The 52162-nt window shown below is 32.3% G+C and overlaps 1 pseudogene; it reads left to right on the top strand.

Annotated features, from left to right (window-relative positions):
* Positions 1–14874: 14874 nt before the first annotated feature.
* Positions 14875–38255, top strand: LOC124896184 (annotated as a pseudogene).
* The last annotated feature ends 13907 nt before the right edge of the window (positions 38256–52162 follow it).

The raw sequence follows: 52162 nt of genomic DNA on the forward strand, positions 1-52162 counted from the left end.
TTTTTTTTTTTCTTATTTTTTTTTTAATTCTTCGCTTTTTTCTTGATCTTTCTTTTTTTTCTTTTTTTCTCAATCTTTTTTTTTTATTTCTCTATTTTGTTTGATCGCTTTTTCCTTTTTTTCTCAACTTCTATTATATTTTGCTAATAAATAAAAAATTGAATAATCTGCAAAGAGTCTTCTTTTTTTGACATCAAAGCAAATTTAAGGGCATGAATTGTTGTTATGAAGTTTTTTGAAAATTCTTGAGATAAGTCGTGTCTCTAAGGCGAGAGTTGTAGAATATCTCATAAATAAAGACATAATGTGGTAGTGTCAACTCATGCCGGTAGGGCATAATTTATTATTTGAAAGTCCTTGTGCAAAGTCTTGCCTCTAAGGCAAGAGTTGTAGAACATCCCATAAATGAAGACATAACGTGGTAGTATCAACTCTTGCCCATGGGGCATAATTTATTATTTGAAAGTCCTTGAGCTAAGTCTTGCCTCTAAGGCAAGAGTTGTAGAACATCTCACAAATGAAGACATAACGTGGTATTGTCAACTCTTGCCCATGGGGCATAATTTGTAGTTTGAAAGTCTTTGAGCTAAGTTTTGCCTCTAAGGCAAGAGTTGTACAACATCTCATAAATGAAGACATAACGTAGTAGTGTCAACTTTTGCCCCTGGGGCATAATTTGTAATTTGAAAGTCCTTGTGCTAAGCCTTGCCTCTAAGACAATAGTTGTAGAACATCTCACAAATGAAAACATAATGTGGTAGAGTCAACTCTTGCCCGCAGGGCATAATTTGTAGTTTGAAAGTCCTTGAGCTAATTAAGTCTTGACTTTAAGGCAATAGCTGTTGAACATCTCATAAATGAAAACATAACGTGGTAAAGTCAACTCTTGCCCGTGGGGCATAATTTATAGTTTGAAAGTCCTCGAGCCAAGTCTTGCCTCTAAGGCAATAGTTGTAGAACATCTCATAAATAAAAATATAACGTGATAGAGTTAACTCTTGCCCGTGGGGCATAATTTGTAGTTTGAAAGTCCTTGAGTCTAAGTCTTGCCTCTAAGGCAATAGTTGTAGAACATCTCATAAATGAAAACATAATGTGGTAGAGTCAATTCTTGCCCGTGGGGCGTAATTTGTTGTTTGAAAGTTTTTGAGCTAAGTCTTATCTCTAAGGCAATAGTTGTAGAACATCTCATAAATGAAAATATGACGTGGTAGAGTCAACTCTTGCCTATGAGACATAATTTGTTGTTTGAAAGTCCTTGAGCTAAGTTTTGCCTCTAAGACAATAGTTGTAGAACAACTCATAAATGAAAACATAACGTGGTAGAGTCAACTCTTGTTCGTGGGTCATAATTTGTTATTTGAAAGTCCTTGAGCTAAGTCTTGCCTCTAAGATAATAGTTGTAGAACATCTCATAAATGAAAACATAATGTGGAAGAGTCAAGTCTTGCCCATGGAGCATAATTTATAGTTTGAAAGTCCTTGAGTTAAGTCTTGCCTCTAAGGCAATAGTTGTAGAACGTTTCATAAATAAAAATATAACGTGGTAGAGTCAACTCTTGCCCATGGGATATAATTTGTTGTTTGAAAGTTTCTGAGCGAAGTCTTGCCTCTAAGATAAGAGTTATAAAACATCTCATAAATCAAAATACAATGTGGTAGTGTCAACTTTTCCCCATGAAACATAACTTGTTGTTTGAAAGTCATAAGTCATGCCTGTACGATGTAGTAGTGTCAACTCTTTCCCATAAAACGTAGCTTATTGTTCGAAAGTCGTAAGTCTTGCCTTTATAATGTGATAGTGTCAACTCTTGCTCATGAGATGTAATTAACTTGAATGGAGGAAATCGAAGAAAAGAGCAAAAATAATAAAAATTGCAAAAACAAGAAGAAAATGAAGAAAAATATTAAAAAAATAAAAAAAAAACAAAGAAAATGCAGAAGTTGAGAGAGAATAGAAAAAAAATAAAGGTTGATAAAAAAAATAAAGATTAAATAAAAATAAAGGTCGAGAAAAATTTAAAAAGAAGAAAAGAAAAAATAAAAATCAAACAAAAATTTAAAAAAATTTTTTTTTTTTGTTTATAAAAGTAGACGTTGAAAGGTGTAAAGAAAAAAATGTAAGGTTGAGAAAAAACAAAAAAGAACAAAAAAAAAGGAAAGAAAAAATAAAAAAGAAAAATAATATATAAAAAAAAAAAGAAAAAAAGAAGTTGAGAAGAAAAAGGAAAAAAAGTAAGGGTTGAGAAAATTAAAAATAAAACGAGAAAAGAAAAAATAAAAATTATAATAAAATTAAAAAGAGAAAAAAAATAAAAATTGAAAGATATAACTATGGAGTTGTTATCCATTATAAAGATCATTTATATAATTTACTACATTGATTATGGGCATTTTTGTCCAAAAAATATTAGTTAATAGGTAAATGCTATTTTAAGGAAGTTTTTTTATTTGGGGCTAAAATTTGAAAGTCACCCTAATTTGGGTCTATTTTTTGAGTTTCACTCGGTCGTAGCCAACTAGTATTATTAGGACAAACACAATCAAGAGTCAACACTAAAGCCCGTCAAAAAGATAAATAATATTTCATTACTTACTAACCTCGAAGGTCTATCGGAAACAGCCTCTCTACCTCTTCGGAGGTAGCGGTATGGACTGCGTACATCTTACCCTCTCCATACCCCACGTTGTGGGAATACACTGGGTTTGTTGTTGTTGTTGTTGTACTTACTAACCTTTTATTCTATTCCTATCGTAAAAAATTAGAAAGTAAAGTACTTTTATTGTGTTAGAGGTGTGTTTGATTGAATTTGAGCTGGTCAAAATAAATTGATTTAATAAATAATTCATTCAAAAGTTACGAGGACTATAATTATAAATTAGGCTAAGGCGCGTCATAACTCAACCCAATCAATTCTTACTAACTTTTAATTATTCTTTTGGTTATATATCTTTTAGTACGTAATAATGTTATATTTAATTATAATATATCAAATGAAAAAATAATTCAATTTTATTTTTCAAATTTTGTCAATTTGATCTACGTATTAACCTAATACTTATTTTACTATTACTGATAGAAAGTGTCTTGGCAGCAGCTGGTCGTTGTCCTGCCACCTCGCTGATCAAGCCACTTTCAAAATATTATAATTTTTTCTTCATTTAAATTTATTTTCTTATTTTTGATCTATTCTATATTTAAAAATTACATAAAAATTACTATAAATTACAATAATTAATGATTTAAGATATTTGAAGGACATAACAAAATTTATTGACTCTTGAAATTCTATCAGTCACATAAATTGAGACAGAAAAAGTGACATATTATTTAAAAACAACGTAAAAAATATTATAAACATAATAATTAACAACTTAAAATATTATCGACAAATGAAAAAATTGATTGATTCTCCATATACTATCAGAAGTAACACATATTGAAGATAGCAGAAAGTACTATAAATCACATTAATTAACAACTAAAAATATATAAAACTATATGTAAAAAATTTGGTTGACACTCTAAATTCTATCAGTGTCACATAAATTGAGACAGAGAGAGCAGGATATATTATCTGAAAATTATGTAAAAATATTATAATTTGCAATAAGTAACTACTTAAATTATTTAAAGACCATACAAAGCTATAAAAATTCTACAGAGAATTTGATTGACTCTCTAAATTACATCAGAGACACATAAATTCAAACAATGAAGGTACATATATTGTCTAAAAATTATATAAAAAGTATTGTATTCCATTAAAAACTTAAAATATTTAAAGATCATACAAAAATTTAATTGTTTCTTCAAACTTTATTTGTATCGTATAAACTGAAATAAAAAAAATACTAACATATGTTGGATACGAGCCCTTGTGTGTAGTATTTATATATACATCAAATAATTTGAGAGTGAGCAAATGTTGTTGTTTTATCTATTACTTGTATATAAGTGTCAATGAAGCTGCTGAAGCAGGCAGCTTGTGGGCTACATATCTTCTTCAGCTACTTCAATCGTGATTTTACTATATTACAACAATAACAACAACATACCCAGTATATTCTCACCTAGTGGGGATTGGGGAGGGTAGAGTGTACGCAGTCCATACCACTACCTCAGGTGAAGTAGAGAGGCTGTTTTCGATAAACCCCCGGCTTAGAATCAATAACAGTATATCAGACACAACATATAAATGCATATAAACTTGTACAGTATGCAAAATAAACTAACAATACTAGCCACAAGATAATACTTAAAACTATAAATCTGCAACCATAGACAACACTCAACACCTACGAACAAGAAACTTTAACCACAAATACAGAACCTGCTGGCACCAACACCCTCCCACCCCCTAACACTCTACCCTAATTCGCCTCCTCCACAACTTCCTATCAAGGGTCATGTCCTCCATAAGCTGTAACTGCTCCATATTATGTCTAATCACCTCCCTTCAATATTTCTTCGGCCTACCTCTCCCCTGCCTAAAATCATCCATGGACAATATCTCATACCTCCGCATTACCACATTAGCACCCCTCCTTATAACGTGCCCGAACCAACGCAACCTCACTTCTCGTATATTATCCTCTACCAAAACCACTTCCACCTTTTCTCAAATAGTCACATTCCTCACCTTATCCTTCCTGGTCTGACCACACATCCACTGCAACATACTCATCTCCGCAATATTTAAATTTTGAACGTGGGATTTCTTAATTGGCCAACACTCCTCTCCATACAACATAGTCGATCGTACTGCCACTCTGTAGAACATACCTTTAAGCTTTGAGGGCACCCTCTTATCACATAAAACTCCCCGAAGCAAGCCTCAATTTCAACCACCCAGCCCCAACATGATGCGTGGCATCTTCGTCAATCTCACTATTGCCCTAGATCATAGACTCAGATACTTGAAACTCTCTCTCTTTTGGATGCCTAAAAATTCAGTTTCACAACCAAACCATTCTCCTGCGATACATCACTAAATTTACACTCCAAGTACTCCGTCTTGGTTCTGCTCAACCAAAAACCTTTAGACTTGAGGGTTTGTCTCCAAATCTCCAACTTATCATTAACTCCTCCTCGAGTCTCGTCAATCAATACCACATCATCTGCAAATAGCATACACCAAGGCACCCCTAATTGAATATGTTGTATCAATACATCCATCACTAAGGCAAATAAAAAAAGGGCTAAGAGTCGATCCCTGATGCAAACCTATCAAAACTGGAAAGGGCTCCGAATCTCCATCTACCGTCCTCACACGAGTCTTCGCGCCCTCATTCATGTACTGAATTGACCTAATATACGCCACATGCACCCTTCTATCCTCCAAGCACCTCCACAAAATATCCCTGGGCATTCTGTCATAGGCCTTCTCGAGATCAATAAACGCCATATGCAATTCCTTCTTTCTCTCTCGAAATTGCTCCACTAATCTCGTCACAAGGTGAATGGCCTCAGTAGTCGAGCGACCTGGCATGAAGCCAAACTGATTCTCAGAGATAGTCACAACCCTTCTCAGTTTCAACTCTACCACCCGTTCCCAAACCTTCCTAGTATGACTCAACAACTTAATACCTCTATAGTTGTTGCAACTTTGAATGTCTCCCTTGTTCTTATAAAAAGAAATCATCGTACTCCACCTCCACACTTCAGGCATCTTCACCGCCCTAAAAATGATGTTAAACAATCTTGTTAACCACTCCAAACCTACCCCGCCAGTGCTCTTCCAAAAATCCACTGGGATCTTGTCTGGCCTCGTCGCCCTGCCCCGAAGCATTCAATATTATAAGTCATTTGCATAGTAAAAAATTAATAATATTTAATTAAAAATAAAATAGATATTTATGATATATCTGCTTTAGCTGCTTCAATCGTGATTTTATTATATCACCCTAATTAATTACTATTGACCATTTAAGCATTAAAAATTTGATAATATTTCTTTTAAAAAAAGGTAAAATAAACAAAAAATGATAAGTTAACTCTTGATATTTTAAAATTAACTTGACAACTCGTGATATAATTAATTATTATAAGTCATTACATAATAAAAAATTAATAATATATAATTAAAAAAAATAAAAAGACATTTATGAATGCCTGCTTCAGCTGCTTTAATCGTGATTTTATTATTTCACCCATAATTAATTATTATAGATCATATAAACATTAGAAAATTAATAATATTTCATAAAAAAAATAAAATAGACACAAAATGCTAAGTTAATTTTTGATTGTTAAATTAACTTGACAGCTTATATGAGGTCCACTTAAATTTTTTTCACATGTACTTTGGAAAGTAATTTTTATAAGTCATCTAAGTATTAAAAAATTAATAATATTTAATAAAAAAGATAAAATAGACATAAAAATAATTAATTAACTCTTGGTGCTTTAAATTAACTTAACATCTTATGTGCGACTCATTTAAATTTTTTTCACAAGTATTTTAATAGCAATTTTGCTATATCACTTCTAATTAATTATTATGAGTCATTTAAAATATGTTTGCTTCTCTACTTCAATCGTGATATTTGCTTGACTCTCAAAATTATATCAGTGTCACTTAAATTGGAATAGAAGAAAAAATATTATAAATCAACAATATTAAAAACTTAAATTATTTAAAATTATTTAATTTTTTACACCAATTCATGCATGAATATATTTCCTAAACACTTAATTAAAAGATCTAAACTCTGCTGAAGCAGGCAGCTTGTGGACGACATGTCTGTTTCAGCTACTTCAACTGTGATTTTATTATATTATCCCTAATTGATTATTATAAGTCATTTACATATTAAAAAATAAAAAATATTTTATTAAAAAGGTAAAATAGATATTTATGACATTCCCGCCCCAGCTTCAACCGTGATTTTACTATAGCATCCCTAGTTTAATTATTATAAGTCATTTACGTATTAAAAAGATTAAATAGATATTTCTCACATGTCTGCTTCAACTCATTCAATCGTGATTTTATTATACCACCCCTAATTAATTATTATAGATCATCTAAACATTAGAAAATTGATAATATTTATAAAAAAAATGGTAAAATAGACACAAAATTATAAGTTAACTCTTGATATTTTAATTTAACTTGACGACTTATATGGGGTCCACTTAAATTTTTTTCACGGGTACTTTTTATAGCAATTTAACAAGGATAAAATAGCTAAAAGACATTATAAACTAAAAATAATTGGATAAATTACTTTGTAATAGTAATATCTGTGTCAAAAATAAAATATGAAAGTAGTACCTACTGAGATCTAAATGATTAGATTCAAACAGAACATTAAATACATATTTACGAGCTAAAATCTGAATGATCAAAATATCAATTTTACTAGGTACAACTAAATGAAGCATAAAATACATAAACATGGAAATTAAATTTTAAATTTTTAACTGCTTTTTCATTTCGGTGGTCGACGTGTTTGCCAACCACTGCTTGCTCCTTGATTTTACTATATCACCCCTAATTAGTTATTATATGACATTTATGTATTAGAAAATTAATAATATTTAATTAAAAAAATTTAATATACATTTATGACATGTCTGCTTCAACTGCTTCAATTGTAATTTTATCATATCACCTCTAATTAATTAGTATAATTGATCTAAGTATTAAAAAATAATTATATTTAGTAAAAAATCTAAAATAGGCATAAAATGATAAATCAACTCTTAATATTTTAAATTAATTTGACATGTTATATGAGCCACACTTAAATTATTTTGACAATTTTTTTTATATCAATTTTGCTATATCACTTCTAATTAGCTATTATGAGTCATTTAAGACATGTCTCTTTCGCTACTTCAGTCGTGATATTTGCTTGACTCTCAAAATTATATCAATGTCACTTAAATTGAAATCAAAGAAAAAATATTATAAATTAGAATAATTTAAAACTTAAAATTATTTTAAACTATTTAATTTTTTATGCCACTTCGCACATAAATACATTTCCTTAACACTTAATGAAAGACTTAAACTTTAGATAGTAAAATTACCGAAAGAATATAAATTGCGATTAAATTTCTAAATACACTTATTTCTATTATATAGAAGCAGTAGTTTCGACATGCTTGCTTCAACAGGCTGCTTGCTCTATGATTTTGCTATATCACCTCTAATTAATTATTATAAGTTATTTATATATTAAAAAAATTAATAATAGTTAATTAAAAAAAATAAAATAGACATTTATGATATGTCTGCTTCAATCGCAGTTTTACTATATCACCTCTAATTAATTATTATAAGTCATTTATATATTGTTGATTAATAATATTCAATCCATATTTTTACTATATCATCCCAAATTAATTAATATATAAGTCATTTATGTATTAAAATTAATAATATTTACTTAAAAAAATATTTATGACATGTCTGTTTCAGCTGCTTCAATCGTGATTTTACTATATCACCCTTAATTAATTATTATAGTCATTTATGTATTAAAAAATTAATAATATTTAATTAAAAAGGATAAAATAGACTTTTCTGACATGTCTGATTTAGTTGCTTCACAATCGTTTTACTAAATATCAACCCTAATTAATTATTATAAGTCATTTAAGTGTTAAAAAATTAATAATATTTAATAAATAAGTTAAAATAGATATAAAAATGATAAACTAACTCTTGATGTTTTAAATTAACTTGATGTCTTATATATGGTCCACTTAAATTTTTTTCACGAGTATTTTTTATAGTAATTTTGCTATGTCACTTCTAATTAGTTGTTGTAAGTCATTTAAGACATCTATACTTCACTTCTTCAATCATGATTTTATTATATCATCCTTAATTAATTATTATGGTCATCTAAGCATTGGGTCACTTAAATTGGAATAGAAAAATATTATAAATCACAATAATTAAAAATTTAAATTATTTAAAAAATATAATTGGCTATCAACGACACAAAACTCTGGACAAGGAGAGTAACAAATATTATTCAAAAATTACATAAAAAGTATTATAAATTGCAATATTTAACAACTTAAAATATCTAAAAACAATTTAATCTGTTATATATTTAAAAAAAAAATACGTAAAATTACTATAAATCGTAATAATTAACAACTTAAAATTTTTTTTAGAGATATAAAATATTGGTTGACTCTCAAAATTATATTAGAGTCACTTAAATTGGAATAGAAGAAAAGTATTATAAATCACAAAAATTAAAAACTTAAATTATTTTTACAATATAATTGACTATCAATACCACAAAATTTTGGACAAGAAAAGTAATATATATTATTTGAAAATTACATAAAAATATTATAAATTACAATAGTTAACAGATTAAATTATCTAAATACATATTAAAAATATAATTGATTATCCAAATTCTATTCGCGTCATATAAATTGAGACAAAAAATAACATATATTGAACCCATGCACAATACCGGATGAATCTTAGAATGTATATATAAGTTTTTAAAAAAACTTTTATTTAAATATATCAAGATTGAAAAGGCAAGCTATAATACAACACATCAAGTAGCGTATAAGAAATAACGTTAGCGTAAATAATACCAGTATTACTAATACAGACATTATTAATGCAAACATTACTAATAAATTCTATTCAAAATTATTTTTATACACTTTAACAAACGACTCATACGTTTCAATAGAAGGAACATATACAAAAGTAGAGTTCGATAAAACATTTACATAAGTATGTTTTATCGTATTCTCAAAATCAAATAACTTAAATTAATATGATAGATGGTAACTTATAGTTTTTTTTTTTAAAAAAAACACTTAAACTTTAAACAACAACAACAAACCCAGTGTATTCCCACAAAGTGAGGTCTGAGGAGGGTAAAATATATGCAGTCCATACCGCTATGTCCGAAGAAGTAGAGATGTTGTTTCTCATAGACCCCCGGAAACTTTAAATTTAAAATATTAATTTAATTTAACTCCAATGAACAAGTTGACAAACAAACGAGAAAGAGCAATAAAAGCAAATAATATTTATGTCGGCTTAGTAGGTTTGAGTTATTAATTGCAATCCACATATGATGTAATATGCAATGACTATATAACTCTTTATCAGTTTCAACAATTATTCTCTATTTTATACAACAGGGGTCAAGTCTTATATATCAATTTTAATCCCATAGTTTATACTTAATGTACCAACTCTCAGTCATATGATTAAAGATCTAAATTTCAAAATGCATCGAATTTTGTTATTTATATGAATAAGTTATACATAATTATCTTGTGAGATAATTTGGATTCTTGAAAAATACTATCAAATAGTTAATATGTTTTGTGTATTCATGTTTTATAATTCATAATTGAAATTGACATCAATCTAACTTATCGTACATAATTAAAATATCTTAATGTTAGATCCGTGCTGACACGGGTCATGCTCCTCTAGTATTATATATAAATATATTAATACTTAATTGTGACAATTTATTTTACTATTTCATAAGAATTTAAAATTTTTTGTTTTATCATATTGGACCAGTGCTCATCACGGGCCTATCGCCACTCATACTCATTATAAGAACTAAAAATTACACAAATACACAACTTATGTTTCCAATATTATAAAAAATCTCAACTCCCTAAACATATTACAAAAATTCCAACATATACAAAGAATGCTATGTATATGTCGGCTATATTATGTATATTAATAGGGAGAAGGAGTAAAGTAATTAAAAAAATGGGAGAGAGTTTAATTACTTTCAAAAGGGTTGATATTTATGTTATTTATACTTTTAAGAGGCCACTAGTTCTTACTATATATAGGCGTCGGTGGCAAGCAGCTGGAAGCAGGCAGCTGACATTCGACATATCTGCTTTCAGCTGCCTGCTTGCTCAGTAATTTTACTATATCGTCCCTAAGTAATTATTATATGGCATTTACTTATTAAAAAAATAATAATATTTAATAAAAAATAAAATAGACATTTATAAAGTAAAATAGACATTTATGATATGGTTGTTTCAGCTGTTTCAATTATAATTTTACTGTATCACCTATAATTAACTATTATGAGTCATTTAAGTATTTAAAAATTGATAATATTTATTTTATAAAAGGTGAAATAAACATAAAATGATAAATTAATTCTTGATGTTTTAAATTAATTTGACATTTTATGTGAGGCCACTTAAAATTTTTTCACAAGTATTTTTTATAGCAATTTTGTTATATCACTTTTAATTAGTTATTATGAGTTATTCAAGACATTCTAAATTCGCTATTTCAATCGTGATATTTGGTTTACTTTCGAAATTATATCAATGTCGTTTAAATTGAAATAATTAAAAATATTATAAATTACAATAATTAAAAACTTAAATTACTTTAAAAGTCTAAATCCACTATCATAACCATAAAAGTTTAAACAAGAAAAGTATTATAAATTGCAATAGCAAACAATTTAAAATAGTAAATTACAACGGCGAAAAAGTATTATAGATTAGCGATGTCATATTAATTATGATAAAGGGATATTACTTGAAAATTACGTTGAAAGTCGTATAAATTTAAATTACAATAATTAAAAACTTAAATTACTTTGAAAGTCTAAATTCACTACTAATACCACGAAAGTTTAAACAAGAATAGTATTATAAATTACAATAGTAAATAACTTAAAATAGTAAATTACAATGTCGAAAAAGTATTATAGATTACAATAGTTATCGATGTCATATTAATTAGAACAAAGGAATATTACTTGAAAATTACATTAAAAATCGTATAAATCATAATATAATTAACAATTTAAAATATCTAAAACTATATATAAAAAATCTAATTGACTTTCACAAATATTGATCAATGTCATATAAATTTAAATAAAAAAAATAACATATAATATCTGAAAAATAGCAGCACAGGCTCCAATATCTAGCACTCATTATAAGAGAGCATGGTACATAATGTTTTCGAATTGTGAGATTGAAAATATTTGAAATATGTGGACGATATTACATTTGGTTGGCTGTGGGCAGACGTTGTGTGACAAAGTTGGGGGCTGAATCTATGTAAAGAGGAAACGTGGGATGTATAATTCTGGTCTGGTCCTGCTCCCCTAGTATTTGGGAGAGGACTTGTGTTGTTGCAACCATGTGCCTTCCCTTTGCTTTCGAACCTCTCTTCCCACACACACAAACACAGCGCTAAAAAACTTTATGCTCAAATACATATTGTCCCTTAAACTTGTGAATTTTTTTTTTGGAAAAATTACAGTTTATAGGTAAAATTTTTTTATAATTATATGATATGAGTAATGTTTTAAATAATTACAAATCATAAGTAATTGTTAGTTAAAATTCAGTTTTATGTAGGTTCATTTATACAAATATAATTTGTAATGTATATAACTAAGGCAAATAAGATTTTCTCTCACATAATTAATATTTTATTCTCTACCTTAGCCGATTGGAGAGATATGCGGTAAAGATTACTCCTTCAATCTTATTGAATGTTATAGGCGGCAGAAGGTATTCAATCCAAATTCTAACTTTTTACTCGAATTGTTTTTACTGAAGATTGTGAAAATTTCAAACTCGTTTCCATTGAAATATTAAAAAATATATCTCTTCCTATTACTTCTCCAAATTTTTCTATAATTTTGTATTTTCAACTAAAAGTTAGTTGTATTTTGTCCATTGAAGATTACCTTGAAAATTTTTTCGTTCTTAAAAACTCCCAGAGATTTGATTTGAAGATTTTGATGGTAAATTTTATATATTTACGGATATATAGATTTGTTCTTCTTTACCTTTTTAAGTTAATTGGTCAAGTGTGTAAGGACAAAACCATTTTAAAGTCGGTGATGACCCAATATGCAATCCGAAACAGATTTCAATTCAATACAAAAAAATCAAATGGAAATGGGTAAGTTGCTGTATTTTATGATTATATATGTTTTTGTATTTGTATATTTTTTTAGTAGTTGTATAGCTGTATGTAGTTGTAGTTGATTATTGTTTTTTAGTTGTATTTGTATATCTGTATATAATTTTATTTGCATATGTTTTAAAATTGTATCTGTATAGCTGTATGTAGCTGTATTTGATTATTTATTTTTTAGTTGTATATGTACACCTGATGTAATTATAGTTGTGTTATATGTTTTGTAATTGTATCTTTATATCTGTATGTAGTTGTATTTGATTATTTGTTTTTTAGTTGTATATGTATATCTGTATGTAATTGTATGTGTATATATGTTTATTAATTGTATTTGTATATCTGTATGTAGTTGTATTTGATTATTTGTTTTTTAGTTTTATATGTATATATGTATGTAGTTGCATTTGTATATATGATTTTTAATTGTATTTGTATATCAATATGTAGTTATATTTGTATATATGTTTTTTAATTGATTTTTTATATCTGTATGTAGTTCTATTTGTATATCTGTTTCATGTATATTTACTTTTTTTTGTTTATGTATAGCGTTGGATTTCAAAAAAATTGTATTTCAAGAATTCATAATAAAAATTTGAATTTGGAACATACCTGGTAAAAATGGTTGTTGAATTATTCCTCTTCCTTCTCTCTAATCTTTTCAAAATATTTTTTTTTAATTTAATACATGCCTTAAATCACATATAATGAGCTATAATGCTCAGTAATGGAAGAGTAATTAGTGGGAAGTTGGAGTAATTTAAGAGGATTTACTGCTTTCAAATTTTCTTTTTTATCTCTTGTTTAGTTAAGTTATTTTTCTACTGATTTGTATAATTCTGTTATATATACAAATAATTATTACCTACTTTTGCCTATAATTTATAATTATTGAAACTTTCACTACGAAGTTAGTTATAGATCTTATACTTTGCCTATTTGTGAATTTTTGCCATTTCTTTTACTTATATATTGTAATTTAATCTTATTTTAATTGGATACTCTATTATATGCAATTTCATTTTTATCGACCCAACAAGCTAAGAATTAAATACAGTTAATTATCTGACGTACTTACATATTAAAAATAATATTACACTAAAATAATAATGCGATTTCATATATGTGATATTTTAGTTTTCGTTTGGTTGGGAAATAATTATTCCGGGATAACTAATTTCGGGATTAGTTATCCTGGGATTACCCGGGATAACTTATCCCACCATGCATATGGAAGTTATCCCATCACTATGGTGTAAATGGTAGGATAAGTTATCCTGGGATTACCCGGGATAACTTATCCCACCATGCATATGGAAGTTATCCCATCACTATGGTGTAAATGGTAGGATAAGTTATCCCGATATTGATTAATCCCTCCAACCAAACATGGGATAAAATGATCCTTCATTTTATCCCGGAATTACTTAACCTTTATACCTCACACCAAACGACCCCTTAGTGTAACATATATGACTTCTTAAAATTGCTCCCTAAACAACGTGTATGATTCGCCATACATACACTAACATTTACAATCAAATATTGTAGCCGCCTAATTTTCAATTGAGATGAAATAATATTTTTCATATGAATACATATATTCTGCTACATTTGAAAGAATAGTGCCCTTAAATTTTAAAATATAACAAAATCTCACTATCTTTTTAATTAATAAAAATAACTTCTGATAGCACTATTATTGGAATTGATAGTTAAATGTTAATTATGTAGTTTGTTACTTACTTAGTTAACTGTTTGTTAATTAGTCTGTTAGCTGTGAGTTGTGCCAGTTTTGGGTTAGTTGTGCCAGCTGGCACTTGGTAGTGGTAGCTGCAGCTAAGACTGGCAATGGACCGAAACCAGTACCGCTGAACCAGTTTGATCGGAATCAGAACTTTCTTATCGATTTGTGTCGCTCGAACCGATGTTACCGGGACCGAAATACCAGAATTTCCCCCCTATTCGCATTGGTCCGTTGACCGTCGGTGTGGAATCGGATCGGACCGGAGCGACACCGGAACCGTTACCAGAAGAGACCCCGGCCAGGTAACTTAACGTACTGGTACTGTTTTTTTTTTTTTTTTAATTTTAATTTAAATTATATATATATATTAACTTTATGGCCTTTAATTTACTTTATATATATATATATATATATATATATATATATATATATATATATATATTAATTTGTATAATTTATTAACATTTTTTGAATAAGTTTAAGTTTTAATATATCTTAAAAACTTTAAAATTTTATCTTAAAAAATATATCTTAAGTTTAAGTTAATAAATATAACTTGTTTTAATATATCTTGAACTTAAAAATATATTCTTAAATTTAAGTTAATATAATATTTTTAATAAGTTTAAGAAGTTAAATTAATAAATTATATTTATATAATTTTAAGTTCTAAAGTTAAAAATTTTTCTAACTTTATAAAGTTTTGTATTATTTTTTTTTTCCATAATCGCAACAAATAAAAGACAAATTTTAAAATAAAATTAGGCGAATAGCCGTTATATTTATTCAAATTTCATACGTTGTACATTTATTACAAAGATATTAAAAAAAAATCTAATCTACGCAGCCACCTTCTAGGAAGGGTTCTGTTTGAATTAGTTCTCTATTGTAGAATCTTATCAATATCTAAATTGTCTATAATATTCTTGGCGTAACTTTTCTATTCCTTCGGCGGATAAATCTTTCGAAATTGATCTTTTTCCTTGTTCCGCCATTGCTTCCATTCCATCATCACTATTTTCCTAAAAAATTTCATCTATTTCGTCTTCAACATGGGGTGGTAATTTGGGAAGCCCAAAATTTCTTCGTTCGACATTGATCCAATCTCTAAATAATACCGAAATCTCCAAACTATCCCTTGCTAATGAATATCAATGATCTCCTATTATAAATCTTCTTGCACTAAAAGCTTGCTCCGAAGCAACTGAAGAAGCTTGAGTTGATAGCAAATCTCGAACCATCCTTGAAAGTTTTGGAAATTGTTTGATACGGGCTTTCCACTATGATAAAAGTTGTTGTTTTTCAGTTTCATCTCTAATACTTTTCCGATCCTGCGAAAGATACGAATCAAAATCATTACTCCTACAACATTGAAGACCAAGTTCTTCGCCCATCTTGTCATCTAAATCATCATATCTACGTCTAGAAGTTGGAGGTTCGATCGGCCCAATATTTTGTTCTAAAACTTGATACAAGTTATATAAACTCCTAGCTTTAGGTACTATACTAACACAACAAGTGTCAACTGATGGCTTTTCATGAGGTCCAATTTTTAAATTATTGTATAATTTTTTAACCAACATCACTGTACCATGTTCTTTATAAAATGGGTTGAATAAATTAGTTGTCAAAAAAAATTGTGGAATAGAAAAATAATATTTTTTAAATTTATCAAACATAGATTCAATTGCCTCTTTGTAAGGGCATAATTTTTTATATTCAGCAAGTCTTTAGAAATAGCAGTAATAGTAATTAAAACAGAAGAAATAGTTGGAGTATATTGAGCAGATACTGAGTTCATAGCTTGATGAAAAGTTTTCAAAAATTTACAAAGTTCTTCTACTTCAGTCCAATCATCTTCATCTAGCATTAAATTAACATTCTCATTATAAGCATTATAAACTAATTGTATAGGTTTACGATATATAAAAGCAACTTCAAGCATTTGAAACAAAGAATTTATCTAGTAGGAATTTCTTTTGGAACTTTTCTATATAGGAGGTCACATTGTTTACATTTATATTTATAATCAACCATAACATCCTTTCTTTTATTTTTAAAAATATAACTACAAGCAATTCAAACTTTACAACAACCATTTCCAAACAAATAACACCATCATGTACTATTAAATTTAAAATATGTGCAGTACATCTAACATGAAAATGATCTTCATCCATAGGACATAATCTAGTTTTTAACTCGTCAATAGCTTTCAAATTATCAGAAGCATTATCTAATGTGCATGCCATAGGTTTACCAAGAAATCTAAAATATTTCATGCTCTCCGTTATTGTACTAGCTTTATACATACCAATTTTAGACTCGTCAACATATTTATAAGCAATAATTTTTTTTTGCATGTTTCAATCGTTGTCAATCCAATGAGCCGTGACAGTAAAATAATCATTACCGACAACACTACGACCCATATCAGAAGTAACAGATACTCTACCATTAAATTTATCAAATAAGCAATGAAGAAAATGACAATGTTCAACTTGAAATTTAAAAATATTATTTTTAATTGTATTTCGTGAAAAATCTTTAAAAGAGGGATTATATACTCATTGAATATAATGAATAAAACCGGAATGCGAAGAAAAAATAAAAGACAAACCCATAACAACAACCATTTTCGCTAGTTCTTCTCTATCTACATCTTCACTATATGTCGATGATGAACTTGGACCAGCCGAGTTAAACATGTCTAAACGCGTTTGAACCATATTACCTCCTACAGATTCATCCACATATAGTATACCATCTTTTTTTTGCCTTAGCCTCCTTTTTAGACGAATAAATTCTTTATTACATTTCATCAAATGCGAAGTTAGCAACCCTGTCCCGTCATTTTTTTCACCGGTCAAATGTTTAAAAACACTCTTGCATTTATTGCAAGTAGCAATACTTTTTACCCTATCATGCTGCATAAATTTCCAAACTAAAGACCTTTTAGTACGTTCGGTACTTTTGGCCCTAGTAAATTTTGGTAAAGGGGAAAGTTCTTCACTGTATTTCGATAATTCCGTAATCGGACTAGTAGGGGTAGGGGTATCACCTAATTCTTATTCTTCTATATCATCTTCTTCTGGTAAGTCTTCCTCAAATTTATCATAACGCCTACTTAGGATTTCATGGTCTAATTTCATACCGATACCAACGTCGAAACCATTAGGCTGTGATAAAGAAATTTCATTAAGTCTAGGCGGTAATGAACTAGTACTAGTAGTAGCCTTACTTTTTTTATCTCTTCGAAAAACCTTACCAAAGATTAATTTTTTACCACTACTATTTTTTCCAAAATCCATAATTAAAATTAAAATATTAAAACAAGCAATACAAATATTATAAATTTAAAAATTAACGTAAGTAAACAAATGTAGATACTAAAAAATAAAAATATAGATATTAACGTAAATAAAAAGAGATTAAAGTTGGAATGAATATACCGAACATCTGCGTAAAAGTAGACATATACCAAATGCCGCAATTGAAAGATGATAATTGAAGCTTGTAATATATTAAAAAAATCTTCAACTCCAACTAATATAATAATTATAAATATTTAGAGAGAATGTGAGAATATTTAGAGAGAGTATGAGAATTGAGAATATTTGTGTGAAAAAAAAAATTAAAATGGAAGATATTTAAAATGAAAATTTTAAGGGGTGGTGTGTGGGGGGGGGGGGGAGGGGGGTGTGGCAACGGCTAAATTAGGAAAGGGGGTGTGTGTGGCAACGGATAAATTTACAACGGTCAAAAGAGTCGTTGCCAGATATACCAACCCAATTTAAAAAAGAAAAAAAGGGCAGAAAATTAATGCGTCAACGGACTGGAACTGACAATCGGGACTGAAACTGGTCAATCGGTACTGAAAATGCCGGTTTTTTTTGAGGTTTTGCACTGGTACCGTATTCTGGACCATTAGGTACCGGTATACCGGCACCAACCGGTACCGTTGTGTTATCGGTACCGAAACCGAATCAAAAACGGAGTTGACGGACCGATATGGAATTTTTTGATTTCGTTGCCAGTCTTAGCTGCAGCTAAGAAGCAACATGTATATAACCACACTAAATTTGGTAGTTCAATATAGAATGAAATTTTCCAAACATAAATCTTCTCTCTAGTTTTTTCTATATGGTTTCAGAGCCGTGAGTCTGAACTTTACGTATTCATATTTTTTTTATTCTGGAAGCTTCTTCTGCCATTGACGAAGGTTAAGCAAATTGGCGGTTAAATATGAAGTAGGAGATACAGCTGACACTTCGACTGATACTCGTAAAGAAATCAAGAACAATCGCAATTATCTATTGTACCTTCACCCATCGGACACTCCAGGTAGTGTTCTGACTTTGGTGCAGCTCACAGAAACTGAGAACTATTCACCGTGGAGCAGATTTATGATGATCAATCTCCGTGTAAATAATAAATTAGGATTTGTGCTTGGAACATGTCGCAAAGGTGATTATCAGCTGGAATTGGAAGAACAATGGGAAAAGTGCAATGCATTTGTGCTTGTATGGATCATGAACACTGTATCCAAGGAATTATTGAGTGGTATAGTGTATGCTTCAGATACAACTGTTGTATGGGCAGATTCCTTGCTTCAGATGCAGCTGTTGTATGGGCAGATTTGAAGGAACGCTTTGACAAAGTAGATGGATCTAGAAGTTATCAACTTCACCGGAAAATCTGTACTCTTTATCAAGGTAATTTAACAGTCTCAGCTCACTTTACCAAATTGAGACTCTTATGGGATGAATTTAATGCATTAGTGTCTCCACCTTCATGTTATTGTGACAAATCCAAGGTGTATGTGGATCATTTATAATTTTTGAGGCTATTTGTTTTTCTGATGGGATTAAATGAGATGTATAGTCATACACATAGTCAAATCTTAATGACGAATCCTTTTCCAAGTGTTAATAAGGCTCATGCTATGTTGATAGCTGATGAAAGCCAACGTATGACTGCTGGAATTAGGATTAATGGGGATATCCCTGAATCTATGTCGTTGTATGCTATGAAAGATGGATATAGCTCTGCAGGAGGTAGTCCTGACTTATATGATGGTGAGGGCAAAAGTGTTTGTAACCCTACAGGACATGTTTCACATGAGTCTATGGCCATGTATAGTAGCAAAGGTGGTTATGGCAATAATAGTGGTTATAACAGCCACATAATGGAGGTAATGGTACTCCCAGATAGTAGAAGAATTAGAAATTGATCTATCACTATTGAAAGATGCATGGCCACACTAGAGATGTTTATTATAGACTTGTAGGTTACCCAACTGATTGAAAATTTAAGAAAAAACTTGGACCAGGTTCAGCAACAATAAATACAGGCAGGGGAATGGAAAATCATGCTTATGCTGATAATAGTGATGCTTTCAGTCCTGTGCATATCAATGCTAGATAGACAGGGTACATCATTGGACTAGCTGGTGGTTTCCTACACTCTGATGAATCCCAGCAAATGCAAAAAGACACATAGTCTTAGATGCTGGGCACTCAACCTACATTTACTCCCAGCCAATATCAGAAGATATTACAGATAATTGATAAAGAAGATTCAGTTGATAATGCCATGATCAACACAGCAGCAGGTGATCATGTTATTATTTTATCAAAAGAGAATTTAGAAAATGTCCTCATCATTGAAACATTGAGTCCCAATCATGTTAATGATAAGCAAAGGGAATAGATAGTTGATCCAGGAGCAACTTGTCCCATGACATCTAGTATCAACACTTTGAATGAGGTATCTAGTTGTAATAAAGTTATAGGGAGAAAGATATATTTGCCGAATGGTCAGAACACATCTATTTCTCCTATTGGTAGTTGCATACTATCAGAAGATAATATTCTGAACAATGTTCTAGTAGTACCAGACTTCAAATTTGATTTACTATCAGTTTCCAATATAACTTAACAACTGAAGTGTTCTGTGAACTTTTTCCCTGAGTTCTTTAATTTCCAGGACCTCTTCACTGGAAGAGTAAAGGGGATTGGTAAGGATAAGAGAGATCTCTACTACTTTCCCAAACACATCTCAGACAGTTTTGCAAATAGGATAAAGGTTTGATGGTGCATGATGTTGTTGATTTGCAAGGAATAAGGTGGCATAATAGATTTAGTCACCCCTCACTAAAGGTGTTGAAGAAATTATCACTGATTAAAGGAGTCAAGGATGCAGATGTTTGTACTAAATATCCAGTTTGTCCTTGCAAAACAAACTAGACTTCCATTTCCTTCTAGCATGTCTAGAGCTACCTGTGTTTTTGATTTGATCCATTTAGATGTATAGGGACCTTATAGAATTGTTACTCATGCTGGTTGTAGATTCTTCTTGACAATTGCTGATGACAAGTCTAGAATGACTTGGTTGTTCTTGATTAGGTTTAAAAGTGATGTGTTTCTTCTCCAAAAATCCTTCTTACTTTAGTTCTGACTCAGTTCAACAAATCTGTTAAAAGAGTAGGGTCAACAATGGAACTGAGTTCTTCAATAAAAAATGTAAAACACTATTTGCAGATTTAGGTATTATTCATGAAAGTAGTTGTCCACATACTCCACAACATAATGGAGTAGTGGAAAGAAAACATTGACATATTCTAGAGGTGGCTAGAGTAATTAGGTTTCAAGGATGTATTCCAATCAGATTTTGGGGTGAGTGTGTTTTAGCAAATGTTTACTTAATTAATAGATTGCCTACTGATGTATTACAGGGTCAATTACCTTATGTTGTATTTCATGGTCATCAACCTAACCTTGATCACATCAGAACAATTGGATGTTTATGATATGCTTCCAATCTTATAAAAATTGAGAAGTTTTCACCAAGAGTTGAGGCATGTGTCTTGTTAGGAAACTCAGCCACTCATAAAGGATATTTGTTATATGATCTTGCTCATAAGAAATTCTTGATAAATAGAGATGTCATATTCAAGGAGGATGTGTTTCTTTTTGCTGGGAAGAAAACATCTCATACTTCATTATTTCCCCATATTCCTGGATCTTAGTGTGACACTGATAAGTGTGCAGAGGATTTAGTTACTGATACTTCAGAGCAACATGATATATCTGAGTTCAATCATCTACAAAAGAATAAACATGTGGATGATCCTGTTCAAGAGCTTGTTGATGCCCCTGGACATCCATTACCATTGGTTTATAAAGAGGTCAATCAGAAGATACTGCTACCTGTAGTTCATGATGTAGTCCCAATTAAGAGAACTTCCAGACACTTCACAAGGTCTTCTATTCTTCCTGTGTGGATGAAAGATTATGTGACTAATGTTATTGATCCTGAGTATCCCTTCTCTATGTCCAATTACATTATATATGATGCATTATCGCGCAAGTATCAAGCTTATCACAGTAACATTTCTGGTGAGGTTGAACCTAGAAATTATGATGAGGCAGTTAAGGATCCAAGATGGGTGGAAGCTACGCAACAAGAAATCAAAGCATTGAAGGAGAATAACACTTGGATGATAGTTCAGTTGGCTGAGAAGAAGCATCCAATAGGATGTAAATAGGTTTTAAAATCAAATACAAAATAGATGGACAGATAGATAGATTTAAAGCAAGATTAGTAGCAAAAGGTTACAGTCTGATAGAGAGAGTTGACTATCAAGAAATATTTGCTCCGGTGGTTAAAATGGTAACAGTACGAACTATCATTGCTTTTGCCGCGGTTGGGAATTGGCACATATATCAAATGGATGTTTTTAATGCTTTTCTATGGGGTAATTTGTCTGAAGAAGTATATATGGAGTTACCACAAGGTTTCACCAGGAAAACACCAAGTCTATAAGCTTGTCAAGTCCTTGTGTGGACTCAAACAAGCTTCCAGACAATGGAATGACAGAAGCTCTTAGTCACTCAGGTTATGTCCAAAGTCATTTAGGACTATTCTTTGTTTACTAAGAAAAATAGCAAAGGGATGGTTATTGTGTTAGTATACGTGGATGGTTTTTTAATCACAGGAAGTGACCCTGACCTTATTCAAGATACCAAGCATGTGTTACATAAACATTTCAAGATCAAAGATTTGGGGATGTTAAGATACTTCTTGGCATAGAGTTCTGCAAATCCAACACTGGTATAGTCATGAACCAGAGAAAATATGCATTGTAGTTGATTTCTGACGCAGGTTTAGCAGGTGTAAAGCCTACCCTTACACCATTAGAATGCAATGTCATGTTGACATCTGCAGCTTATGACACTTCTGCCAATGACATGCTGTTTCCTGATATTAAAAGGTATCAAAGGATGGTTGGCAAGTTGTTATACTTAACTAATACAAGGCCTGGCATAGCTTATGCTGTTCAGACCTTGAGTTAATACATGCAGCAACCTAAATACTCTTACTAGAATACAGCTTTAAAAGTAATCATATACATCAAACTTAATCCAGGACTTGGTTTTTGCTCATGAGTTCCAATAAAAAATTGTCTCTTTGGCTACTGTGATGCAGACTGGGCTGCTTATCCAAGTACCTTCTGCCACTGGTTATTTGTTGAAGTTTGGTGATTCCTTGATTTCTTGAAAATCCAAGAAACAGAACACTGTTTCTAGGAGCTCTGCAGAGGCTGAGTACAGGAGTTTAGCAACCTTAACAGCTGAAGTTGTTTGGATCGCTGGTTTGTTTAAAGAACTGGGATAATTAGATTTCCATGTACCCATTCTTATTCACTGTGATAGCAAAACTGCTATTCAAATTGCTGCCAATCCAGTTTTTCATGAGCGCACTAATCATATTGAAATTGATTGTTATTTTATTCATGAAAGGGTGCAACAAGTACTGATCAAGACTACTTATATCAACACCAAAGGTCAATTCGCAGATCTGCTAACTAAAGCTCTTGGTCACACAACATGATCTTTTGTTGTCCAAACTTGGTGTTCTGAATCTCTTCAGTACATCCAGGTTGAGGGGTATTGGAATTGATAGTTAGTTAGTTAAAGGTTAATTATGTAGTTTGTTACTTAGTTAACTGTTTGTTAATTAGTCTGTTAGCTGTGAGTTGTGCTAGCTGTGAGTTAGTTGTGCCAGCTGGCACTTGGTAGTGGTAGCTGCAGCTAAGAAGCAACATGTATATAACCACACTCAATTTGGTAGTTCAATACGGAATGAAATTTTCCAAACACAAATCTTCTCTCTAGTTTTTTCTATAAGTAGTGATGAGATTTTCTCAATAAAGTAGGAGTAATTGAATTTGTCAAAGTCATGCTGATATTTTGTGAACATAAAAGCTTTATCATCAAGGACTGGAAAGATGGAATGAAAGAGATAAAAAGGAGAAGAAGTGAAAATAAAAGGGCAGACAAAGCAGTTGGTGAATAAGCCAACAGTCCACGCAATACCCACCTTGAGGTTTGAATCAGGAAACTCTGTTCATGTTTTCATGCGATAAGAAGAGATATTTTATAGGTTCCAGGTATCTTATCCGACTACTCGATCCATCTTATATATGAGCTAGTAATTTTATTATTTTAATGAGATAAAATAATTTAAAATTAACTAATATCTCATATTAAACATGAGATAAAAATATTAAGTTAATCTCAAATTTTATCTCAAAATTATTTTCATTATGTCAAATGCCAAACAACATATGCAATTAATGTCCCTCTTTCTTCCTTTTTGCCATCAGAATGAACTAATTAAGGGGGGCTAGGGTGGGTGGAGTAGGGGTCCAAAAATATGGATAAACCATCAGAGAGACAATGACTTGGGTGTTGTTCTCTTTGCAGACAAAATGAAAACATCCAAGAGTTGTAAAGTTTTACTTCTAACTCAACACCAAACTCATCATCTTTTAAGTTGTAGTACTACTTGACTTTTGGACCACTGTTAGTGTGTCTCACATCAATACGTTTGAGGAATTACATGTTTTGTTACCTCCTTATACATGGTAGTGGCGGATCTACATAGAGTCCAGGGGTTCATTCGAACCTCTTTCGTCGAAAAATTATACTATTTTTACATGGTAATTTTTTTTTATGTATAAATAGTAGAGGTTGAACCCTTTTGATTAGTCTGTATATGTACTACTGAACCCCTCACTGAAAATCCTAGATCCGCCCCTGCATGGTATATAGGCCATTTTTTACATGAACCAACTATAGTTTAAGGTAGAGCTAGACTTAATTAATCTTTATTTTCTTACAAAATATAACTTACAAGAGCAAGTCTAAATTGATCATGTTTATTTTTTCGTCTTTTTTTTTTTAAACCATTTCAAATTTATCTAGTACTAAGCGAAATTGCTTGACTTGATCATCAATTATAATTTGGCAAAGATTCATTCATATCCTTGGTGTCAGCAAATTATCTTATATCTATCTTCGCTGTTAATGTAATTTAAATTCAACATAAAATGAATGAATTTTAAAGAAATTTAAGAGTATTGAATAAACTATAGACTGGACAATTTAACTCAGCTTTTCTAGAATGAATTACGCAATTGAATGCAAGCTAGATGTATTTATACACCTCTTGACATTGTTATCTCATTAGTACCTCTACAATTGCAATATAATAGACATTAAGACTTTATAAGTTATATTCTATACAAAGACAGAAACAAGGGCTATTTAATTAAGGGTGACAAAAAAAATGTTGAAATTTAAAAAGAGTGACTCAAGTTTTAAATATTAAGGGTAGGTGACAAATTTATAATTAGAGTTTAATAATAATTGACTTTGTTTTGAATAAGTCCTCAAGTTTTATTTGTTACACTTTAATCCAAATTTAACTAAAACCCCCAAGTTTTATTTCTTACACTTTAATCCAAATTTTAACTAAAACCCTAATTTCTAAAAGTAGATCTCATCTTTTTCTCCTTTCTCTCTCAATAATTTCTCCCACGTTTTTCTTCTTCTTCATTCTTTTTCTTTTTCTTGAGAGGAAAAAAGTTCTCAATTTTGAACTAAATTTTGTTTGTGCAGCATTGAGAATTACTTAAGAGGTGATTTTTGATTATTTTGAGTTCGAACTTTATATTGTTGATCTTGCCATTGCAACATATGTTGCAGCAGCTACTGCAATAGGTGCTGAAACAGATGCAACAACTACTGAAAAATATGTAGCAGTTGTTGAGTAATTTATCCAGCAAATGCTTCATCAACTGCAACAACTACTAAAAAATATACAACAGTTGTTGAATATTTATTCAGCAAATGCTTCATTAATCATAGCAACTGCTGCATATCTTTTCAGCAGTTGCTGAATTTATTACAGTAGTTGCTGCAGTATATTCAGCAATAGATGAAATAGAATATTGTAGTTGCTGAATAATGTATAGTAATTTTTGTATCTGTTGTTGCAACTAATGAAATAGTTGCTGAATAAATTACAACAATTGTGATACTTTGGTGTAATTTTTTTCTTTTCTATCGTGATCAATTAATTTTGTTTTAAATCATAATATTTTCAAGTACCTTCAAGATCATTAGTGATGGACAAAATAGCATTAGGGATTGATTGTCACGGTGAATAGGTTGAGTCAAATAATCGTTACATTTGGCGTTGGAAAAATAAAGAAATGGTTGAGACGATAGTGATGATTGTGCATCGAGATGTCGCATATGATGATTTTGTGAATAAAATCATTACTTATTGTGAACTAAATTATGATTTGAAAGATATTGCCATCACTTATATGCACAGTCATGGTGAAAAATAAAAGACTGCTCCTTTTAGAACAAAAGATCAACGTAGTTTGAGTACTTATTTGGAAGATGAATCCAGACCCATTTTGAGGGTATACATAGTTGACAAATTGGTGGAGAATCATAATTTATCTCAAGACAAAAAAATGTTAGATAATAAATATGGTTGGATGGATATGGATGTTCCAAATAAAGAGATTGCAAGCCCACAGATTACTTCAATCGAAGTTGATAGTAATACACTACCAACTACATAATCAACTCAGTCTAGTCATGCTCGAGAAGATGAAACAAAATTTTACAATGGTATATCATTTAAGAATAAACAAGAATTAGATATTGCGCTGAAAATTGCTTATGTGAAGAAAGATTTTAGAATCAAGAAGGTGATTAACTCCAATTTTGTGTAGTGCTACAAATGTGTACATCCTGAGTGCAAGTGGTGGTTGAGAGCTATGAAGCTAAAAAGTTGTGATAGGTTTTATAGTAGAAAGTATGAAAAGTTGTACACATATTATTCGTTACATCTTACAGGTCATAATCCTCATGCCATAGCAAAAGTTATTGGAGCATACTTTCACGATAGGTATTCTGAGGGTAAAGGTCCATCTATAAGAGATTTAAGGAACTCCATCCGTATTGAATTGGGCTGTAAGGTAAGTTATTGAAAGGTTTGGATGGGTAGCGAGATTGTAAAATCTTTGGTAAGAGGAACATATGAGCATGGATACTGTAACACCCCAAATCTGGTACTCGTAATGCTACACGGTGCTCATGACCCTGAAGGATCACAAACTAACCCATGACTGATATCTGTACTTGTATACTGCATACTATACTGTATGATTGCGAAAACATGAACTGAAAGGCCATAAGGTTCAAGACTGTAACATAATTGATAAAGATATGACATCTGAATGGGGTATGAAATACCTAAAACAAACCTAAAATAACATGATAGTTTGAACATGATAGTCTGGAAAGCCTCTAACTGACTAAACTTTCTGAATGAGGAGTTGATGGGACATAACCTCAACTAACTCCAACTAATAAATTACTTAATGATATAATAAATAAATAATTATGTCCTCGAGAGATGAGGACTCACTGCTAACTCTGACTGCTGAGACTGGAATGCTACTGATGCTCTGGAGCTCGTGCTTCTGAACCTATGGTATAAGACACCATAGCGCAAATGCGTCAGAACTTTGAATGTACTGGTATGCATGGAAGGTAGGCTGAATGCATGAGGTTCATATGCATGAACAATACTGGTTAATTGACTAATATGAACGTGAGAATACATGCATGAATACGTAGTAACTATATCTGAGATCGTGATAACATGAATTTACTGATAACTAACATGACTGATAACTGAATCTTGATGATTGATATAACTGATGACATGAGTGACTGTATTTGAAAGTCCTGAATCTAATAGAACTAGTTGAGTTCCGTACTATATCTGAGTTGACTGTATCTGACAGTCCTAAATTCTGTAGAACTATTTGAGTTCTATTTTTGAGACTGAATCACTGTATCTGATAGTCCTGATTCTGTAACTAAAACTATAGGAAGTAGTTATCTAACCGACTTGCCCCTAATGTACCATTATGGCTGAGTTGGGGTCCAATTTGTAACTCCAATTGGAAGGGTGTCAATACCGCGCCACTGGTAAGGAAAAGCCGTGAGTGACCCTCATCTGATAGTGTCCCCAAAAGAGAACAGTGGGGCCCTCATCTGACAGTGCTTATCTACCTCATCAACCTTCATCTGATAGTATTGATGTCTCAACCTATGTTGGCTATATAGTTCTGGAATGCAAGGATGACTTCTAAGAATCGCACCCTCATTTGACAGTGTGTGTTCCCATCCTTGGGTTCACTCGGTGCTAATTTCTACTCCCATCTGAATAGACACTAAACATGGATTAGTGAACTAAACTGGACTGAATTACTGAGTTTCTTTGATTGACGAAATAGTACTGAGATTACTGTATTACTGAGTTTTCCTGAGGCACATGATTGACTGAGTTCTATGGATCATGGCTTAACTGAGGATATCGTGAAAACATGACACTAAAGCTATGGACACAATAATATTTTTTTGGGTGCAATTACCCTAGGACTTATACATGACTAACATCAACAATATATAATCCATTGACTAAGACATTTCATCAAACACTTGACATACATAACTTGTACATGAATGGAGATTTCACATTATCATGCTAGTATGGTATTTTTCCTTCACATAGGCATTTAATCAAACATGTGGGGAGCATGCTTTGGTTATACAATCATTAACACATGTAATAATCAAGGATACATCAATCAACTTGTAAATTGAAGGTGGTTTATCATGATTATTATGCAAATAATCACATACTAGGGTCAATCATTGGAATATGTAGTTTAAAACATGAATCAAAACCACACAACATCATAAACATGAATTTCAATTCAATTTGAATCATGAACATTCATAAATACCTAAATCTTAGATTTTAAAAAGAGATTCTTGAGCTTCATGGGTGAGAGAGACCCATGAATCAACACATGACATACCTTAGTTCTTGATTTAGCAAAAATTGACGGAGAGACTTTCTTGAAATTGAATCCCCAATTAAAACCCTAATTTGTTCTTGAGAGAATATTGAGAGAAACTAGTAGGGTTCCAAATAGCTGAATTTCGTGTTAAAAGGTTTAAATAGGGGTGGGAAATTAACATCATTCAATTTTGAAGCTAACACTTAACATTCATGGAACAAAAAAATTTAGTTAGGAAACTTCGAGATATTACAATATCTCCCCCTTGAAAACATTCATCCTCGAATGAGACTGTCTGAGAGAGGAGAAACGATAAGTCAAAGTACACACTCAACAACATACTAAGCATGCATATCTGATGCATGATTTCATAACTATGCTGATACATGAATGCATGACTGAGAGTACTGATAAGCTGATCACACATATCTGATGTGTGAATACATGACGAAATTGATTACACGAATGAGATTTTTAATAATTGAGTCTTTTCACAAGGAGAATGCATATCTGATGCATGAATAAATGACTAATCTGATACATAAACATATAATTAACTATGCAATGGTACTTAGTACCCATTTTAAAAATGGAATCCTGAGAATAAGGCTGATATCAAGTTGTAACTGAAATTTGAACATGAAAACTAAAAAGCTTAAGGAAAACTGTTACCTTGAGCTAGATCTGAGTTATCGAAGAAGAGGTGAGGATACTTGGTACTCATGTCTGCTTCTGCTTCCCAAGTATCTCCTTCAATGGACTAATTTCACCAAAGAAATTTGACTAGAGGGACTTCTTTGTTCCTCAGTTTACGAGTCTGATAGTCTAGAATTTCAACTACAATCTCTTCATAAGAGAGGCTATTCTAAAAATCTATGCTCTGAATAGGGACTACAACTGTTGGGTCACCTATGCACTTCTAGAGCATAGAGACATGGAAGACTGGATGAACTGAGGCTAGATTTGAAGGCAACTCGAGCTTATAAGCTACCTTGTCGAAGCGACTGAGAATTTTGAAGGGACCGACATATCGGGGACTAAGCTTTCCCTTCTTGCCGAACCTCTTCACTCCATTCATGGGAGAGATCTTTAGATAAATATAGTCACCAATCTCGAACTCGAGATCCTTTCTATGCATATTTGCATAAGACTTCTATCGGCTCTGTTCAGCCTGGAGTCTTTCTTTGATCAACTGGACTTTCTCTAAGGCATCGAATACTAAGTCAGGCCCTATAACTGAGGCCTCACTAACTTTGAACCAATCGATTGGAGATGTACACTTCTTACCATAGAGAGCTTCGAATAAAGCCATTCAAATACTGGAATGATAGCTATTATTGTATGCAAACTCAATCAAAGGCAAGTGGTCATTCCAATTACCCTTGAAATCAATTGCACACGCCCTTAGCATATCTTCTAGGGTCTGAATGGTCCTTTCTGCTTGACCATCTGTCTGAGGATGAAAGGTTGTGCTGAGATGAATTTGGGTACCAAGACCCTTTTGGAACACTTTCCAAAAATGAGAGGTGAACTGGGTACCTCTGTCTGAGATAATAGATAACGGAATACTATGCAATATGACCCACTCTCTGATGTAGAGTTTGGCGTAATCCTTGGCTGAATAAGAGGTATGAACTGGGAGGAAATTAGCTGACTTGGTCATCCTGTCTACAACGACCCAAATTGAATCATGCTGACGACGAGTTCGAGGCAAACCCGTCATGAAGTCCATGTTCACTTCTTCCCACTTCCAAGTAGGAATAATAAACTTCTACATAGGTCCACTAGGTTTTTGATGCTCTATCTTAACCTGCTGACATGTAGAGAACTTAGCCACAAACTCCGCAATATCCCTCTTCATCCCACTCTACCAATAGATCTCCTGCAAGTCGCAGTAAATCTTTGTGGCCCTGGATGAATAGAGTAGCGCACACCATGCATTTCTGCAAAAATTCACTACCTTAAGTCATCTACAGCTGGAACACATAGATGACTTTGATAACGCAGAACACCATCTCCCCCTTGAGAGAAAACCTCTACTTTCTGATCTTTAACTGACTTTTTCAACTTGACTAAACTGGGATCTCTATCTTGCTTTTCTTTCACCTCGAAAACTAGATATGATTCTGAACTACTATGAACCCATATATCACCCTCCTCTGTATCGACTAAGCGAACGTCTAGTCTAGCAAGCTGATGGACTTCTTGAGCTAACTTCTTCTTACTGTCCTCAACATGAGCAACACTATCCATAGACAGTCTACTGAGAGCATCAGCCACTACATTGGCCTTGCCCGTATGGTAAAAGATACTCATGTCATAATCTTTCAAAAACTCTAAGCACCTTCTTTGATGAAAATTAATATCTTTTTGAGAAAAAACATACTGAATGCTCTTATGATATGTGAACACATCTACATGAACTCTGTATAGATAATGCCTCCAAATCTTTAAGGCAGATATTATGGCTGCTAACTCAAGATCATGAGTAGGATAATTCTTCTCATTGGATTAAGCTGTCTGGAGGCGTAGGCTATGACGTTACCGTGCTGCATGAGGACATAACCCAAACTTACTCTGGATGCACCACAATACACTACGAAACCATCTGAACCATCTGGAAGAGCTAGGACTGAAGCTGAGGTGAGTCGAGTCTTCAACTCCTGAAAACTCTTCTCACAAGGATCTGACCATTGAAACTTGACTTTCTTTTAGGTTAATCTGGACATAGGGGATGCAATAAAAGAAAATCCCTCGACAAACCACCTGTAATAGCTAGCCAAACCCAAGAAACTCCTGATAGCTGATGGAGAGATAGGTCTGGGCCAGCTTTTTATTGCTTTAGTCTTTTGAGGATCTAGTCTAATACCATCACTTGGAATGATATAGCCAAGGAATGCTTCTGACCTTAGCCAAAATTTGTACTTACTAAATTTGGCGAATAACTGATGATCTCTGAGAGTCTGAAGTATGATTCTGAGATGGTCTGCATGATCACGCTCACTGTGGGAATAGACTAGAATATCATCTATAAAGACTATGATGAACATTGAACACACGGTTCATCAAATCCATGAAAGCTTTTGGGCATTGGTAAGACAAAAGGACATGACTAAGAATTCGAAGTGACCATACCGAGTATGGAAGGTTGTTTTTGAAATGTCATATTCTCTGACTCTGAGCTGATGATAGCAGGATCTGAGGTCTATCTTAGAGAAATAACTGGTACCCTGAAGTTTGTGAAATAAGTTATCGATTATGGAAAGTGGATACTTGTTCTTGATCGTGACTTTATTGATTTGATGATAGTCTATGTACATTCTGAGAGAACCATCTTTATTTTGCACGAATAAGACTGGTGCACCCCACGGGGACACACTAGGTCTGATACATCCCTTCTCTAAGAGATTCTTCAACTGTTCTTTCAGTTCTCTGAGTTCTGCTGGTGCTATTCTGTATGACAGAATAGATATAGGCTGAGTATATAGAAGAAGATCGATGTCGAAGTCTATTTCCCTTTTGGGAGAAATTCTTGGAAGATCTTCGGGAAAGATATCTAAATATTCATTCATGACTGGGACTAAATCAAGACTGGGAGTTTCAGAACTAGTGTTCTTAACTCGAAAAAGATAATAGACACATCCTTTAAATATTATTTTCCGTGCCCAAAGGTAGGAAACGAGCTGACCTCTGAAAGTGGATACACTACCCTTTTACTCTAGGACGGGTTTATTCAGAAACTAAAATTGGACTATTCTATTTCTGCAGTCGATTGTGGCATAGAAGGAATGAAGTCAATCCATGATGAGAATGACATCAAAATCAGTCATCTCTAATTCGACTAAATCTACTGAAGTGACTTTCTGAAATATCATAATCGGGCAGTTCCTGTATACCCATCGGGCTATGATGGTTTTACCCACTGGGTAGAGACTGAGAAGGGCTCTGCTAGAATTTCTGGACTGACTCCGAAATCAACTTCTATATTAGGAGTAACAAAAGATAAAGAACCTCCTGGATCTAGCAAAGCATAAACATGCACATGAAAGATTTGTAACACACCAGTAAAAACATCAGGAGAATTTTCCTGATTTTGCCAGGACTGGAGAGCATAGAGTCTGTTTGGGGGTTGTCCACTAGTAGCACTAGAAGTGGCACCCTGCTGAGTTGGGCGACCGGACTGAGCCGAGAAATGGTTTTACTGACCCTGATAACCTGACTGGGGACAATCTCTAACTCTATGGCCTGGCTTGCCATATCCAAAACAGACATCGCTACCAGCTCTGCAAGCACCATTGTAGTTTTTACCACAAGTTTGACAAAGGGGATTAGTTCGGGCATTGCTGACAATACCCTGAGACTTAGAGCCTGGCGCCCTATCTTATTACCATCCCTGAACATAGGAGCTGGAGCACTAGCTGACGAAGGGGCTGGAACTGACGGCTTAGGATGAAACTGAGAACAATTTCCTCCTTCTGATTACCTGTCTTTGCACTCTTATTCAGCTTCTCCCTCATCTTAATCTTTTGATCTTCTATCTGCTGAGCATGAGTTATAATCCTGTCTAAAGTCATGTCACTATTCAATATCACAGACCTACACTCATTGACCACACTATCATTCACCCCAGAAACAAACTTACTCATCTTGGCCCTACTGTCTGCAACCACATGAGGGGCATATCTGGCCTATTTAGTAAACTTAAGAGAATACCCCTTCACCGTCATGTTGCCTGCCTGAGGTTGATGAATTCTAACACCTTGGCTTCTCTCAGCTCTAGGGAAAAGAACCTTTCTAAGAATGCGGTGACAAACTTCTCCAACTTTATAGGCACTACATCAACTAACCTTTTTGACTTCCACTGTTTGTACCAAGTGTGAGCAATATCCTTCAACTAATATACAACTAGCTCTGCATTCTGAACAGCTGAGACCCCCATAATGTCTATAACCTTCTAAACCTCATTAATGAATTCTTAAGGGTCCTCATCTAACTTAGACCAAAGAAAGGATGGAAGATTCATTCGAGTGAAGTCCCAAATCCTAGCTACAGCTGAATTGGCCATTGGGTTGGCTAGAACAATGGCTGGTCGTTCATTCTGAGCAACAACTGACTGAGTAAGAGTAGTAAATTCAGCTCTGAACTCTGCATAAGAAATATGTTTGCCCAAAGGTTCTTCGAGCTGAGGCGCTAACTGACTCTCATTTCTTCTTTTAAGAGGCATGTTCTGTAGAAGAAGGGAGAAATTAATTAGACTAAGATATTGACTTAATATTATACTCACTGGCACGACATGAATACTAAAAGAAGGAAAACTATTCCAAAAACATTTTATAGCCTCCTGCATATAAATGTGGCGCGCAACACACCCATGAACAAGACTCTACTAGATGCGACTTTCAGACTTCCTAGAACTCTATTGAACTTTAGGCTCTGATACCAAGTTTGTAACACTCTTGATCTGGTACCCAGAATGCTACATGGTACTCATAACTCTGAAGGACCACAAGCTAACCCATGACTAATATCTCTACCTGTATACTGCATAATTTACTGTATGATTGCGAAAACATGAACTGAAAGGATATAAGGTTCAATATTGTAACATAAATGATAAAGATATAAGATCTGAATGGGGTATGAAATACCCAAAATAAAATTGAAACAACATGATAGTCTAAACATGATAGTCTGGAAAACCTCTAACTGACTGAACTTTTTGAATGAGGAGTTGATGGGACATGTCCCCAACTAACTCCAACTAATAAATTACTTAATAAGATAATAAATAAATGATCATGTCCTCGTGATATGAGGATCCACTGCTAACTCTGACTGCTGAGACTGGAATGCTACTGATGCTCTGGAGCTCGTGCTTCTGAACCTATGGTATAAGACACCATAGTGCAAATACATCAGTACTTTGAATGTACTGGTATACATGGAAGGTAGGCTGAATGAATGGGGTTCATATGCATAAACAATACTGGATAACCGACTAATATGAATATGAGAATACATGCATGAATATATAGTAACTATATCTGAGATCGTGATAAGATGAATTTACGGATAACTAACATGGATGATAACTGAATTTTAATGACTGATATAACTGATAAAATGAGTGGATGTATCTGACAGTCCTGAATTTGATGGAACTGGCTGAGTTTCATACTATATCTGAGTAGACTATATCTAACAGTCCTGAATCCTGTAGAACTATTTGAGTTTTATTACTGAGACCAAATGACTGTATTTGGCAGTCCTGATTCTGTAACTAAAACTATGAGAAATATTTATCTAACCGACATGCCCCTAATGTGACATTATGGCTGAGTTAAAGTCCAATCTGTAACCCCAATTGGAAGGGTGTCGATACTGTGCCACTAATAAGGACAAGCTGTGAGTGACCCTCATCTGACAATGTCCCCAAAAGAGAATAGTGGGGCCCTCATCTAACAGTTCTTATCCACCCCATCAACCCTCATCTGATAGTGTTGATGTATCAACCTATGCTGGCTACATAGTTCTTGAATGCAAGGATGACATCTAAGAATCACATCCTCATCTGACAGTGTGTGTTCCCATCCTTGGGTTCACTCAGTGCTAATTTCTACTCCCATCTGAATAGACACTGAACATGGATTATTGAACTGAACTGGACTGAATTACTGAGTTTCATTAACTGACGGATTAGTTCTGAGATTACTGTATTACCAAGTTTTCCTGAGTCACATGACTGACTGAGTTCTATGGATCATAGATTCACTGAGGATATCATGAAAACATGACACTAAAGCTAAGCACACAACTATATTTTTTTGGGTGCTAGTACCCCCAGGACTCGAAGGAAGAAAACTGACAAGGCATGACATTCTTGAATACATGACTAACATCAACAATATATAATCCATTGACTAAGACATTTCATCAAACACTTGACATACATAACTTGTACATAAATGGAGATTTCACACTATCATGCTAGTATGATATTTTCCCTTCACATAGGCATTCAATCAAATATGTGGGGAGTATGCTTTGGTTATACAATCATCAACACATGTTATAATCAAAGATACATCAATCAACTTGTAAATTGAAGCGGTTTATTATAATTATTATGCAAATCATCACATACTAGGGTCAATCATTCGAATATACAGTTTAAAACATGAATCAAAACCACACAACATCAGGAACATAAATTTCAATTCAATTTGAATCATGAACATTCACAAATACCCAAATCTTATATTTTGAAAAGAGATTCTTGAGCTTCATGGGTGAGAGAGACCCATGAATCAACACATGACATACCCTAGTTTTTGATTTAGAGAAGATTGAGGGAGAGAATTTCTTGAAATTGAATCCTCAATTGAAATCCTAGATTGTTCTTGAGAGAAAATTAAGAGAAACTAGTATATTTTGGGTTCCAAATAGCTGAATCTCGTGTTAAATGGCTTAAATAGGGGTGGAAAATTGACCCTTTTAACCCTGGACGTGTCTTTTAATTTTAATGAAATTTTTCTGAATTGGACCCTTGGCACGACGTGGCTCTATCACGCCGTATCACTGGAATTTGACAACTAGAAAATTGAGGGATGACACGATGCGGAGCCATTGCGTTGCCACTTCATTTGCAACCTGGAAGTTTGGCACGATGTGCCACTATCGTGGACCCTTACTAGAATTTGACAATTGTCATTTTCTCCTGTGGCGCGGCACGCCACTGACTAATATGGCGCTATTTTACAATGGGAACTTGAAATAGTCATAACTTCTTACCCGATTATCGAATTTAGGTGAATTTTATATCGAGAAAAGCTTATTGAATTTACCATATGACAAAAAGTTTAAATCTTGAAAATTTCTCATGGAATAAACATCATTCAATTTAGAATCTAACACTTGACAGTCTTGGGACAAAAAAATTTAGTTAAGAAACTTTGGGGTATTACAGATACAGAGTGATTGATGCATACAGTCTTATACTGAGGACATCAAATTCAAGAATTAAGACGACATTGGAAGTTGATGAAAATGGTAGGTTCAAGTACTTTTTTTCGGCATATGGAGCTTGGATTCTTGGTTTTACACATATAAGAAAAGTTATAGTTGTTGATGGGACATTTTTGAAAAGTAGGTATGGTGGTGTGTTTTTGTCTGCTGTTGCACAAGATGAAGAGAATCATATTTTTCCAGTGGCATTTTGCGTAGTAGACTCTGAATGTAATGTTTCCTACAAATATTTTTTTGAAAAAATGAGCAGCTTTGAACTTGATACCCCTGAATTGTGCCTATTTTCTGAAAGACATCCAAGTATTGGAAAGATGGTTTCAGTTTTGTTCCCTTTAGCTTATTATAGTTGTTGCATGAGGCACCTTGGAGAGAATATTTGAAAAGATTTTCTTAATGGAAGCATTGTCTACCACTTTTCTAAGGCAGCAAAAGCATACAATGTAGATGTGTTTAGTGATCACTTCAATCAAATAATAGATATGATTCCAGGAGATGCCACACATCTTGAACGTGTTGGATTTCACCAATGGAGAAGGGAATTCTTTCCGGGAAATAGGTATAGTTTATCAGTTTATTTTTGTTGATAGTTGGTACAACTGTTGTAGTTTTTTACAGTGGCTGCTGGAGTTTTTGTACACCAATTGTTGCATATATTTCAACAACTTTTGAAATAAGTACAACTGATGAAAAAATGTAGCAATTTCTATAAATAACTGCACATGCTGATTAATGTATTGATACGTTTAGTAGTATATTTTACCAGTTATTGCATTCCTTCAGTGGTTTCTATACTTATTTTAGCAATTGCTGTATTTATTTCCAGAATAAAAAACTGTTGAAATAAATATAGCAACTGCTTGAAATATACAGTTATAAAAATAAAATTTGAGACTTACATTTACAAGTACAATATTATGACGACAAATATTGCTGAGTCGATTAATGCAGTGCTTCTGGCGAAAGAGAATTTCCTATCACTGCTTTATTTGATGCGGTAAACAAGCGATTTGCTGCGATATATAATGAGAGGCGTACGATATTCCTTAATACAGGAACCAAATTTGTTCCTTCGATGGAGACAATCATTGCAGAAAATATTAGGTTGGAAAATAAGCTATTAGTCCATCAAATTTCCAACTATAGATATATTATCACCGGTCATGAAACTGTTGCAACAGTTGATTTGCAAAGCAAATCTTGCAATTGTAGAGTCTTTGATGTTGATAAAATACCTTGTCCACTTGCTATGACAGCACTCCATTGTCAATATGGTGAATACTATGGGAGGTAAATTTATGAGTACTCCTCTTTGTATTATACGGTAGATGCATACATTATGGCATATATGGAGGAAATTAAACCTCTTCCATCCGAAGATTCTTGGCAAGTTCCAATGAGATTTAGAGAGAAAAATATCTCCTCCATTTGTTGAGCCAGGTAAGGTTGGAAGAAGGCCATTAAAAAGGCGAAAAGGAGTCGGAGAATCATTTTCAACCAAGAAAAATAAATGTCCCATATGCAAAAGGGTTGGACACAAAAAGACTGCATGCTCCGAGCAAAATATTTCATAGAAACACATTTGATCTTATTATTTTTGTTATTAGTGAACAAGTTTGATCTTATTGTTGTTCTTGTTATTCAGTTTTCAAAAAATTATATGTTATACTGTCTAGGAGATACAACAGATTATAATAATTGTTATGAAATGTTCAGCAACCAATATACTTGTTGTAACATAATTCAAAAATTGCTTTGAAACGTTCAACAACTTACTTGTAGCATAATTCAACAACTGTTGTGGAACGTTTAGCAACTAACTTACTTATTTAGCATGATGCAACAATTGTTGTGCAATGTTCAGCAACTAACGTACTTATTGTAGCATAATACAGTAATTGTTGTGCAACATTTAGCAACAAACGTACTAGTTGTATCACATTTAAGCAATTGTTGTGTAACATTCAGCAACTAACGTACTTGTTGTACTATGTTTCAGCAATTGTTATGAAATTCGTAGCAACTAACTTACTTGTTGTAGAAAATTCAATTATAATCACAATCAAATATCAATTTTACTCTTAAAATGGTCTAATATCACACTATTTATCATTAAATATGATTGATCCAATCAGTTAGCGTTCATTTAACTTAGTTTTAATTTATTACATTTACAATCATTTAATTAATCATCTCATGTATCTCGAAATACTATGTCATTGCATTTGATAACAATAAAATTTAAATTACACTCTTCAATTCGACTAATATCACTCTATTTATCATTAAATGTGATTGATGAATCAACTAGCGGTAAATTTTAACTCAATTTTTATTGATTACATTTGCAATCGTTTAATTAAACGTCTAGTATATCTAAAATTACTATCTCATTACTTTTGATAACTATAAAATTTAAATTACACTCTTTAATTAGACTAATATCACTCTATTTATCATTTAATTATCAATAAATATGATTGATCCAATCAACTCAGTTTTTAGTTGATTACATTTGCAATCGTTTAATTGATCGTCTAGTGTATCTCAAATTACTATCTCATTGCATTTGATAGCTATAAAATCTAAATTACACTCTTAAATTACACTAATATCACTCCATTTATCATTAAAATGGTCATTTAATTACATATTTTTTGTAGCATAATGCAACAATAGTTGTGGAACGTTGAACAACTAACTTACTTATTGTATTATAATGCAACAATTGTTGTGAAATGTTCAACAACTAACGTACTTGTTGTAGCATAATGAAGCAATTGCGGTGCAATGTTCAACAACTAAATTACTTGTTGTAGCACATTTAAGCAATTGTTGTGGAATATTCAACAATTAACATACTTGTTGTACCATGTTTCAGCAATTTTTATGAAATTCCTAGCAATTAACTAACTTGCGATAGCAAATTCAATTAAGATCACAATTAAATCTGTAAATTACTCTCTTAGATTAGATTAATTTCACTCTATTTATATTAAATATGATTGATGCAATCAACTAGCAGTCATTTAACTTAGTTTTTATTAATTACATTTTCAATCGTTTAATTGATCGTCTAGTGTATCTCAAATTACTATCTCATTGCATTTGATAAATATAAAATCTAAATTACACTCTTAAATTACACTAGTTTCACTCCATTTATCATTATCAATAAATATGATTGATGCAATCAACTAATGGTCATTTAACCCAGTTTTTATGCTGATTATATTTGCAATCATTTAATTGAACGTCTAGTATATCTCAAATTACTATCTCATTACTTTTGATAACTATAAAATCTAAATTACACTAATTTAACTCCATTTATCATTAAATCATCAATAAATATGATTGATGCAATCAACCAGCAGTCATTTAACTCAGTTTTTGCTGATTACATTTGCAATTGTTTAATTGAACGTCTAGTATATCTCAAATTACTATCTCATTACTTTTGATAACTATAAAATCTAAATTACACTCTTAAATTACACTAATTTCACTCTATTTATCATTAAATAAGATTGATTCAATCACTTAACGATCATTTAACTCAGTTTTGATTGTTATAATGCAACAATTATTGTGAAACGTTTAGCAACTAACATACTTGTTGTAGCATATTTAAGCAATTGTTGTGAAACATTCAACAACTAACATACTTTTAGTACCATGTTTCAGCAATTGTTATGAAATTTCTAGCAACTAACATACTCCTCGTAGCATAATTCAGCAACTGCTATAAATCGTTCAGCAACTAACATACTTGTTGTAGCAAATTTAAGCAATTGTTATGAAATTTTCAGTACCTAACGCCCTTGCTGTAGCATAATGCAACAATTGCTATGAAATTGTTAGCTATAATTGTACTTGTTGTATCAACTAACGTACTTTTTGTAGCAACTAACGTACTAACGTACTTGTTGTGAAAAATTCAGTAACTAACGTATTTGCTGTGAAAATTCAGCATCTAATGTAATAGTTGATTGCAAACAAAAAAAATTTATACTAATAAAACAACATCTATGAATTCTATCTCCCAACACATTACAAATACCAATTCAGCTATGAGTCTCATTCACCACTACAACAAAACATAATTAAAAAGTTACAAGTCGTCTTTACAAAAAACTTAAAATTGGGAGCATTCGTCTAATGATAGTCGTCTAAAAGTTCTCCCTCAATGATAGGCTTAACCTGTCTCTTTGATTTTCTCTTGACACTTGACAATGCCTTCGAAATTTATTTTTTTTGCTTTTTAACACCTTCAGGAATATACGGGTCCAAGATGGCCAAATACCCCTCTTAAACATCATAATGGTGATAGCTTTCTCCAAAGCATCTACCCCAGCAGTTAACAAGTCTATCTTTTCATGATAAATTTTACAAGAAGGAACCTCAATGGTGATGGGATTTCTTGAGGACGCGAAATATTCTCATTAATCGGAGATCTTCCTACTCCAAAATCACCACTAAAACCACCAAGTCCACTAGTAACAAATGGAGAAGATCCTTCTCCTCCTCTGCCACCAATACCACTAGTACCTATATCAACATTTGGTGAATAACTTCCTCCTCCATCACCAACAACACTACCACCTACAACAACTGCCCTTGAAGGGTCCAAATCCCCCTCAACAACTATATAATCTCTTTTGATTGGCGCAACACCGTTCAAATCTCTTTCAAGCTTTTCAATCTTGTCATCTTTAGTTAATTGCAAAGGCAAAAACTTAGTGAGGAAATCCACCTCCATTTCACTTGATGTAGGAATTATCCATGGATGCACAATCTACACGTAAAAAATAATAATATTAAGATATGATAACACAAAGCATATAATCCCAGAAGAATATTTCAAAAAATTATCAAAGGCAACATATCTGCCAGACAACATTTTCTATGGAGTCTTACACTAGTTTATTATAGAGAAAATAAAATGTTCTGAGAATCAGAAGGAACATTCATATTGCATTTTCATGGTTTGCTTCTTCATTGATCTCCCAAATTTTTCTTTTTTCTTTTGATTCTACTCCAACACGGAAGTTCTTATACTGGGTCTTGAATCTTATTTTGAATTCTAGGGTTAAATTTTTTACAATGTCTTCCTTGATTTTGATCCAATTTTCAAATCTTTATAATGGGTATTGAGTAATACTTTCCATTTTTTTTTAGTTCACATTTACATGAATTGCATATACACGATTCTTGAAATATAGACAAAATGTACCCTACTCATGGATTACACCGGGTTTGTTGTTGTTGTTGTTATCAAATTATGTGATTATGGTCACTCAATTTGATGAATTTATCTAGCAAAGTCATTTTTTTAATCAATAAAATTACTTTTTGTTGTTTTGTATTAATGTCACTTTTCTTTATTTTGTCTCAATAATGTCACTTTTGTTTGTTTCGTATTAATAAAGTCACTTTTCTTTGTTTCGTATTAATAAAGTCACTTTCCTTTGTTTTGATCAATAAAGTTAGTAACTAGTCATTTGATCCTCTAAAAGTCAATCACACATGAAAATTAGATTAAATGACAGGAAAATTGCAATAAGTAACTTACTCTTTATAAAATCACCGGAAAGCTTACTCTTTTGTGGTATTTAATGGATTATTGTATCCATTTTCTCGCTCTACTTAATAGATAATTGTATCCAATCTTCAAAATTTGTCAAATTAACCTGCATATTTTTCCACCTTGAACAACATTACAAGAATAGCAGACAAATGGCCATTTTTTCTTTGTACTTTTTAGAAATATGACATACATATATGTATCTTCTGCATACATGACAAATGTATGCCAATAAGAGAGTATTAAGACCTAAAGGAGGGAATGGGAATCAGGGGCATCAACAATGGCATCAGCAAAAGGCTCCCTATCCTGAGTTAACATGTTGTCAACAACTTCACTGTTGTGTAAGTTAACGAAGTATGAAAAAAAGAGTAAATCTTCCGGTGATTTTATAAAGAAGAAGTTGCTAATGGTAGTTTTGGTTGTTTTATTGAAGTTTTCAATGTGATTGTTTTATAGAGAAACAAATAAACAGTTATAAGCTAAATGTTACATTTACCAGCTCTTCTATAGGCCAGTGTGTGGCTTCGTATGTGTCCCTTATCATTAAAGGAGATGTGGTTAGTATTTGCCTTTCTAGGTGGCAATATATATCTCTTAGGTTCTCTTAAGACATCAGTTTGATGGATCCAAAATTCCATTGGTCATTTATCCAACTTTTATCAAGTTAACAAATTTTAAGATAGAGCAAGCAGTTAATGATTCACAAAGAACAAGGGCTACAGATATGAAGAATCTAGCTACTGCTTCTCTTAAGGCAAGCAGACTATACAGGGAGCTAAATGCACAAACAGTTAACCATTTTGTAAGTTCCTACTAGCATGAAAGCTGACTTATATAGATGCAGCCAATATACTAGACTAGACAAAGTTATTACCTAACAGTCATAAGACGTTAAAAATGACTGATATCAATACTGATTTCTCTATACAAATGCATACCCAAAAGTAGAAGAAAAATAAAGAAGGGTCACTGAAATAACATTTCATAAAGCCGACATCTTTGTCAAAAACAGCATATATTTAAAGGTGGCAGTAGAAACACTGGGCAAAATCAAGGCGTATATTGAAAAAGATCAGACAAAGAAAAGAATGAAAGCAACATGAAAATGAAAATATAAAATGATGCTTACCGAGTCTTTGGGGGGGGGGGGGTCAAACAACTCATTAATCTCAATAGATATGTTATTTGTCGCCGAAAGCCATCTAAGAGTTCTCGGTAAAGATATTTCTTCTGAAAAAACCTTGAATTTTTTTCGAAGGGGAGGAATAACCTCAAATGCTCAATGCTACATAAAATAAAGATATTAAGAGAGATAGCTCAGAATAATGAAGGGATCCAAAACTAATTAAAAAAATATGGAATAAAATAAAATTTACCATGAAAGCCAATGAAAAGCCATAAAGATTGAAGGTCTTTACATTTGGATTGACCGCCTTCAATAGGTACTGAATTGTAAGATCATAACTTACACGCCCCCATGGATAGGCAGAAAATGCATCTCTATTAGCTGAGAGCAAAACCCACTCAGACGGAAGTTTCATGTTCAAATCTTTTGCACAAAGAAAATTGTGCACAAAATAGAGCAAGCACAATGACTTCTTTACACTTTTACGAACATCCTCAGATCTGATGTGTTCAATCAACTCCTTCTCTTTGCAAGTCTTTCCCACCAAATCAATAATTTGTTGTCTCCTTCTCAATGTCTTAGTTGACATTTTTTCTTCATCATACACAACTGATAAATGACAATTCAAGCCAGTGATGATCGCAAACTCTCTCATGCCAAAACAAACCGGCATGCCATAATAGTTTATCCAAACTTTCTCTTTTCTATGACTTATAATTTTACGTTGAAGAAGTTGGTAAACTAAATTCATTTGAAATCTTATATTGATATTGTTAGGTAGGTTTAAGTACTTCCCAAAAATCGAAGATTTAAAGAACTTCGTCAATTTTTTATCTTCTAAAATATTTCTAAACTCAGAAAAAGACTTACCTAACCCAGACTTAACATTAACATAACCTATCAAACTTGGATACCTTTCAATCAGTGTCTTAAAGCTATAATCCAAATACCTAATAGGCTTGACAAGTGAGGTATTGGGTGAAGGACTGGCCGGAGAGGACTCGACAGTATGAGATGTCTCCTCCTCTAAGATAGGTGTATCGTGCCGGTGTTTCATTCTCTAATCATCCTTAAATCCTTTATTTTCACCTTTTGCATTTTCATTACTTTTGGATTTACCATTTGAGGCATCTGCATTTGTGGAAGAAACATCTGTTCCACCTGTTTCTTCGTCTTTTTCTTCCGTAAACTTCTCCAACCTTGTGTTTCCTTCTTCTTCTATAGACTTCTCCAATCTTGTACTTCCGTCTTCTCCTATAGACTGATCCAATCTTGTGCTTTATTCTTTTTCATCTTCTATTTATCTCTGTTTACTAATTCTCCTTCTTGTATTTTTAGGAGTAATAGCACTTGTTGCTCTTCTTTTCCTTGGAGCCATTGAATCTACACCACATGAAATAAAATAGAAATCATTAACTATTGTAACCAACAACCACAAAAATAGGTAACATGAATAATTACAATAAATCTGCAGTAAATGATAAGGATGATACTAATAGATACTGTTAATTGGAAAATTCATCTTTAGACTAGACTTAAAAATTCAATCTTTCTGCTAGTTAAATAAGTTTTTCAATTTCCAACTCAAAATTTAGATGTTATTACATTTCACAGTAAAATTACATTTAAAGAATAAGTTTTTTTGTCAATTGAATTGATTCTTGAACTCACCCAACTCAAAACTTAGGCAAACATTACACTTTTACAACAATGTTACAGCTAAAGATTCCATCTTTCTATCAATTGAACAAGTTATTCAACAAATTTAAGAATTTAGGTCATTTTCAAGTTAATTGGAGTGGAAAATTAAAGATTTTAAACAAACTCAAAAGAGGGATCTTTATTAAATTTTCAATATATTTTTGATCAACCATTTCAAAAAGAAAAAACCCAAGAAAGGACACCACAAATCTCAAAAATCTAAACCTATTTTTTCAAAATTAACACATTCTTATAAATGAATGAAACCCACCATATTAAGAGTAAAGAAAATAATTTTACCTAAGAGATCTAAGTTCGAAGATAGAAACTGAGATGGTGATGACAACATAAGAAGACGGAGATGGCAATGGAGGTGTTTGAGAGAACTGAGAGAGAATGTTTAGATGTTTATCGTGTTTTCTCTCTGTTTTAGAGAGAGAATTTTGAACCAATTCTGAAAAAATTGACAAATGACCCATGTTTTTTTATTGTTCCTATTTTGTATTTTTAAAAAGTTTAAAAAGTTTTAAAAAATACATTTTAACCCCAATTTACCTTAATCACTAATTAAAAAGAATTTGACTTAAATTGGTCAAAGTTGTCGCCAATTTTAATTTCAATACTTATTTGTCACCCTATGCTCAATTTTCTCCAGAAACAAGCCTTTACCGTGTCATCTGGGAGATGGACTAGCAAGAGAATCCTATTGTCTATCGAACTACTCTACGTATGAAGCTTTTTTTTTAGTAAAGTAAAAAATAAAATCAAATTTACCAGATCTAAAAGTACCTCAAACTAAAACTATGTTGGGGTCCATTGATGAAAATGAGAACTTCCTCATGACGAACTTCCTCTTATTACTATTTCATTTACTGGAGTTGAATTTTGTTTGTTTAAACTTTTAAGGGTCGTTTGGTTGGAAAGTAAGTTATGCTGAGATTAGTTATACTGGGGTTAGTTATCCTGGTATTACTATTTAGTGGTTATTTGATTTGTGGTACTAAAAATAATATGCATTGCATTCTTTTTAAAAATAGATAGTTTATTTACAAAAATACCCTTCACCATATTTAACTTAATTATTTTTCTTCATATTAAATCTTTAAAAAAAAAGTTACTTATTTTTTTAAAAAAATTTATTAGTTTCTTTTTCCTAATATATATGTTAAGAAATTTATGTTGATATTTTTCAAATGTGTATGAAGCTTTAATATTTCATGTTAAATTACTTATTGTGTTCTAAATTCTATAAAATATTGATAATCTCATTTTTTGTATAAAAAAATTCATCATAAAAAATGTGAAAAAGAATCACTCTATAACATTACTAGAAAGTACCCCTATACCGACGGTTCAAACATCGTTGTGATAGATATAAAAACTGTTGCCATAGAGGTACCACAAAGGTTTTATAGGTGTTGCATATGTGAGCGTTGCGATAGGTCTATCGTAATAACTTTTGCAACGGTTACAATAACCATTGCAATAGATAGACCTATTGCAATGGTTTTTTTAACTCCTATTGAGACGGTTCATATTGTCTATTGCAACGGTTAAGAACCGTTGCAATAGACTATATTGCAACGACAGGAAAGTGTTGCAATAACCCTATTGCAATTATTTTTTATTACCTATGGCAACGGTTTTTGACACCTATTGCAACAGTTTTTGAATCTTTTGCAACATTTTTTTGCTACCTATTACAATAATTTTTTTTCACCTATTGCAACGGTTTTTGCCACCTATTATTGCAGCTACTTCAAATACCAATTGATATATATATATATATAGAGAGAATTATATTAATACACACTTATATATACATATCACAACAAAATCTTTCATTAATAATAGTCCAAATTAAAACATCCAACTATCTAGTAATCTAAATTCAAAAGCAATATATATAGTATCAAGTTTAAGTGACGATAAGTTTCAAAAAATTCAATATCAAAAAGATGAAATTAAAACATCTATCAATAATTCGAAAATTTTATCAAGATCAATTTCTTCATCACTTCTTTCTTCATTTCCTTCTTCATTTTGGACACCTATAAAAAGAGAAAAAATAATCTCAATTAGCACTTATGAAAACATATTTAATTTTCGTTTAGAACACAGGAAGGACACCTATAAATAGAGCATAAACAATCTCAATAGCAAATGAATAAATTAGTTATACATTTAAGTGAATTTCTTAACAATATTGGTCAAAGTTATTGGATTTCATTCTAATGGTCTATTGAATTGGATTTCATTCTAATGGTCTATTGAATCTTTCATTTTATGAGTTGGCTTTCACAAATACTTTATATTACAATGCTTATGATGTGACTAAGGGGTCATCTCAGGCTTTGGTTGGCTTGGGGTGCCCATCACGGCTAGGGCCTTGGTTTGGATCGTCACAGTACGTGACATTCCTCAAACTTGCATCCTTTAAAAATAAGGTGGCAGTTTTACCATTTGACTTTGCCATCATTGGCTTACTCAAATAAATCTTACCATACTAATATTTAGAGATATGAGCTAACAGTTTAAGCTACTGGGGAAAAAGTCAGACTAATATATGAGTTGCTTCATGTGTGTATTTGAGTTTACATCGGCAGTTATGTACAATGTACATGGAATTCATCCATATGCAAATGCGGTTCTATTTTAAGGATCTCTACACAGAAACAAAACAAACACATATTTTCTGTGTATTCACTTTCACAAGAAATAAAAAAAACCACTTAAAGATTCTACAGAGGCAAGAAAACAGAATTGACAATGAGAATAAATATAGTAAGTATAGTACTTAGTACCTGAGAAATGAGAATCTCATATCTTGTGCTCGTTTTAGACAAATGTCCTTAGAGTTGTTCAAGATTCAACTTAGTCAAATGCTTTTTGCTTCCAGATATCTCCAGGGAATCACATTCAGTAAGCAATGTAACAAGAAAGGGCCACGTCTCTGCTGCATATAAATTAAAACACCTATCTCAAATACCTGTTAAGTAACCATACATAGCAATGAATATTTTATATACTGATAATGTATCTGGTTTAATCCTTTCCGTCTTCTCTTCAATCAATCTACGGAATTTAACAGACCTTTGGCCTTTTTCTAGCGATAATGCATTTAACAGCTTAATCCCTTCCTGTTTTGATAAAAATCTCAACTGCAGCTTACGATCACTTGTGTCGATCAATAACGTGTCATTTCTAAATGGAAAGAGAGACTAGAAATACTACCATGGCTTCAAGTACCGGTTACATGTCATCAGCCCTCTGGGTTGCCGCGCCAAGATACAGATCTAATTACTCTTTTACACAATAAATTTTCACAGAGGAAGAAGAAAATAATCATCAAAGCCTAAGAATTTTCTCTACAATTATTACTGCTATTGATTCTCACTTTGCGTGTGAAAATTTGGAGAGAACATGCAAACATTAAGGGATCATTTGGTTGAGTTTAACTGAAAAAAAGGTTGCTGAATTTATTAACTTTTTCACAACAAAAATTGAAATGACCGGCGTTGCAGAGAGAAGTAACAGCCCTTTAAACTTTCCTCTATACTCTCTACAACCCTCATTCTGTCTCTGAGCTAGGTTTTTTTTCTGTTTATGCAGAAATTTTTGTGCTTTTTCAAACCTGCCACTTTCCTAACTGTAGCAACAACAACCCAGTGTAACCTCACTTTCCATTATGAAAAAAAAGGCTATTTTCAATAGACCCTCAGTAAATCGAGGTCTATGTTGCTTAGACTTTCAAAAATATTACCATACTCCTCTCGAACATCGACATTCTCAAAGAGTTCGAGCTACATACATTGAGGCTTAGATTTGTAATACTTATGATTTAGCAAAAGAGGATGGAATCACTGTCATGGATGCTAGCACCGATTGCATGATCACCTTTCCATCCGACTTGCCCCACTAGGATAGAGTTTAAGTGACTATATGTGCACAACAGAGTTGAAGGATATAAATCTCAGTCGAAGTTTAAGTTAAAGGGCATGTTTATGTATTATGTCTAAACTTTTTCACAATAAAAAGTTAAATCACAGGCATTACAAAGAGGAGCAACAACTGTTTGAAGTTTTCTCCTCTATACTTTTCAAATCTTCATTCTTCATTTTTGAGCTAAGCTTTTTTCCTTTTATTGAAAATTCTCATGTGATTGTCGACCTACGAATTTCCCAACTACAACAACAACCCAGTGTGATCTCACTCCTACCTTGTGGACGCAACGAGATTGTTTTCAATGGACTATAAGCAAATTAAACATTAAGGTTCAGATCTGTAGTAAGTATGGTAAAAAGGACTGAAATCACTGCAATGGCTTCAAGCACCGGTTACAGGGTTACCTCTACCATCCGGGTTGCCCTGCCAAGATACGAGTCTGACTTTTTTCATGCCTAAATTTGCTCAGAAAGAAATAAAAAAATCATCATAGCATCAGAATTCTTGCTAGAATTATTTCTAGTAAAATTGATTCTCAGTTTGGATGTGAGAATTTTGGAGAGAACAAGCAAATATTTTAAGGGGTCGTTTGACTGAGTTTAACTAAAAAAAGGGCTGTTGAATTTATTTATACTTTCACAGCAGAAATTGAAATCACAGGCATTTCAGAGAGGAGTAACAACCCTTTGAACTTTCTCCTCTACTCTTCACAACCCTCATCCTTAATCTCTGAGCTTTTTCTTCTTTAGGGGAAATTCTCGTGTGTTTTTCAACCTGCCAATTCCCCAGCTGCATTTATGAAAAATCAAACATTGAGGATGAGATCTGTAATGCTTATAATACAGCAAGAGAGATCGAATCACCGCAATGGCTGCAAGTACCGATTGCAAGCTCACCTGCTATTCGGGTTGCCCCATAAAAATACAGATTCAATCACACTTCTTCACTAACGAATAACTCAGAGAAGGAAAGAAGAAAATCATCATCACAGCCTCAGAATTTTCCCTGCAATCATAATTACAACTACTACTAATTCTCACCTTGGGGTTGAGACTTTGGAGAAAACAACCAAAGATTAATAGTCATGTCGTTGAGTTTTTAACTAAAAAAAGGTTGTTGAATTATTCTTTTTCCATAACAAAAACTAAAATCACATCTACTCTCTGCAACCCTCATTCTTCTTTACTTTTTAAGCTAAGCTTTTTTCCTTCTATGGAAAATCTTGTGTTTTCCAACTTGCAAATATCCCAGCTGCAATAACAACAACAACAACCAAAGTAACTCATTTCTACCTTGTGGAGATAAAGAGGCGACTTTCAATAGACCCTTAGCAAATCATGGCCTAAGTTGGTCGGCCTCTCCCAAAATGTTGCCTGACTTACCTACTTTTGGAGGATTCTATGTGCACCCATCAACATTCTCAAAGAGTCCGAGCAACTTAGAAGAATAAACTAACCTTAAAATTAATTAGAAGAATAAACTAACCTTAAAATCACCAAATTAGAAGAAAAATCCAAATTTTGGAGGATTCTACTCCGAACTACTTTAGAGGATTGATTCTATGCGCTGAGGAGGAAATCCGGGTCAAAATTCGCAATTAGAAGAATAAACTAACCTTGAAATCAACAAATTATAAAAAAGCCCCAAAAATGAACTACTTTTGGAGGATTCTAGTCCGAACTACTTTTGGAGGATTCTATGTGTTGAGGTTATCTAGGAAACCTAGGTCAAAATCATCAATTAGAAGAATAAACTAACCTTAAAATCAACAAATTAAAAGAAAGCCCCAAATTTTATCGAAAATTGAAGTAGTGGCCGAAGCAGTGGTGTCTCTTTACTACCTCAACGACTGAAATATGGCAGCTAGAAATTGAAGGATGTTGTCCCAGCTGAGATTAGCAGAGTACAAATTTGGTAGTGGCTGAAATATAGTGTGGAAATAGATGGATATGAATTTGGGGTGAAAGTAAACTCAGACCTATGGCTGATATCGAACACACAGTACGGTCGGAGCTTGAAATATCAGTGTGGTCGAAGCTTGAAATATCAGTGGCGGTCGAAGCTGAATATCAGTGGTGGTCGGAGGAGCCTTTTCTTTGTGGTGGTTGATATCGGACACACAGTGGGTGTTTTTGGCGGACATATATATATATATATATAAAGAGAGAGAGAGAGATATAAAACTAATGCAATACATTGCCTTAGCTAATTCTATGGCAATGATTTTGGGCAACCGTTGCAATAGGGTACTCTAATGCAACGGTTATATGACAAATGCAATGATTATACCATCAAATAGGTCTATTACAATAAAAAAAAATTACAACAGTCGGAACCGTTGCAATAGTCTGTCTATAGCAACGCTTTTTCAACCGTTGCTAAAAATTTCGTTGTAATAGGGGTATTTTCTGATAGTTTCATTATTTAGTATCATTAATATTAGGAGAATCAAATTGTATTTTTTAAAAAATTAAATTTTTAAATATTTTTAGCTAAATATAAAAAATAATTTTTTATTTAATAATTAAGCATGTATTAAGTTAGAAAGAGAATGTCAACATACTTTAATTACTTGTCCATGATAATTTTGTTAGAAAAAATGAAAAATTGAAATAAGATTAATAAACATATCTACAAAATAGAAAGACAATAAACCCTTGGATCAATTTTAAATTTGATTGTATAAATAATTTTTATGGTGTCACTATTGTTTTTCCATGACTCATCACTTTTGTTGCATTTAATAAGCTCATATAATTGTTTAAATTAACCAAAATGGATAAAAATTTGTAGAGTAATTAAAATTTAAATTATGAATAAAATTGAAAAAAAAATTGAT

This window comes from Capsicum annuum, chromosome 2 (assembly GCF_002878395.1).
Source record: "Capsicum annuum cultivar UCD-10X-F1 chromosome 2, UCD10Xv1.1, whole genome shotgun sequence".
Taxonomy (NCBI): domain Eukaryota; kingdom Viridiplantae; phylum Streptophyta; class Magnoliopsida; order Solanales; family Solanaceae; genus Capsicum; species Capsicum annuum.